Source organism: Thamnophis sirtalis, unplaced genomic scaffold, assembly GCF_051295495.1.
Source record: "Thamnophis sirtalis isolate CommonGarterSnake01/CBP01778 unplaced genomic scaffold, rThaSir2_p1.2 scaffold_3, whole genome shotgun sequence".
Taxonomy (NCBI): Eukaryota; Metazoa; Chordata; class Lepidosauria; order Squamata; family Natricidae; genus Thamnophis; species Thamnophis sirtalis.
This window is the reverse complement of record NW_028261383.1, coordinates 91,462,475-91,534,080: the sequence shown is the minus strand read 5'-3', so window position 1 is coordinate 91,534,080 and position 71,606 is coordinate 91,462,475. Positions and strand designations below refer to the sequence as shown.

Below are 71,606 nucleotides of genomic sequence, written 5' to 3'. Positions count from 1 at the left end.
TTTTTTATCTTAGCTTATTTCCAATCCTTTCATGAAGGAAGAAAAATTTTACCATACAAGGTTAGGTATTTTAGTTCATATTACCCTGTGTACATAGCAAACCATCAATAAAATCTAAAGGACAAAAAGAAGTGAGTGAACGTGAGCAAAGATATATCATGTTCATTTATTTATTAGATGTATATGGCAGCCAATCTCACCTAACGACTCTTGCCAGCATACAAAACTGTTTGTCTGTCTATCTCTCTCTCTCAATATGCAATAAAATCAGGGCTAAAAATTAATATTATTAAAATTCAGTGTAAAATATACAAAACCTGGGCATGGAGAGAGTGTGTGTTTATATTATGTGATCTGTTAGGGTTTGACAAAGGCACAGCCTTTATGGGCTTATTCAATAAACCATGATTAAATACCTCAGGCATACAGCTACTATAGGCACAATTAGATCAAGAATATCTACCCAAATGTTTCTTCAGCCATAGGGTCTGAACATTTAGTCAGTCAATCGCTGCAAATTCTGATTGAAGTTGGGTTTCTCTTCATCTGCCACTATTTTTCTTATTTTGTTCTGTTTGATTTGAGGTGCCCCAAGTTGCAACTGTGTGATGAACAGCTATATAAATTGATTTAACAACAAACATCATTCTTGTAAGGAAATTATGCTAGAAAGCATTTCAGCCTAAACAAACCCAATTAATGTTTCAGAGTATACAAAAAGTACTTTACATCATTCAGAGACCATCTGGTCTTAAAATTAGCACAGCCCATATAAACATAAATTGTAATTCCATGCATGCTTACTAGAAAGTAAGTCTCATTCCCTGTAATGACTTTTATTTCTAGTAAATGTGCACATGATTGTAGTGATAAAAATACCAGTAAAGCTAATTCCAGAATGGTGCAGATGATTTTTTTGGGGCAGACTTAGAAAAGAAGCCGAGATTACATACAGGTGCTATTAACAGCAAACCTGGCCTTAGTAGCCTTTTCCTTTTTCACAGTTCATTTGCTAAATTAGGTATTATAAAAATAGTTTGGTGTGACTGGGAGGATGTGTGAACTTCATTGGCTTTACCATTTCTCAGTGATGACTGCTTTATGTTGGGTACGTGGTCATCTCTTTTATGGTACAAGCAGGCAATTCATCCACATACATATGTTAAAGTCCCTGTGGAATGTTCTCACGTTAAGAGAGCAAAGAGTCACTACCTCAGAAGCAAGCTACACCCCAAATGTTGCAATCCCTTATATTCCATCCTACATGCCACCCAGTAAGAAGAGACGTTTGCAACTGCTAAAGGGGAGGGGGGGTCAACCTACCCCAAATAAAATGCAGCTTTGAGGATTTATGTCATTTCCCTTTTCCCTCTCAATTCGGAGCAGAAGAGTATAATAATAATCTGCATTTATTTCTTTTACTTATCAAACTTGCATGCTGCCTATCTCGTTGGAAGCAACTCCTTACTAACATTGAATAAAAAACATGATAAACATTAAAATGATAACGATTTTAAATTTAAAACTGAATTAAGATTGAGTTTATTTCTGCAGAAACAAAACATGACCAAATATGATTTTTTTAAAATGGAGGAAGACCCACTTAATTTTTATCATGCTATAGTCAAGTCCCATAGTAGCTGCACTGAAAATGCATCCCAGAGCCATATAAGATCCATCCATATAGGTTTATATATTCAGTTCAATGAGATATGTTTTTCCCATTTTTAAATTTTTTAAGAGGAAGATCACTTTTTCTGTATTTTCTCAGTTATGCATCTTCATGTAGCTTGGAGTCGGATATGGAACCTGTGGCTTTTCAAATGTGTTGTATTTCAGGTTCAAAACCTCCAGTCAACATAGTGAGTACTGGATAATAAACAGCATGAATTATAGTTCAGCAACATGGGGGAAGCCACAGATTGTCCATTCTCAAATCTCATCCAAGCTTCTTCAGGTTTTTTTTCCCCTATTTCTCTGGCAGGACTCATTTTGTGTTAAGTTTAAACTGACATCATTACATTGCAAAATTAGGAAAAACCTTACTTTTGCTAAACTTCTATTTATCCATTTTCAAAAGATCCCAAAGCAGAAATTATAAATTGCTGCATTTTAATTGCAAATATATTCAGCTCTGGTTCTATTTGAATTCGTACTGATAAAAATGGAACAATTTGACACAATGATTTTCTGCAATCTTATTTAAAAAGAACTGGTGGGAAGCCATGAAAGCAAATGTCATAAAACTGTCCCTGCCTGTTTAATTACATTTCCCCCTCCTAAGGAGTGACTTATCCAAGTCTAAACAGGTTTGCTCCACACATAATTGTCTCGAAGTAAACAAAATGATAAAAAATATGACTGAAGAACAAACAACTATGCTTATACAAATAAAATAGCATGGTAAAATAGTCTTCTGTAATATGATGTTTTCCGTTAATTATAACAGCGGGTATTCTGTTACGTAAAGCATTGTTTTAATGAAATATATCCTTGTATTTTAATTTATCTGTGTATGAAGACTGATATTATTTATGTGACAGAAGCTATTATCTGAATTAACAAATCAGTTATTCAGAAGCCCATCTAATTCAGTAGATCATTCTCAAACAAATGAGTTTTCCATTTTGATAAGGCTCCAACCCAATAAGACTTTCATTTAAAGGATCTTTCCAATAGAGCTTAAATTTAGATTTCAAAGAATATTATATAAATCATTGCCATGAAAAGAAGGTGTTCATACCATAAAATTAAAAGACACTATTCTCATGAAGAGGAGCATTATTCTTCCATTCATCTATAATTTTTCCTACCCACTTACCATTAACTGCTGCCACAATTCTGAAGACAGGAATAAGAGACAACCCCCCCCCTCCCGCCAACCCCCCAAGCTGAGGGTAATGCCATTCCATCATGAACTGGCAGGGGGTTGGTACCAAAGCAATTTGGTCAGTAGCCATTCTCTTGGATACAATACTGATCAATCAATGCTTCTGACATGTTTGGGTCTCTAGGGGAACCAGACTTTTGGGGGAGAGATAGTAATGGAAAGCATCAAACTCTCAATATAGCTGAGAAATTTCTTCAAGATATGCCAATGAGGAGTTTGCTGTGTAACACCATGTCTTGTTTGAAGGGGAAAGTATTTTAGCTCTTAATAAAAGTGATGATATGACAGACATCAATTTCTTGAACATCCCCTTCTCTCTCTTGTTCCTTTTCAGTTCCATTTCTTAAATTAACTGAGATAGTATCAGGACTGTCATATTCTAAGGTTATTAATCTTTAAATAATTTTAATTAATTAGAGAATTTCATCACTTATATTGATGAGCTGCAAAAAAGGATCAAAAATGTTTAATAAATATGTAGATCATGATGTCAGTTTTTAATTCTGCAGTTCCTATCTAACATTTCCAATGATGTTCAGAGAGAAGATAATGTTCAGCCTAATGGACAACCACCTCAGCCCTGGCTATACCTCTTCTCAAATGGTGTGGCTCATTCTCATGGCTATGGAACAACATTTCAATCAAACTCCTCTGTATCTATCTTGAGATATGATCAGTAATTCAAATCAGCTTGAAAAACAAGTAAACTGAGGTTTTCATCTGGTCCTTTTATGTCAGTAACTTACATTCATTTTATAAGCAATACAATGGCCACTTAATGATTCTAATCTCTTAAATTACGAGATTAATTACAATACCATTAGAACTCAGGAGATATGTAACATTAAAGGAGCAACTTTTTATAGGAACTTAAGTGTCATGAGTTTGATTCATTCACACAAGTATAAGTATCTCATGGAAGCACCATATTCAGAGCTCAGAAGGCAGAGGTTGAATGAATATAGTCCAAGCAACAGGCATATTCTCCAGACCGAGTATCTTATTCATTAAATTCTGTCTTCTATTTTTTTAATCAGAATATTTCCCAGCATACCAAAATAATATAGAAATACCAATTAGATGTTCTTTTGTTGAATCACTGGGAGGTATAGTAGTCTTACCAAGGTTAAGAATTAACAGAGTTGTCATCCTAAACTAAGATGGAAAATCTACCTGAATAGTGAATTATTTGCACTTAATATTTGGTATTTATTACTTTGTATAAATGTCTTAAATGAAAAGCTGTTCTTGGAAAATAATGCAGATTTAAAATGTTGAATAAGTATCTGTCCAAACATGTTTACTTTACTATCAATGCCTGCATGCATCAATGAAAGTATATATTTATGGTTTTATAAGTAAACTGCTTTCAATACAAATAAACAATTGTCAAACCTTATACCAACTATATAAAACTTTATATCAACTAAGGGCAATTTGTTGTGGCAATTAAACATGCTGGACAAGAACTACGGAGACTCTGTTACAACTCCATCTATAAGGTAAGTAGGTTTTAGCTAGTCACTCTGAGACCAACTTCTGACACAAGGCTGTCAGGGTAAAATGGAGACCCTCCTGTTAGTTGTTTTTATCACTTGGATAACTGTAAGATATAAACTAGATGGGTGGCTCTCAGCCTTTTTCATTTTGTAGCACATATCTCATAGAAAGGACTTCTAGGTGGAGAAACTGGAAGTCTTGTGACATCACAGGTTGTTGGGAATCAGATGGAGAAATTAAAAAAAATGGAGATAGCCCATCCCCAGTGAACTCAGGAAGATGAGATTCTAGCTGCACACTTCTTGTCCTTTACTCTGGCTCACTTATAGGGCACACCTATGGCCGTTTTGCAAATATGCCAGAGCTCAGCAGTTGGAAAAAAAAACCCTGAACTAGACAAATAAATTCACTTGTTATTTTTATGCCTTAATTGCAACAAATATTCTTTATTAATTTAAGATCCAAATATGTATATTGACTCTTCCATCTGCAAATTCCAGTTAGTAGTATTTCTCAATAGAAAAATGATTTCAGAATTACAACTTGTGATACTTGCAGGAAATTGGTCAAGATTTAACTAGCAGCCTCTTCTCTTAAGGTTCCTCCACAATCACATTCTGCCGCAACTTAGGTGTATTTGGATTATTTTCAATTAGCCAATCAGCCAGCCATATCTATCAAAAAGAGCAACAATAAAATTCCTCGTTTAATTTCTGTATCAAGATTCTGTTTGCTAATAGGAGGCATTCATACTCTGTATTTCTACTGACAAAATTTCCTTTAATATTTCTCTTTTATAAAACAATAAGAAAGTAGAAACTCCTTAACATTCCTAAAACTTTCTTTTCATGATTTTTTGCTTTTGAAAATGTACCAGTTTGTCTGAGTAGGTGCTGGCAAAGGAGGCAGTCAGTCTAGACTGCTCCTGAAATACAAAGGCTCACCAATTATGGCCATTCTAGCTTGAAGGGGCTAAACCCAATATGCATATAAACAAGTATTGCTCTTATCAACAATCAATTTTTTCCTCTTTGGATTTCTATCTGTCATGGAGCATTTTTCGTTAGCAAAGGAATGCTACCAGTTGTTATCACATACTCATTCTGTCTCTTGATACCGGTCTTTCTTGCGATACATACAAAAGGATCTGCTGGTTTCCTCTTAGACAGCGCTGTAAGTCCTTTCAGTAGAGTAGGTATGACATATAAGTTAAGGTAATCTTTAGCAGCTTGCCCAGCTGGAATTGGTTCAATCAATACTGGAAAAAAGAAAGAAATACATTTAACATACTGATATAAAACCAATAGTTTGCCTCCTATTGCTGAACACATATTCCATTTTGTTTTCTCCTAGATAATAGCATTTCAAGCTAACATAATTAATATTTTTAAAAGCCAGACAAGAAAGTCATGAAGAAAACTACTGTACTGCATTTCAGTATAACAAAGTGGTAAATTTTATGGGGTTTTTCTCTATCACATTGTGAACTTACTCATAATTAACCACGGATCAGTAAAAAAATAAAGCTTTTTTTACAATACTTGTAAGCCACTGATTCCACATGGACTCCTCAGATAAGATTATCTGAAATCAGACTTCATTTTCCAGATAATAAGCAAACCCAATGGATGTTTTCCAGAAGGGTCATACTGAACTTGGGATCCGAATATAAACCATTCTTCTTTAAATCAGTTTATATAAGTGACTAGGTGGCATGGAAGATATTTCAATGCATAAACTCATCTGAGTTGAGTAGCTTCACCACATAATAAATATACAATGAACATTACAGAAGTTCAAGTGGAGCATTAGCTGAACTCCCTATCAAAGATACTGGCATCTCAAGAACCACAATCTGATTTTTGTTTTTCAGACAGCTTCCTCTTGAATCTCCTTCTCTTGCATTACAAATCAAGGGACTGCCATAAAGAAGAAGGCTCAACCTATTCTTCAAAGGACCTGAAGACAGGGCAAAAAGCAATGCAAGCGAATCATGGAGAAAACCAACTTAGAACTAAGAAGAAATTGCCTGACAGCTAGAACAATTAATCAGGGGAACAACTTGCCTCCAGAAGTTGTGGGTACTCCAACACTGGAAGTTTTTAAGCAGAGATTTGACAACCATTTGTCTGAAATGGTATAGAGTTTCCTGCCTGAGCCTGGGGTTGGACTAGAAGATCTCCAAGGTCCCTTCCAACTCTGTTATTCTGTTTACCTAGAAAAGTCTTAAGTATAAAGGAGCCACAGAGAGCTTATTATTGATATACAGTACAGCTCATCTGAGCTTATCATATGGTAACCCACAACAAAAGGATTACCACAAAAGAAAAAAACACATCTCTAACATAATGGCCACATGTTTTGTTACTATTTGGAGAATTTTGAATGATGTTTTCAAATACTTGCAACCTCCATAAACTTCACAAAAGCTAAGAATAACTATGCAATAAAGTCGATTATAAATTAGAATTGCCTACAGAAAATATGCAGATATCTAATTCAAATACTAATAGGAGCATCACACATACCAACCTCATTTGTGGTAGCACACTTTATTTTGAGTTGCAAATGAATATTGCCTCATATCAGCATGAGGATTTATGATAAAGATTCCAAATTGAAACCTATACTGACTTTCAGCTGACAGTGAATGGTTGATCCAATTCCTCCCACTGTTTAACTATTAGGAGGATAAGATTAAGGAAAACATCTATGCTGCCTTCAACAGTTAGAGAAAAGGTGAATATGTACACATGTAAAATAAATATATTTCCTCTACCAGGTATGGTACAGGGTGACAGTATTAGACAACAATGTGCAGTATTTCGTTTCTTTAGCTTCATAGCAGGAAAGATGGTAAATACATACCTTCAGGAAACATGAACCGGATTTCTCTTTCAGATGAGGAAAAGTTGGCACTACCATGAAGTCCATTTCTCAGATCATCTGTTCCATAGATTGCTCTTAAACTAAAAGAAACACAGATATGCTCACACAGATGCAGTGCAAAACTATTCAATTTCTATGTAGTATGACTGTAATGCAACTTTCATTGAGTTACAGGAATATCCCCAGCAATGCTGAAGAGAAGCTTATGATTAGTCTTTTTTAACATGTTATTTAATAAAACAGATGTAATAGGGATCTCTGCCACAATTCTTCTATTTTTCCCTTAAGTATTGCCCTTCCTTTATTAAAATAACCCTTAATCTATAAAATAGTCCTAAACCATACAGCAGGTACATAGGACAGCACAGGGGTATGTCAGAGAAGTTTTATATTGCTTAGATCTGAATCTGATACACAAGTAAATTCTTTAAATATACAAAACATAGCAATAGCACTTAGACTTCTATACTGCTTCACAGTACTTTCCAGCCCTCTGTAACATAATTATATTGCAAAGCCTTACATTGATAATACTTGTAAAATCAAAGGTACAATGGTAAAATCTGCTAGTTCATTTTAAGATAGTTTTAAGTAACTAATTAATTAATTTACCTGTCAGGATGTGTTTCCTTAGCTACTATACTACTTGTGGGTCCAAGAAGTTCCTTCCAGTATGAGATTGCCTTTTGCCGAGCAAGAACCATTACAACTAAAGGTCCAGAACTCATGTAAGCTGTCAGATTTGGAAAGAACATTTTCCCGTACTGTTCTACATAGAAGTTGCTACATTGCTCTGGACTTAGCTGAAGCTTTCTTTTCTATGAAAGAAATGAAAAATATATCTCAATGCACTGTTCAAAAGCAATCAAATATATCTTGCATAACCATACTGCTATAAAAGCACAGTAATGTGTTTGTATGAAGCTCTTTCTGATTAGTATATAGATTAACCATTTACAGCAGACCACCCTCTTGTTCATTTTATGTCATAGGGAAGCATGTAATAAGTTTAAAGTTCTTGACAGCCTCAGAATACCAATTCTTAATACAAATATAATGTACGCTATATTACTGGAGCTGTAAGTCTTAAAATGAAATCCTTTTTTACCGCATTGTCATTCAAATCAATGTTATTAGTTCAGTAAATTAATGGAAGGCTTTATGCTCAAATGGAATTGTTGCTTTACAAAAACAAAAATAGTCTTTGATTTGAAAATTTCCAGTAGTGAGAGAGAGACATCTAGTGGAAATCTTTAATAGCTTAACTATAGCCAATCTTTTTCTAGAACTGCTGCATTGGCAGGTCCTTGATTATAAAAATAGTATGTATATTTTATAAAAATTATATCAGCTCAAGCAGTACTACATAATAAGTGACCCAAACTATACAGTATCAAGAATATTTGTTATGATTATGGTATATAATAAGTATGGATTAATGTTAGTGATTTTGGAATTTCACAGCTGTTATTAAAATGTTAAATTCATTGTAGCATTCCAAAATCATACAATTGTTCTACAGCATACATATAACAAAATCATTCACTAATAGGCATATGCGTTGCTTTATTTACACTGGTTTTGGACAGTAATTAAAGACCACCCAGTTCAGTTATGTTATTGATATTGCAACATAAGCTTACAAGCTGTTTCACAACTAAATAATATGTATCATCTAACATGATCACATTTTAATTAGGCCTTTTTCCTCAATATCTTTCTATCATTCTTTTGGGAAAGCATAGCCCTGAAAAAGGTAAATTACAAGTCCAATTTTCTCTTGTATTACCTGAACAATAGTAAATCCTGATCTGAGAATTATATCTTCTATTTCTACTTCTTTGTTGATAATATCTGGCTTGATGATTGCCAAGGTTCTTTCAACATAAATTTGAGGTTCGGGCATTAAAGCCTGCATTTTTCAGATTAAAATTCACGTTGTCTTCTCTGTCTGAAATGATAGAATTATTATACCTTTAACATATGCTCTTGTTTGAGGGATGAAAGAACAGTAATCAGACTTTTCAGAATAATAATTTATTTCAAAATAACATTGAATTAGCTAAAACAGAACATCACACCCATCATACACATTTAATCTAGCTGAGAATTAGGACTGCAGTGCTGAAGGTTCATCATTGGCTTACAAATTAAGAATCATATGGAAACTCTGGACTATTTCCCAAAAGAACAAAATTACAAGTAAGAGACTTGTATCATCCAGAAAAGTAGAGCTATTTGACCTTTTCTTCTTTGCCAGAAAGCTAAACATTTTTTGGGGGTAAATTTCAACGTCTGAGTAATTATGGTGCGCCGAAATCTTACCAACGCTTGCTCGCTCAATAATGCTATATTTACTGGGGCTTTACCCCTTGGGTGACAAGGATCGGCTGGCAGTCCTCCGTAAGGATATCTATGCCTGGTCGGCAGAAGTAACTCCTTTCCACGGATCTCGTGAGCTAAGTAAGCGTGCAGAGAATTGCAACCTCAAACGACACCCCCCTTCTCTGCTACTACCTCCCTCCCCTGCAATTTTGCCTGTGACTTTTCGGTATCACCGAGCCAAAGCCACCCCCAATGAGAAATCGCCTTTACGCGCCGGCTAACTAAGCCCTACCTAATACGGTTGCTAGACAACCAGTCAAACTACCCGGAAAACACTGTGTCTACGGTAGCCGGCAGGGTTAGGTTCGAAATGTTCATTAACTTCGCTTTTATCATTTCTGTCCAAAGCTTTTTTTACAGTATATGGCTAGCCTTTTTATGAGCAAACCGTTTCTATCACACCCGTAGATATTTTGGTACGTGTATTATTTTAAAATTAATTAAAATAAAATAAAAATGAAATTAAAGCTACTGATGTGGGTAAAAATTCGGAGGAACAGAAGAAGTCAAGAAAATAATAAGTGTGCTGCCGACTAGTGGCTCCCTGCATTTTTGCAGACAGGTTTGGTCTCTTTAGAACAGTGTTTTTCAACCTTTTTTGTGCAAAGGCACACTTTTTTCATGAAAAAAATCACGAGGCACACCACCATTAGAAAATGTTAAAAAAATTTAACTCTGTGCCTATATTGACTATATATAAAGTGTTTTTCCCACGACACACCTTACACTATGTCACGACACACTAGTGTGCTGCGGCACAGTGGTTGAAAAACACTGCTTTAGAATACTAGCCCCGTCTGCGGAGTTTTGTGAATAATGAAACTCACGTTCCTTCCCGGAAAAGTCTAATACTGTACTTCTTTCATTAACTATATGCCTCTCAGGTTGGTCTCCTGTTTCAATCAACTAGCAAATTTAGCAATGAATTCTGCTTCTGTCAGTATCACTCTTGGGATCATTGGTAATTTCCTAAGAAAGCAGAAAAGCCATCTAATAGTGAAGCAATGTCCTTGTCAAAGATGGATAGTCAACTGTTTAAGTCTGCTAATCTTTCATTGGAAATCTTGTTAGAGCACCAGTGGAAACACTTCATCTAATTAATAGACTTCTCACACCTTTGATAGTTAAGGCTAATTAATAGAAAAAAATATACTTGCATTGTGTTCATTTGAACTGAAGTACAATATATTAAAATATGATAATTGTTTTAAAATTCAAACAGTGGACATTCACTTTTATACATATTTTAAAATGTACATAACGTATCTGTAACTATATACCGGTAAACAGACAATGTGGTATGATGGTTAAACTATTAGACTATGATTAGACAGATCCACAATCCTGTCCAGTCTGGGCCATTCACACTCAGCCTGGCCTACTTTATAGTTGTTTTGTCAGGAAATTTCAAGTGCTCCAGACACTTGGGCTTCTGAAGGAAAAGTGATAATTTGAATCTTACATGTAATTAATATAATCCTATACAAATCTACTAAGAAATAAGGTCTCATCCCTCATTACTATATGCTAGCCACTACCTGTCTAACAGGATTTGCACATCTTAACAATTTTCCATCCATTTCCCCATGTGCAGTAAGCAAATACACACATCTATAAACTTGTTCTAGTTTAATAATAATATAATAATGTAATATACATTACATTATACATATATACATACATACCAATGGTGGGTTTCAATTTTTTTTAGAACCTATTCTGTGGGTGTGGCCTATTTTGTGGGCGTGGCTCGGCAGTCATTTGACTGGGCAGGTATGGCCAACTTGACATCACTCATGCACACTAAGTCACATGACCACCACCCCCAAGCCATGTGACAAAAATTTTTGGAACTCCTATGAAAGGGGGGGGGGAGAGAGGGGAAAACCTCCCAAAAATAGACAACTGGAGGATTAAGGGCCGAAATTAGGGAGATCGGAGAAGGCAGGACAGAGAGGAATCCAGTAGAAAGCTATCACACGCTTGGGAAAGAACTTTGGGAGATCGGAGGAGGCAAGACAGAGGGGAATCTTGGACAAAGCTATCACACATTGGGGAAAGAATTTTGGGAGATCGGGGCAGGCGTTCCGGAAGTTACGTCCGGGTCCATTTCACCATCTGGTTCTCCTGATCCAGTGCGAACCGACAGAAACCCACCACTGATACATACATACATACATAACTGATACATACATACATACACACACACACACACACACACACACACACACACACACACACACACACATTACAGATGATTCTCAATGTACCACAATTGAGTCCAGATTTTATGTTGCAAAGTGAGAAATTTGTTAAAGTGAGTTTTGCCCCATTTTATGACTCTTCTAGCCATATTTGTTAAGTGAATCACTGCAGTTGTTAAATTAGTAACAAAGTTGTTAAGCGAATTGAGCTTCTCCATTGACTTTAGTTGTCAGGTCGCAAAAGAGGATCACATGACCCTGATACACTGCAACCATCATAAATGTGAATCAATTGTCAAGCATCCGAATGTAAATCATTTGACCAGAGGGAGGCTTCAATGGTCATAAGTGTGAAAAATGGTCATAAGTCATTTTTCAGAGCCGCTGTAACTTCGGTCACTAAACAAACTGTTGTAAGACAAGGACTACCGATATATGATTTTAGCTATTGTCTAACCACTGCAGGATGAAGGCCTCTTCTGCATGTTTCCAACCAATATGATCCTGAGCTTTCTTTTGCCAATTGGGCCTGCAATACTTGCTAATGTCGTCGATCCATCTTGTTTTAGGTCTCTTTTGTGGATGCTTTTTATCAAGTGGCATCCATTCAGTGGTGGGTTTCAAAAATTTTTAGAACCTATTCTGTAGGTGTGGCCTGTTTGTGGGAGTGGCTCGGCTGTCATGTGACCAGGTGGGCATGGGCAATTTGGAAAATGTGGTGAAACTCACTTAACAAAGCTCTTGCTTAGCAACCAAAATATTGGGCTCAATTGTGGTTATAAGTTATCTTTTTCTTTCTTTCTTTCTTTCTTCTTTCTTTCTTTCTTTCTTCTTTCTTTCTTCTTTCTTTCTCTCTCTCTCCTTCCTTCCTTTCTTCCTTTTGTCTCTCTCTCCCTTTCTTTCTTTCTTTCTTTCTTTCTCTCTCTCTCCCTTTCTTTCTTTCCTTCTCTTTCTTTCTTTCATATCTCTCCCTTTCTTTCTTTCTTTCTTTCTTTCTTTCTTTCTTTCTTTCTTTCTTTCTCTTTCTGTCTCTTTATCTCTCTCTGTGTCTGTCTGTGGAGCAACTCCGAAGCCCATCTGCAACCCCCCTCCCCATGGAAAACATAGGCACACGCACACATACTGCACAATTACAGCCCCAGAGAGCGAAGATTTCAGAGGGAAGCCAGAGGCAGGGGGGCAGCCGGGTCCCTCGCCCTCAGAGAGAGGGGCTTTGGTCCTGCTGCCTGTATCCGCGCGGTGTGTACAAACAGCAAAAAAAGGAACAGGAGGGGAGTTCGGCGGTTTGAAAAGCCCCGCGTGGAACTCCTCTCATGTTCCTTCTTTTGCTGTTTGTAAACGCCACACGGGGCGCACTGCCTTGTCTTTCACAGCTGCCTCATTTCCAATTGGGGTGGGGACCCATGGAGAGGATGGAAAAGATGGATTCCCCGCCCCCATTGGAAATGAGGTGGCTGTCAAAGACAAGGAAGTGTGACTCGTGCGGCATGTACAAACAGCAAAAGAAGGAACAGGAGAGGAGGGTTCGTTGGACAAGCCCACGGGTGCGTGCTGCTGTCTCCTTTGACAGTCGCCTCATTTCCAATGAAGGGAGTGGGGAATCCATGTGATTTCCTCCCTCTGAGAATCCCCACCCTCCCTCCACGTGCCCGCCAGCCAAAACTTCCAGGAAGGCTTCTGCTGGTGAGCGATCAGGGGGGGGGGGCAGGCCAGGGCAGGGACCATTCCGATACTGGGCCCCTGGAAACCCTGGTACAGGAAGGCACGCTAAATTCTTTCAACCGGTATGCACATACCAGACAGGACCGGCTGAAACCCATCTCTGCATCCATTCTATGTGCCTTGGTGCACCTGCCAGTTCTTTTTGTGACCAGCCCATTTCAATTTTTATACTCTCTTGATGATATTGTACACTTTTGTTTGTTCTCTAGTCCATGTGCAGGTCTTTCTACATTGTCTTGTAATGCCGAGCATGTATTTCTCCATGGCTCTTTGTGCCACTCGCAGCTTTTGTATCAATTGTGAGGTTAGTCTCCATGTTTCACTGGCATATGTTAGAGCAGATAGCACAGACTGATCAAAAACTGTTCTCTTCGGGTGTACAAATGCACAGTATATAAACACATAGAGTGCAAACACACCCACATACATACAGTGTCTATGTATATACATACACACACAAAGAAATCAACAAGAAGGCTAAAAGTGCAAAAAAAAGAAAAACAAGTAAAATAAAAATAGAAAGATGTTAGAGAAATAACCACTAACCTTCTTTATAGCAGTTCTTTACAATTAGATATTTACCTCTTACTCTATTGCCTTTTCTCTGATAAAAGAATTCGATTAGCCATCTCATGTAGATATCGTCTTTTTTTGATCAAAGTCAATTAGCCACCTCAGCAAGTGTCATTTTCATTAACCATTTCTCCATTGTAGATAGTGCTGAATCTTTCCATCTTTGTGCATACCACAATCTCATTGCAGCTATCATGCAGTAACATCAGAGGTGGTATTTAGCAGGTTCTGACAAGTTCTGGAGAACTGGTAGCGGAAATTTTGAGTAGTTCGGAGAACTGGTAAATACTACCTCTGACTGGCCTCCTGAGTCCCATCTGATTGGGAAGAAATGTGGATTTTGCAGTATCCTTCCCCTGCCATGCCCACCAAGCCACGCCCACAGAACCGGTAGCAAAATTTTTGAATCCCACCACTGAGTAACACAAAGCAACTCCCCCCCCCAAACTGTTGTCCATCAGTCTCAAAAGAAAAAACTTAGGTGTCAGTTGTAATTTTTAACATTCTCTGAACTATTTTTCTAGCTATGTACATAGTCATCAAATGATAAAATGTCTTTTGTTTTTCATGTTCTAGATAATTTTTCTGGTGACATACAAAAATTCTGTTTAGAATATAATGTAGTATAAATTTCAATACTTTCAATCACATATTTTCTCAGTGACCCATTTGTATAACCAAACTTTTAGCTCACTTTATCATACATTTCTTGTATAATTCTTCTGTTTCAAATTTCAATAAAAGTTTATACATTTTAGCAAGTACGTGTTCCAAAATTCTTGAGCTTTGCAGTACAGCAATTAAATATGAAAGAATGATCCAACTTGATTATCGCATTTCCAACTATTTTTAGAAAATGAGTTACCTATTTTGACAATCAGTATTGGAGTAATATATCACTAATAAAACATAAAATACCAATTCTTTCTAAGTGTAATATTAATAATAAATTTAACATTTGTCTACATTAATATTCCCATTGTTGTCTGGTTTAATTTCTACAACCATTTAATCATATATTTTTTATTTGGTCAGATAGTTTTTTAAGATTAACTCCCTCAGTATTCTTCCTTATTTGTAATTTAAAACTCTGCAACTTATTAAGAATATTGAAACCAATAAAGTGATTCTAATCATTTCAAAGAAAGAATCTTAACAGATGGCTTGATAATACAATTTGAAATTTGAGTCTGTTGATTCAACTTCTTTCAACTTTTATAAATTCTTTTAATTTGCTCATATAATAGTTATTTGCTTCTCCTATTTAACACAGTAGAACCTTTCATTATTTCTATTTATCCTTCACTAATTCTTTCACCTGTTCATTATTACTGCAGTGATGACGAACCTTTTTCTTATGGTGTGCCCAGTCTCCGGAGGCTTTCCTGAAGCTCGGGAAGGATGAAAATAGTCTCCCCACCCCTGCGGAAGGCCAAAGATCAGTGGGTGACACGCGCATGCATGCTGGAGCTGATAACTGGCATGGCAGCAAATATGGCTGCGCATGCCACCTGTGGCACGCATGCCATAGGTTCGCCATCACGGAACTATTGCATACTCATACTGACTGAGATTCATTCCTTTGCCATGTGTACATGTGTATATTTGATCTTAAATGTTATACTCAAAATAAACATATATTTTCTAAGAAAATATCAGGCATCATTCGCATTTATTTTTGGCTCTCGGAATGTTCCATTTACTTTTTCTACACCCTCTTGTCTCAATTCACTTCCCCATTCATTGATTCATTAATTGTGCCACAAACTTCTCCAAAACTCCTATTTTCTCCGCCCATATACAGCACATATATCTCAACTCCATTCCATTCAATAAAACTTTTTAAGATAGAAGTGTAGACCAGCCTTAGTCAAATCTGTTTCATATACAGGATTCCCTGCTAATAATGAAGCCATTTAGGTGACTATGCCATTATACTTCAGTTTTCTTCCAGGGATGTCCACACTATTCATTACAAACTGGAATCTCAATATAAGCCAATATAGTGTTGCATGCGTCACACCAATTATAGCAGGGAGATCCAGATTGTAGTCCTACCTATTTTGGGGAAGCTCACCAAACAACTTTGAGCCAGTTACGTTATTTCAGCCTGACCATCATTGCAGGGTTGTTGTGGGGTGAAAAAGGAGGCAGTGTTGTGTACATTATCTTCAATTTCTAAATGAAGCCATAACATAAATGAAATAAATAGGTATATGTAATGTATTGACACACTCGGAATACTACACACGAAGTTATAGTAACTGTATTAAATGTCTTTAAAAGTTAAAGATCTGATTTGCAATTTATGTATTTATTTAGAAAATATGTATAGCCACCTACTCACTCATAGTGTCTAGGTGGCGTACAAACAATAAAAACACAGTATAAAAACAAAAAAACAATAACCGCCCTCCCACAGTAACACAGGATTAAATAAGTCATTTGATAGGCTCTATTGCACTCTGGGCTCTCCAGCCCACTGGCAAAACCAAATCTTCAGGGCCTTACAAAAAGACTGTTAAAGTAGGGGCCAGTCTAATTTCTGCAGGGATGATGTTCCAAAGGGAGGGAAATGCAATGGATGAGGCAATTCTTCTGGATCCTACCAGATGTACGGCCTTAAGGATGGGACTTGCAACATTTCTTGCCTCCCTGCTTTAATGGGTTGCGTGAATGTGACCAGCAAGATAGCCTGGTCTCAAGCAATGAAGGGCTTTAAAGATGACAAACAGCATCTTGAATTACACCCAGAAACAGATCGGCAACCAATGCAGCTCCTATAGGAGAAGTGATACTATGATTTATCATAAATCAACTTGATACAGAAGCCTTTCATAGTGGTTTTATATTTTAATGAAAAATAAATATTTGAAGTGGGAAAAGGTATCTGTACATGCATCTTTTAATGACAGATGAAGTACTGGAAATGGTGAGGATCAAAACTCTAGTCACAACAAAAATGAATATTCTACCGAAATTGCTATTTTTATTTTAAGCAATTCCAATGAAAATAGGAAAAAGGTTTTTTAAGGACTTAAACAAATTTTTAAAGTTTGTCTGGCAAGGCAAAAAAACAAGAATCAAACTGAAAATGCTACAAGACACCAAAAATAAGGGATGGGGGAGGGATTTGCACTACCCAATTGGGAGCTATACCACCAGGCCTCAGTGCTCACATGGGTGAAAGAGAGGATAAATTTGAAGAACAGAAGAATATTGACTCTAATAAGGACACAACTTACAATTGTGGTGGCATGCATTTACGTGGTATGGGAAAAGTAAAATACATAGATATTTCCAAAGACACCATATGAGGAATGCTCTGCTTTCAGTATGGGAAAAAATCAAACAGAACGATTACATGAAAATACCGGTCTGGCTATCCATGATGGACGCGCTAATACATCCAAATACTGATGTAGATGTAAAGATGTAGAAATATATGGATTCTACAAAGAATCCCTAGAATTAGATCAGATATTTTTAGGGACAGATGATAAATTAATAAAGAAAATATATAGCTATTTATTGAATTTTAAAATGGAGGAAGAGTACGTAAAAGAAACTATGATTGTATGGGCTAAAATTTTTGGATATACCATTGAATTAGACAATTGGCAAGAACTATGGGAAAGAAACTACAAACTAATAATGTCAAAAGCATATAAAGAAAACCTTTACAAAATGTTCTACAGATGGCATTTGCCACAAGCAAGAATGGCAAAGATGTTTCAAAACATATTGCCAGAGTGCTGGAAAAGTAAACAGATACTGGGTTCCTATTACCATATGTGGTGGACCTGTCCAATGGCGAAAAAAATATTGGTTAAAGATAGAAAGGTGGTTAGAAGAAATGACAACACAACAAATAGATCTAAAACCAGAATTGTTCTTACTTGGTATATAACATGGAAAATACAATAATATTTAATATTACATGTGTTAATGGCAGTGAGAATTATGTATGCATAAAATTGGAAAAATGGAAATATCCCTTTAGATAAATAAAGATGTAATAAAGAAAATATATTTTTAAATAAAAAGTTTTATTTTTCTTTCTCATATATACATTCACAAATATACATTCTCATAAGTACTGTTAATATTTATGTTATCTTTTAACATTTATCACAATTCATTTAAAATTTAAAAATATAATCATGGTCGTTTTCCTGCCACCCCGTACATCCATCTTATTTTACAACAACCCTACTTCTTCCATTCTCCTGGTAATTGATGACACTTCCAACATTTAGCTGACTTGTCCTTAAACATTTTTGCTAATCTCTCGTGTGGCATGTGCCATCTATAAAACATTTTATACAAATTTCCTTTATATGCTGTTGCCATTGTTAGTTTATATCTCCTTTCCCACAGTTGTTGCCATTTTTCTAATTCAATCTGTGACCAGTTTTTTGCCCAAGCTATCAGTTTCTTTTACTTCTTCCTCTAATTTGTTTCTAAGTAAATAGCTATATAGTTTCTGTTCTGAACCCGTCCTCCGTCCAGTAACGAAAGCCAAGACAAGCTTAAATGGAATGTCCTTTAATAACAAGACCAGAATCTTGGTGGCTGAAAGCCAAGTAAACAAACAGATAAGGACCTTGGCAGCAAATCCGACAAACCTTGGCAGCAATTCAAACAAACCTTGGCAGCAATCCAGCCTGCCAAGGTAGTTTCTCTTTAGTCAAAGCATTGACTTCTGCAAGAAGGGCGTGGCACAAGCAGTCTTTTTTATAGTCTGGAGAGGAGCCTAATGACCATCAGCTGAGCGTAATTACCTCCTGTAATTACGTATTTGCTCCTGACTCCGAGTAGCTCTTTGATGGTGTGCATCCAGGAACAACTCACTGTTGGTTTCTGGATCACTCTCCCTTGCCTCCTCCCCACTGATCCAAGGCTCAGGCGCCACCTGGTGGCCAACCAGTCTCTCTGCGACCTGCTTGGAGTCGGAACCCTGTCCAGGGTACTCCACATCCTCCAAGGGCGACTCATAGGGCCCCTCGCTGTCGGAGTCTGGTGGCAGCTCCAATGGCTCCTGCTGGGCCACAACACTTTCTTAATCAGTTTTTCATTTGTTCCCATATAAGTATCTTATCCAATTCTGAACTTCCCAGATTAAAACCGCACTCTCTAGCATCTTTTTCATATCAATTGTATTTGCATTTGTGTAAACCAGCTGTATCAATCCTTTGTTCTTCTACTACTTTTTTAAGTTCTCCCCTTTCTATATCTTTGTATCTAATAGTGTTTCTCATGCTACTATATATTTGCATTTATCACATTGCATATATATATATATATGCAATAATGCCATAAGTAATATTACCACTGGATTATATTTGATGATAGATTATATTGTATAGGGCGATTATAAGGGAAGATTATATTTTAAGTATTATGTCTATAATTATGGTGTATATAAAATTATGTGTATTCAAGAGATTTGATACAGACAGCAATTGACCTTGTAATGGAAACGTTATGTGTAACAAAGAAAAATGTATAATAAAGATAATTTAAAAAAACTCTTTTATCAGTCACATTATTTTGATTTCAATGTGGATCCTAGAATGATGGTCATTCACTTACCATAGTTTATATTTCAGCAAAGCAATTAATAAATTGGATGCAATTAGATGGATTTACTTCCATAGAAACATGTACTGGCTATACTTTTTATAAATATTATTTATTGAACTAATTCTTAATTTTAAGGTGGCAGCCTTCTCAAAGCATCATTTCACAAGGTGCTTGTAAAATTGATACCCCTCCTCCATATTTTTTTAAAAAAATGTTTTATAAAAAAAACCTTGTCTAATGTGAAAGAGCTGATTATGAGTTTGAGCATTAGAAAAATGTGGTCGGGTTGGGGAGGATTTTTTCTTTCTTCACAGTTGTGGCCTTGTGCCTTAGGCTTGCTTTTTTTTAGATCAAGGTGTTAAGAGGTGAGGTCAACATGACCGTCTCAGTGAGCGAAGGAATGGAGGTACTTATGTCCTTTTGACAATTAGATCAATCATCTAATTTAATTGGAAGCAAAAATTCTCCACTCTTTCATGATTCCCCGGACATTATGACACGAAGCAACTGGGTACAATCCTATCAGCGGCACTATAAATGACAACTGGTCTTTTGTAACGCCCCAACTGGTCTGTCATCTGCTTCTCTTTCTTCCCTTCCTCCCAGAAAGGCCAAGGGCCGGGCTTCCTCCAGTACGGCCAAGAGGTAGTAGCCCCCCACCTCGCCTCAGGAACCGCCAAGTGCCCGAACTCCGGGGCTGTGCCTCGGCTGGCCTAATTAACTTCTCGCACGCACGTGGGATCTTGTTTCAGGCGCTCCCTGAAGCACCTCCACTTCTCGGCAACCGTTTCCTCTCGGACGGTTTGAGAGGCAACCCGCATAGATAAATTAAGGTGAGAAGCGGGGCGGCCTGAGACATCATTCTCACGCCCTCCTACGTGACGATCAGATCAACCGGCGTTTATCGGGGGGGGGGGCGACAAGGGAAGAAACGAGGTTCCATTCTCCTTATGCTATCGCCAAGTTCCAGATGCTCGGAAGCTGGAATACGAATGCTTGCATCCCAGAAGAGTTTTTGCACCTCAGAAAAGCGAACTCAGGGAGAACTTGTGAACTACATGACTGTTACTGACGGGGAGGCCTCCACAATTCTATTTCCGCGCTCTCGTAGAAAGCCGCAGGCCGCACAGCCAGCAGTTAGGGAGGAGGCGTGGCCGACAACACGTAAGGGTGTTCACAGCCAACAGGAGCCGACTTTATACATGAGTGATCGACACACATGGCCAGTAAGCGGGAGGTTTGTTGCGGAGTGGCCGCGCGACCCGAGAAGCCTATAAAAGGAGGCCAGGCGGGAGCGTGCTTTCGCCCCACGGATAGCTGTGCGCCGTCGTGTCCGTTTGTCTGTCAGGAACTGCGCGGGAGGGGAGGAGCCACTGGTCGCCGCTGACGACATCGGCAGAGACCGGCAGGCTCGCGACTAAGCTTTAAGGACCGGATTCCGGTTCCTCCTGGGAAAGGCGAGCCGAGCGGCGTTTAAACGTGAGTCTCGGGAACCCGAAGCGGGGATGGGGGGGGGGCGGCGGCGGCGCTTGGTTTAGCGGCTTCGCGTGGCGAGGCCGAGTGGAGCGCGCGCTCCTTCCTTCCTTCCGTGCGTCTGGAGGCGCCATCTCTCTTTTTTTCCCTCCCTTCGCAGGCCTCGCTGAGGGGAGAGAACTTCCGTTGTTGTCGCTTTACGCAGATTCGAGGCAGCGGCGCACTCTTTCTGGGCTAGGGAATCATGGCCGAGGTGGAGCACCAGTTTGGCGCCACCCAAAACGGGCACGAAGCGGCGGCGGCGGCAGCGGCGGCGGCGGCCGAGGAATCCGTGAGTGGCGGCGACGAGGAGCTGTTGCAGCCGGAGCAGCAGCTTGAAGAGGAGGAGGAAGAAGAAGAGGTGGTGGCGGCGGCGGTGGTGGTGGCAGAGGCCGGAGAGGAGGAGGAGGAGGGGGACGGCGAAGGAGAAAGCGAGGAGGCAGGGCAATCGGTAGCTTCTGCAGAAGTTAGTGGCAGCCAGAATGGAGCCGAAGGCGATCAGATAAATGCAAGCAAGAACGAGGAGGATGCGGGGTAAGGTTGGCGGGCCTCGTTGGCTTGCCCCCGCCCACATTCTGTGGTTTCCGGCGCCATGCACGGCGACAACCTGCTCGGAGGAGTGACAGGCCCGAACCCGCTGCTTTGGCTCGGCTCCAATCCCGTCCTTAACGCTTTTTCTTGCCTTGCCTGAGATCTCTCTCTTTTTTGCCGAGGGTGATTGGCGCGCGGGTCCTTCCTTTTCTGGCCTTGCTTTTGCCGTTGAAATAGACAATGAGCCGAAACCGGGCTGCAGCAGTCGGTCCTCCTTTGTTCTTGAAGCTGCCTTTTGTTGGCGCCATGTGGTGGTGGGGGGGAAGGAGGGGCGATTAAGGCTCCTGGTTTCCTGAAATGGCAGTAGTCTAGGCCTCCCCCCCCTTTTTTTTCTTTGTGTGCCATTTGAGGACAGCTTGCTGCCCTTGCTTCTGTACTAAAAGTTGAAAAGGTAAATGACCCCTTCTCCCTAAAATATATTAACGTGCTAGTTGGAAGGGAGTCAGAAGTAGCTGCTTAAGAACTTTGAACCTGAACATATGTTTCTGAAATTATTTGCTGGCAGTGTAATTTAACTAGCAATTGCAGATCGATTAGCATGTATGCAGTTTAGTTTCTTTAGGTGATTAGGTAACTCCAGCATAATCTTTATATAAGTGATGCTGAGTTGTTTACTATATTTTATCTCCCATTTTGTATGTTTTTTCCTGTCCCATTAATTTTTTTTAGGGAAAGTCTGGACTTTTAAGTGGACTCCCACAAAAAACATCCTTTTACATAATTATGTACAGCCAAACTGAAATGCCAGGAGTCTTCAATGTATCTAAAGTTTGTAATAGAGCCAACTTATTATAATATAAAATCAAACTGGTAATCATTTAAACACAAAGTTTGAGTTTTGATGAAGGCTGTACGCTCAAAACTTGAGTTAGAATCATTAATTTTTATAACTTGTGTTAGTAAAATACTTTGGTTTGCTTAGCTTTTATTGTATCTCAGGGCCTGAAATTGAAGGCAATTGAACCACAGATATAACTATGTAAACTTGTTTTATGAAATGCTATGTACATCACAAATTACAGAAGTTCAGTTATACTGAGACATGATGAAATGCAGGTGGTCTTCAACTTATGGTTGCAACTGAGCCCTACATTTCCATTAGTAAATAAGGCGATTGAGTTTTGCCCCATTTTGCAGCCTTTTTAGCTACAGTTAAATGAATCACTGCTGCTGTTAAGTGGATTCATTAAGTGAATCCAACTTTATCCTTTGATTTTGCTTATTAGAAGCTATCTGGGAAGATTATAAATGGTGATCAAAAAAATGCTTGAATTTTGATCATGTAGCTGTGGGGATACTGCAATGGTCTTAAATGTGAAAAATGGTAATAAGTTACTTTTTTCAGTAACTGAACTGTCACTAAACCAGTGGTAGTAAATTGAGGACTACTTGTATTGCTATGGTAACAGTGATCATTTCTCAGTGTGTCTTACTTGCCTTGTTGCAGGAAAATGTTTGTTGGTGGTCTTAGTTGGGATACAAGCAAAAAAGACTTAAAAGACTACTTTACTAAATTTGGTGAAGTAACTGATTGCACAATAAAGATGGATCCTAATACAGGCAGATCAAGAGGTTTTGGATTCATTCTCTTCAAAGAAGCAGGAAGTGTTGATAAGGTGAGTGATAGACTGAGATATATTACTTAGACTACTGTTAATGTTATAAATGTTCTGTCATCCTGATTTGTTGAACTGCTTTGTAGGTTTTGGAGCAAAAAGAACACAAATTAGATGGAAGAGTGATTGATCCTAAGAAAGCAATGGCAATGAAAAAGGATCCTGTGAAGAAAATATTTGTTGGTGGACTTAACCCAGAGGCAACAGAAGACAAAATCAGGGAATATTTTGGAGAGTTTGGAGAGGTATATAATCTGATGCAAGTTTAGATAGACAGGCTAGCTTTAACTTGAAAATAGTGAAGCAAATTGTTTCAATCCACAGTAATTGTAGGTAAAAATATGGGGTATATTATCCAGATATTGATTATAATAACAGGTGTGCAATACACATACATATTCAATTAAATTAGAATTGGTTACATCATGGCATTTCTTTAAATGGTTGACAAATGTATCATAAATCTGTTTTATTGCTTTCTGTACTTGTGTTTCCTTGTGGCATAGTATATAGTAAATTCTAATAGGCCTTAATTGTTTAGAGCAGCAAATTGTCATCCTTAGATGAAATCTGCAAATTATGAAAATCAATATTGCAGAGCAATAATAGTTTGCATTTGTTACATTATTTTATCAATGTAGCTTTATCTACTAAGTTCCTAGTGCTTAATAAGTTGCAGTTTTTAACACAAGACTGTTGTACTCTGAAGAAATAAGAGATAGAGATTGACCAGAATTGCTGAATAAGGTAATATAGTACATAATTTCAATAAACTTGAAATATTATGTTTCTTTAGATTGAAGCGATTGAACTTCCAATGGATCCAAAGACCAATAAAAGAAGAGGGTTTGTATTCATCACATTTAAGGAAGAAGAACCAGTGAAGAAAATATTAGAGAAAAAATTCCACAATGTCAGTGGTAGTAAGGTAGGCATTCTGCTATAGTGGATTGAAATCTATTCACTCTATATATCTTGCACATGGTTGGAAGGTGAAAAGAAAAAGAATTACACAAAGTTTATTTTGAATGTGAAAACTATATAGGAAACAGACTAAACGAGTACAGTATATTGTATAATATTTTAGCCACGAGATCTGTTTTTTGCACTACAGAATTAGAAAATATCCAGTTTAATATAATTTCCTTTGCATAATCAAAGATTTGAACAGATGGTATTACAATGTACATGTCTTTTTTCACAAGAAGTGAGGGCTAACTGTTTCTAGACAATATTAAATTTATATGCTGCCTATTTACTTTTAAAGTAATTCATAATAATTTTCATTACATTATCCCAAACAAGTTTTAGTTAATAGCTAAATATAATTTGAGAAATATGTAGTGCCTATCATTAAATATGATTTAACATACTTTAGCAAATTACTGAAAAACAGGGATAGTTTGTATGAAAGTAGTATATTAGTTATTTACAGTTTCATGAAAACAGCCAGTGGCATCTCAGACTTAGAAACTATAGATTATTATTCCCTCAAAAAATAATAATATGTGGATCACATTTGTTGATGGGGCTTGGAAATAATGTAAGCAGGAAGGGTGGAATCCGTAGACACTAAGTTGTATTTATATAATGCTGGTATACTACTGTTATTTGAATATCACAGCCAGGGTCAGTTAAGTAACCAACAATATAACAGGCCTTTATCACCCCTTTTACGGCTTCTAGAGCCTGTGACATGGCGCTTGATTTTTAGTTTTGCTTTCTTTTTCTTCATAAACCATAATTGCAAACTAGGTCAAAATATTGATCTTAACAATGCGATATCATTGGAAATAATCCCCATTGCCTTCAAAGTCACTCTTTAAAATGCAATCACTTTCAAAACAGGAAGTATCTTTCTTTTGTTACTTTCTCTATAGTTGTTTCCCTGAACTAGGATTATAGCTAGAAGGATAAAGGTTTCTTAAACAATGGACTTAAAGAAGCATTTTTGTTAATTTTTATTAATTTGCTTAGATCCTGTGAATAGTAAGAAATAAACTTTTTTGAAAATCAGTTGAATAAGAAGACATGAAAACATTAATATAACACTAGGTAACTTAGCCAAAAATAGGAAGTTGCTTGATTAGAATATTGACTGCTTGAAGCAGAAGGATATAAAGCAAAATACAAATAGTGGTAGAATGTGGAAGCATATTTTAAGAGCAGAACTTATAGTGGGGGAGCTAGAATGCTGGAACTTTGGATGTTGCCAAACTTCAACTGCCAATAATTCCAGTAATCATGAAAACGATGAGGGATAATGGATGTAATTCAATAATATTTGGAAGGCACATGTTGCCCTGTTTTGGGTTATAGTCAGTGTCTAATAGTTTAAAACTCATGTGCTTGGCATTCATACAATTATCAGATGAAAAATATGTGTACACTGGTAATCCTTGACTTAAGATCACAATTGGGGCTAGAATTTCTATTGCTAAGCAATGTGTTTGTTAAGTGAGTTGTGCCAGATTTTATGACCTTTTTTTCAATGATTGTTAAATGAATCAGATGTTCATTAAGTGAATGCATCTTCCTCTCATTGACTATGCTTCACATGACCCCAAGATAGTTCAGCTATCATGAATACATGTGTGTTGCCAAGTTCCTGAGTTTTGATCATGTGACTGAGGATACTGTGATTGTCATAAGTGTGAGGACTATTCCTAATTTACTTTTTTCAGTACTTTTTTGTAACTTCAAATGGTTGCTAAATGAATGATGGTTAAGTCAAGGACTATGTGCACTTTCGGCTATAAGAGCCAAGGTGGCGCAGTGGTTAAATGCAGCACTGCAGGCTACTGCTAGATCAGCAGTTCAGCGGTTCAAATCTCACCGGCTCAGGGTTGACTCAGCCTTCCATCCTTCCGAGGTGGGTAAAATGAGGACCCAGATTGTTGGGGGCAATATGCTGACTCTCTGTAAACCGCTTAGAGAGGGCTGAAAGCCCTATGAAGCGGTATATAAGTCTACTGCTATTGCTATATTCATGTGATATATTTAGCCATAGTTAACCATATTTTGCTTAACCTGTTTCTTGGTTTCAGACACCTTATGGAAATTTAATCATGTCAACTGGGTTTATGCAGTTTGAGAGTTTGAAAGAGTACTGAGTTTATAGATTATATCTTATAAATTCTAGTACAGTGTTAACTTCTGTGCAGCAGAAGTGTTCGCTAGAATATTTGCCCTCAGATTTCATTATTTGAAAAGTATTTTTGTAATCCCGATATTTGAACATTTATAACTTGTGGTATGTATATGTAGTATTGAATGTTAAGAACATCTGTTTTACATTACAATCTTTTCAGTGTGAAATTAAGGTAGCACAGCCAAAAGAAGTATATCAGCAGCAACAGTTTGGTTCTGGGGGCGGCCGAGGAAGAGGTGGAAGAAGAGGTACGTATTGCATTCAATACTCTAGAATGGACAGATTATAAAATACAGGGTTTTCCAGGTGATTTTCCTTCTATAGAAGAGTTTTTGAATATAGGATGTAGCTGTCAAGACTACAACTATTCAGTGTATGTATATTTTGGATGGGACCTGGCTAGATACCTGGAGGCATGACTAAATACTAATTTAATGCATTTGATTGCTTACTTATAGGTCAAGGCAGTTCAAATTATGGGAAGGCTCCAAGACGTGGTCATCAGAATAACTACAAGCCATATTGATCAAAAGTATTCAGGTATGCAGTGGCATGCTCTAATGCACAAAACTACTGCATATGTTTTGTACTTAATGCTGTAGATGGACATTACAATTATGTACCAAAATTAACTTTACAATACATTTCTATGGCCTGTTATGTGTATCTGAAGACTTCCCTGGAAATGTCTTTGTTTAATATTTACAGATAATAGTTGTCTAGAGAGTGTGGTGTGTAAATTTCAGCCTTGCTGAAGATTAATGATTTTATTGATAGGTTAAATTGAAATGATTTTGAGGGGTCTGCTTAAAGCTGCAGCTTCTGCCCGTTGGAGTTAACCACATTATTCCAGTTGTACAGAATGAGATGCATCTTAGGGAACCAGTATCACTTTCCACCTTTTTATTTTGTATTGGTTTTGTGTCATACATTTCCTGTAATGGAAGTGTTAATTTTACTGTACTTTTTGGTACCTTTTTGGAATCTAATGTATTGTAAGGTATTTTACATGTGTTCTGATTCACCATGACATGGATATTGATGCTATTCTAGCTTTTGAATAAAAAAGCATAATACAGTATCCTGTGCCATTATTCCAGCTATCCTTTTGTAGCTCAGAGAAAAGAAGCCTTAGAATTTCATTAGAAGCACTGGTGGCTGGTTGGATGCATAAATTTTAGAAGTTGGGTTTAGAGCATGTTTTAACCCTAAAATTGATGAAAGACCAGCAAAGCTTAATTGTTTAATCACAAATTCAAAGTATTGTTGAGGTAGGAAAAACCAAGAAGCAGAACAAGTATTATATTTCAGGCAAATTTTAGGATTAAGAATAGTGTATTATTGCCTTGCGTAGGAATAAAGGTCATAGGAATTTAGGAGTAAATTTATAGAATTAAATACCTAAAATACTGAAGGGCTCAAGGCTGTATTTACACACACAAGAAAATATTAGACATGCTTACACTATAGTCTGCTTTTTTGTATATGCAAGTTCAATTTAACTGCTTTCAAAATCTGAAAACATGCTCAATAACATATGTACAAAACTCCTGGATGCTTATGTAGTACACTCATTATATTTGAACCTTCCCTAGGTTAATTGATCATACTTAAATCTGTCAATCTGACTGGCTTTTGTACTCTTATGTGTTTTATTAGTATTTAGAAATTAAACATTTCATGCTAAAATTATTAAGCAAATATTAAAGCTCGTAAACATTGGATTTTCAGTACTGTTTCCAAGTTTTTTTCAACTATTCTATAGCTTCTTCCAAGCTTATTCTGAGCTATTGTAGTCATGTTACTATTTTGAATAGATAATAGGTGATAGCAGTTCTACTGTCAAATATGGGTAAAGATCTTTAATGCACTATAAGTACATTAAATTCTACATTTAAAGTTTCTAAAAATATAGCTTGCCTTAGCTGGGTATAAGCTCAGAAGAATATCATGCATTTTTATTTAGAATAATAATTTCTTGCTTAAATCAAAGATATTACAATGACAGCTCTGTGTTAATGGAAGTTTTAATTGCATGTGTAACAGCCATGGTTAAAACTAGGTTTGGAAGAGGAAGTTGTCTCTGGAGAGACAATACAGTCACTTATCCATGGGATAAATAATATGTTATGAACATAGATTTTAATTGTATAATAATAGATATTAACCCCAAATTAGAACTCATTGTTTAAGCTCATTTAACAATAGCTATGGACTGGCTCCAGTTATTTAATTTTTGACCATTTTTATATGGTAATCTGCATGGTTTGCTTGTCTCAGGGTATTTGAAACAAATTCAAACAAATAAGGTTTGAAAATGAGTTTTGATTTTGACAGTCATGCTGAACTGTGTCCTGTGAGAAATTAAAAGGCTACTGAAAATATACCTAAATACTTACAAAAAAGTTGTCCACAATGATACAAGAACATTTTAAGACTTATTTGCTAGAATGTCAAATCCTATTCACTAAAAGTGAATTAAATATAGTTCTTCTGAAGGTGAAACTAATAATTACTACACTCCAGAACATATAAGCTAGAGTGGTAGAAGTAGGTAATACTACATCTGAGTTACTTCTGATCAAGAACTGCTAATTCAATTAGACATAAAATGACTATTATGCAATTTTTCTGACCATCAATCGGCTATTATAATCAATTGGATATCCAGCAGGAGTTCCTGAAAGACATGTATGTTCACATTACACTAAAATTACAATTATCTGTCTTGTCTCTGGCTATGAACTTAAAAGATCGCATTCTTGTTCTCCGTAATGGATGTGACAGTGGACTTTCCAACCTTTTTAATACTGTTTTCATCTTGTTTTTTGTGCCCCAAAGAATGGAAGTTTTATGACTGCTCCAAGTGTAGATAGTTTAATACTAGTGCTATATTTTGCATGTTTTGATATGTAAGACTTTTTATTAATGTGCAGCATAAAAGAATACTGAAGTTCTATTAAGCACATTTTACCATTTAAAAAAAATGTTTTCATTTGCTTTAAGTCACAGGTCTTAGGAATTGAAACATCAGAGCCTGACATAACAAATGTGAACAGGATTTTACATTATAAAATGTATTTTCTAGTGAAATACAGAAAATTAGCTGTAGCTGAAAGAGGAAAGAAACTGCTTATGGAGAAATAAGAGGTACCAATTTGATACTGTTATGACTGAGAGACATAGCAGAACTATCTTTAGTGATGGAATGCCATCTCAATAGTACAGAAAAATAGGTAACATGTTTGAAGATAGTTGTTAAACACTGTCCTTAGAAAATGGGTTGCTTTTCATTGGTTACAACATTTTGGTATAAATACTTTTTGATCTGTCAGCTTCTTAAAATAAGCATTCCCCTTTATTTCTGAATTACTGTAATGGGAGAGCTATGCTTTCCAAATAAAAATAGGTTGTCAGCATTGGCAACAATACTTTCTTTTGTAAATAAAACATTTCTATGGGATGCTACAAATCTTACAAAAACAATTCCCATGAGTCTAATGTTTGCATGTTTTATTAAATAATGGGTGCCTACCAATTTGTTAATGTTACAAAGAAAACTGACTTATTAGATCAAAGGTGCCAATTGTGAAATATAGGTAAAAATAAGAATATACATATATATTGTCCTGCAACCTGTATAACACAAGGATGACAAGCTATATTTTCTGGATAAATTATGTTTTCCTCTCTACTATATTAATAGTTGCATTAGTAGAGATAATAGCAATACAGCAATCACAAGCTGTATTGCTAAAAATAATGTCAGCAATACAATAAAACTACGTAGACTCTATTAAGAAAGCTCAAAGAAGGCAGAATTTTATTATTGTAATTTTAAGTGTAGAAAAATGGTAGAATTCTGCACCATGTATCCTGTAAAAAAAGGGATGAAAGAATTCAGTATTCACATGGAAAAGCCAGCGAGTTAAATTTTTTATAATTTATGCTTGACACGCTGTTGTTGGCAATATATTGTTGGAATATGATTTGAAATTCAGGATAATGAAATTAATGGTTTCTGCATTAAAAATATGCTTTTTGCATATAATAATAGTACATGAATGCTTACCTCTTATAGCCATGGAAATCATCATCTTTAGGTTTTTTTCCTCTCCAATTCTGCAAAATATTCAATTAGAACATGATTGTTGTCTGCCCGTTATTCATGGGCCAATATTACTATTTACATGTAATTGGGAATGAAAATCTGTCATTCCTGTGGCACAAAAATATTCCTAGTGGTTTTTTGATTCAGACTCTTTATTCTCATATCCTCCCTCCCCCAAAAAGCTAAAATAAAAAATAGAATCTATTAAAGGTGACTATCATAAAGTTAAAAACTTTTTTTTTCCATTTAGACCCAGGCTTGTTTTTCCATTACATTGATGTCTACTTATGGAGAAAAAAATTAATTGGTGCTAATTGGTGCATTCTCATAAAGAGTTTAGTAGGAAAGTCATTCAGTAAAGAAGAGCTTCTATGTAATTTTGCATATATAAACTGTACACATAGAACAAAATAGATACAGTAATTTTAGTTCCTTAACTGCCTCTTTCTGGGGAGAAATAGCTGAGAAAGAGTACTGGCAAACTGACTGATGTTCTTAGAACAAGCTTTCAGACTGCAAAATCTTTGAACATTATTGCTTAAGTATAAAATGCTTTATTTCTTAAGACAGCTTAGCTCAATCTATAGCATGCCTGACAGGCAATGTAGCTTCAAACATGTGTTATATAAACCAATTTTAAAGAGCTTTCCTCTACTTACCTGTTAATATCGTATCAAGTTTATCAACAACTAACTCTGCATCCTTTGTATTGAAACACAGTGGTGGCTTGAACTTAAGCACATTTCTGCCTGGCCCATCTGTGCTCAGCATAATGAATTCTTCCTTTAATCTAGAGAACCAGAAAAAATGGCTGATTTTAGTAGGAGCAGCATAGGTTATTTACTTGGATTAGTATAATCATATAAAATCACATTTACAATGATATATGAGCTTTATTCATTGTTGGGCACAATGGGGGTTATGACTTTTGGCAGGATTTGGCATTTTTCTTAAACCTGTAGGCTTTAAGACCTGTCTGTAGCATGCACTCTTATAGTGGCATTGAGACTCTGCATGACCAAGAAGCTTACATGTTCCTAAATACTTTTAAGCTGGAGATGGAAAAATCATAAGGTCCCCTTTAAATTTGCCTGCCTTCATTATGCAAGCATGATGGCTTTCAATATATATCATGGCTTCCAATACTGGAATGACAGAATCAATGTGAAAGGATTAATTACTCTTTACAAGAAGCTAGAGTCAAGCATTTACTTTTTTGCCCTTTGGGAAGAAGCCTCCTTCAGCCTTGGCTCTGTCTCCTTGAGACAAGGTGGATCTTATTCCTTTTATCAGCTTTAATCACTGAGCTAATGATAGGGCAGTGATGTGTAGAGATAGAAAGAAAAATAGGCCAAATCTCAGAAAATTTTCATTGCTCCTTCCCCCCTCTCAAAAAACCTACTAGTAAGTTGGCTGAGGAATAGGGTGCACGCTTCAATAGTCTTGGGGAAATGATTCTTATTTCAGCATAATCAGTAAATTCAAGATACCGAAGTGTGGAACCTGGAACTGCAAGACCAGTTCCATGATGTGGTCTGGTGTTAGTTAAAACACAGATGTGGATCACCTATCCAAGGTCAGGTCACATACAAGCCCTTCCTGAAATGACGATTGTTCTGTAAATTGCTCACACAAATGTTGATAAAAAAACAAGTACAAAAATGTAATTGCCATAGCCCTAAGAAATACCAGATTACAGAGGAAATCCATATCCAATTGTTATAGTAAAGATTGAGCAGTACCTTTTCACCCCCTGAAAATAGCTTATTGGCCCTGCAGCTTACCATCACTATGACACAACCCTCTAAACCCACCAGCGGTGAAAAGCCCAGCGGAAAAGATACTACCCAATAAATACTTCGATATGTATACGATTCTATACATATAAGATCAAGCTGGAATATGCTGTAGGATTGAAGAAAAAAAATTCTAACATGTCCAGGTATACAAAAGGATGTTCTGAGCCACCAAGAATTGGCAAAAACATCAGAACCATAAAGTACCATCAAAGTAACTCCTGCCAGGATTTTTCCCCATTTTATTCATGGTTCCCAAAAGGAATTGAAAATAGAGAATGGTGTTGAACTTTTAAGGGTCAGAATGAAGCCATCAGGTTATGAAGGTTTAAAAATGGAAGCAGATTACAGCACGTGGTACCCTGTAGTTGATTTGCTTAAGTGAAGCAACAGCAAAAAGGATCAATGCAAAATTCCTTCCAAGGCAAATGAATTTGAGGCTTTGTAACTTCCAGCCCTACTCTATGTGTTCCTACCAACACTGACACACACACAGCAGCAGGGAAGCAACTGATCTGGAAACCCTCTTCACCTATTGGAACTAAATGAATGGACCCAGTAGTTGACACTCTCTTTCCCTCAAGATGCCCAACTATTGTCAGAATCTACCAAATGGGCTGGCAAGCCTTCCAGAATTGATGTAAGAAACAAAATGTCATCAAGCAGCTCAGAAGGTTTCCTAGGAGGACTGAATAGGGATTGGCAGAGTCTACTCTATATGTTACAAACATATTACTTCATCCTCCTAGAGCAGGGCTGTCAAACACACATGGGCTGGCCATGCTCATGCCGGGTTTAGCAAAGGGGAAAAAAAGTCCCAATATGTCACATGACGACGTGAGTTTAACACCCCTGTCCTACACGATCAGGAAAACCTTAGCTTCTAGCTAGCAGAGGGATGCAGGCCTTTAGAGCAAATGGGAAGCCCTTAAAGCATCAGCTGGGTAACACTAATAGTGAAGGGAGTGGAGTTTTCATTTGGGGAAGCATATTAACATGTTTCATGGTTGATAGCTTGATTGTAATGGTTCAACACAATTTTTGAAAAATTGGTCACAATTTTTCTCACAATATGAGATCACTATGATTGAATACAGTTCTTAGATTGGAAAAAGTGGTTTCCTGAGGGATATAAGAAGGCTGTTTTTTATTTTCTTATCTAAAGAGATGTTAACACCTTAATTTAAGATCCATGTCCAAAGACCAAAAGACACTAAACAATAAACCCATTTTATTCAATAATTCATCTCTCCCATTCCTTTCTTATATACCTCAGATCATTATATATTCTTTGAGAGTATATTATAGCTATCCTTAACACTTGGAAAACTATCAAAGTGTTTGTTCTTTCCATAGTAGTGGAAGGATTTAAACATGTAACAATCCTGAGTTAGTATATATATAATCAAACTAGCTGTTCTGATATTGTTAAATCTGTATGCATATCTGAAAATATACCTAGGGTGCCCAGGGAGGAAATAGGGGAATCTAGGTATAGAACATTCTAGTGTTGCCTAATGTACACCAGGCCATCTGTTCCAGAGGTACCTTATAAATTGCTAGAAGCAATATAATTCTCCTTTGAGATCAGATCATGTCTTAAACTAATGACCATTTTCTATTCAAGATTACAAACTATCGGTAGTTTGCATTAGTAACTACATTGCTATATACCAGTGATGGCTAACCTTTTTCTTAAGGTGTGCCAAAACACTGTGTGTGCGTGCTATCATGCACATGCACAAGTGATCCACCGTGCATGTGTGGGAGAGGGGGATTTTTGCCTTCCCCAGGCTCCAGAGGCTTTCCCAAAGCTTGGGAAGGGCAAAAAACGCCCAACAGCCCAACTGGAAGTTCGTGAATGAACTTCTGGTTGGGCCTCTTTTTTGCCCCCTCTAGGCTCCGGAGGCTTTCCTGAAGCCGGGGGAGGACAAAAATGGCCGCCTCCGGAAGGCCCAAAATCTGGAGCTGAGGGCTGCCGTGCTGGCAAATATGGCTCCGCATGCCACCTGTGGCACTTGTGCCGTAGGTTCGCCATCGGTAGTAACTACAATAAGTTACTATGATTCCATAGATTCTGCTTTTCTCTTGGGATGTATCAATCTGGCAGCTACTATTGGAGCAAGATTGATACATCCCAAGAGAAAAGCAGAATCTATGGAATCATAGTAATTTATTGTACATGGCATGTACAATTCTGCATACATAATGGAAAAGAGGTGTGCAAACTGCTAATTTCTCTATCTAATTCACTTGTGAAACATGGAGATACTGCTCACAGATTATTTCAGGAGATAGAAATAAGTACTGATCTCTTTTCCACTACCAATAAATTAAACTGTTCAAGCAAATAAACAAAACATCTCAGAATACCTTTACCTTGTTATGATAAATTCTGCTTCTTTGCTAGCAGGTGATCTTTTCTCTTGGTCTTGTACTAAATCTACACCTATAAATAGTCCAACACCCCTGTAAAAAACAAAGTAAAACGTGAAGTTACAGTTAGTTACAATAAACAAATGTGCAATTTGGGACTGCTAAAAATCATGCTAACAAACTATGTGGCAAGTATATGCTGCTTATATTAAATAATTGGTAAATGTTTTAAAATTGATACCTGATATCTCCAATTAGAGGATGTTTAGCTTTTTGTTGATTGAGTAGTTCCATAAAGAAGTTTCCCACATGAAGAGCGTGGGTTTGAAGCTCTTCTTTCTCAATAATATCCAGGACTGTTAGGCCTATTGCACAGGACACAGGATTTCCTCCAAACTATGAATGGGAGGGAGAAATAAATTTTCTACACAAAATTGTTTGCCAAAAGCAAGTATCATATGCCAGTAAGAATTGCATATAATGTAGTAGCAATCTAGTAAATACCTTATGCAAGTATTTGAATAAATATAACACTCAAATTACACTGAGATGCATTTTATAATGAAAATGTGGGTGACTGCTTACTGTGTTAAAATATTCTACTCCTGTTGCTGAAAATGCCTCTGCAATTTCCTTTGTTGTTGCCACACAAGCCACAGGATGTCCATTCCCTATTGGCTTTCCCATAGTTACAATATCAGGAATAAAATCCTCTCCTTGAAGTTGAAATGCCCAAAAATGTTTGCCAACTCTTCCAAAGCCAACCTGAATTTCATCAGCAATAAATACACCTCCTGCTTTGTGTATATGCCTATTAAAAGAACAAGAAATATATTTATGCAGAAATGGAACATATCTTATTAAATCAGTACTTCTGAACAATTTATTTAGGGTTAAAACAAATATCTCCAACAATTCACTTTTTCCAAAATTAAGCAACAACCAAAAACAAAATCACACCAAGAAAAAGTAAATATTTTAAAGTTAAATCATTTCAGTTTTAATTACTGAAATCTTTGGGAATTAAAACTGGATCTTGCAGAAGTTAAACACCTTAAAAGTCCTTAACTTGGAAGTTTACTCTAAACAGAAAATATATGAATACTGTTTAGAATAAATTGAAACAGAAGAAAAGTATTAATACTTACTCTGCAACCTTTTGGAAGTAACCAGATGGTGGAATGATTTGTCCAGCAACACTGGGCAATGATTCTACAAAAAGTGCAGCAAACTGAAAGTATATATAATGTAATTAGTAGACGCATACATAATACATCTGCATGTATCTGTCTTTTTGGATATATTAAAGCTTCTAATTTAGAAATCTTAGGTACTACAATTGAGTACTACTAACAACTACTACAACATATAAGAAACCTTAACTAGCTTAACTAGCTAAACAACAGTATACATTTGAACTTTTTTCTTGCTGAGAACTATGAGTTATAACCAACAATGTGTTTCTTTATCTCGAAGATGATGTTTCACCATTTAGATTCTTTAGGATGCAAGAACATTACTCAATTTTGCTTACACAATTGTCTGGAGCAAAATGTATTATAATGAAGCTGCAGCTGAATACAAATTTTTTTAAAAATTTCTTGTACTTGCTACAAATAAGACAGAAGAAAAAAATTCTTATAACTGACTAAATCCATGTTAAAAAGAAATCCAAAATGATAAATACAGAAACTTCAAAGACAATTTTTACCTTTCTGTTTTCTTGGTGTGCTTTGTCAATAAGTTTTTTCACTTCATCTGCATATGCTGTGGCTGGATCCTTATGATTTTCTCTATATAATCCTCTGTATGTATCTGGAAGAGGAGCCTATTCAAAAAAAGTTTAATAGTTGATTAGACCTCTTGGTTTTAGGTGAATTGGAAATTAACAAGAAAAGTGTTAATATAGTCTCTTATGCCTACCACATGGACCCATTCCTTTTGGCCATCTAGATTTCTGAATTTGTATGGACTTATATCAATCAAAGATGTCAGATGTCCATGATAAGCGCTTAAAACAAAACACAATAATCCACAGAAATACATAAATTCTACCTTGGTTTAATATTAGTACCAGAAAATTGTACACATCCAGACTGCCAAACTGAAGCACCTACTTTCTAATTTATAATACTTTCATATATCTCAGCTGATGTTCTAGAAAACAAACAGTTCTCATAAAGATACATTTTCAAAATTCTATGTATGTACATTTAAATGCAAGTTGTAATTCAAAATACGGGCTTTGCGATCACATACACCTTGAAACTAAATGGATGTACCTAGATTAGGAATTCAGTTTGTTTGATCTTGGCTTCTTGGGAGAATAGGAAGATGCAGGTTGGAAAAATTAGCTTTAATAAACTTACAATACTGATAACTTAAATACTTCTTAGTATGAAATATAGGTTATATTTTAGGTATTTAAAAATTCACTTCAGAACCACTAGAGTTTGTGACTCCAATTACTATTGAAAGAAAATAAAATTTCTTGAGCCAAACTAAACTTCTGATAATTATAAAAGTATGTTTATAGTTTTCTAGGGAACAATGTGGAAATGATTAATATCCTCTTTGTCATACTTTTTAAAAGGCTTCCTACTCTAACATATCCCTCAGATTCCTGGCAGCATTTTCTTGTTCAAGTTCTGGAAATGATCCCGTTCAGGTTTTTCTAAATTCAATTAAGGTTGAGTAGGTACTGCTAGCTGAATTGGACATAGTAATGTAATGGTATTTAAAACATTGTATATACTTACTGGTCAATAACAATAACGTCTTTATGCTTTGTATATTGCCGTGCTAGTCTCAGAGCAAGATCATTAGCCTCTGATCTGTAATGGAAAATTCTGAGGTTTTCTCATTGTTTATATTCAGTCATCTATAAACCTAGTAGTTTCATATGTATCAAATGGGGGCATACTGGTATGGAAATATTACCAGTGTTAGATGTATGTAATTTTTAATAAACTTTAGTTGAATGGTTAAAAGAAAAAAATACAGATACAATAAACATAATTTTAAAAGAGAATTTTACATTTATTTATATGTAGTGTTTCATTACAGTTGCTAATGAAATGTTCGATGAAAAGCCTTTTGATTACAGAAAATAAGGGAAAATATGAATGCTTTTTTCTTCTTTGTACAAAATGAAAAATATATTTTCGTTCATTCTGACTAAAGAAACAAATACTGAAGTATTATAAATGCCAAAGAAGCAAAGATGTGATTATCCTAACAAACAGGTCCGTGAGGTGATAACAAATTTCAGTTTTCTTGTTCTGTAAAGAAGATACAAAAATACCTGTATGATCTATTGATTAATAAATAAATAAATCCTACCCAGAATTCAAAAAATAGAAGGCACACAACTTCTCCGGCAATGTTTTAGAAAGTCTCTGTGCATAATCCACCAAATTGTCATGCAGATAACGAGAGTTTGTATTTAGCAGTAGATTCTGCTGATGAGCTGCTTTGACCACTTCAGGATGACAGTGCCCCACTAAAAAATAAAGATGGGAAACTAGTAATTTCAATGACCATGCAGTTCTATACATATAATTCCTCACTTATTTTATTTCCAGCCTAATCTTGGGAAATCAAAGGCAGAATTTCATGATGTCACTTCAGTTACCGGATATACTTGGTGGGGTGCACTTCCATAGAAAAGTAGAATGACCTATGTTGTCTTGGTTGCCCAAATTTTTAAATATCAACTATAGCCTTTTCTAAATAATTCTGAATCATTGTTAGCATATTTATTCTTATTCTGCAGGGTTTGAATTAAGTGAATGAATGGGTGCAGATACTGTCTATGAGAGCAAACACAGGCCACATAAAGCTGCCACTGCGGATGATGATATGGACAAGTTAAATCATGGAAAAGGAAAGAATCAAACAAATATTTTGACAGTTTAGAAAGGACTGGACTTAAATTTACCTGACTACACAGGTTAGAGTTTACTAAAGAGAACATAATTTCACACTTGCCATGAGCAACATTATTGATGCAGTCAAGGTACTGCTTTCCATTTTCATCATACATATATTGGCCCTTTGCCTGGATAATCTTCACCGGATCTTCTGGGAAAAAAAGCTTGCAGGATGACCTTTAATGAAGTATTAAAAAATAAACTTAATTGGAACAGATTAATTTTTTGCAATCAATGTATTGCAGATTTGAGGTAATAAAAAATTGGTTTGATTAGCTACAATGATACAATAATCCATTTTAATCAAATTCTAAGGAAGATGTTTTTGAACTGAGTTTAGTCATGCTGGGTTGCAAGTAATTTGAGCAGCTAAAAGTCAATTTCTTCAAGAACTTTTAGCACGATTGTATCTCTGAATACAATCATATATAAATCAAATTGATCTGTGGAAGTCTTAACAAAAGCGCAAAGTCGAATTTGTTGAGGTGATATTTGTAATGCATATTTGTAGGAGATATGACTGAGTAATACAAAATTTGGGGGATCAATTGTGGTTTTAAATCGAAAACTATCTACTGAAAATATTACTTGTTCTAAGAAAATAAATATAGTTGTGCTGGATCAGGGCAAACCCTTTCTTGAAGCATTTTGTTTCTTACAGTGACTAAATGCCTCTGGGGTATTCCCAATGCATTAGAGGCATACCTCTCCCCTGCAGAATCCACAAGCAACTGGTATTTGGGGCAAGCCAACACAATATTTGTCTTTAGGACTGCTGGCCTTGATGGACTTACGTACTGATGTGGCCTTAGATATGGAAGTAAGCTATCTGTTTGAGCCCTCTTGATGAGTGCTTTTAACATATTACATATTTCTGAACAGGATTTGTATTAACGTGAGCTGGGGGGGGGTTGGTTTGTAAGGCAGTTATAGCTACCGTATTTTTCAGAATATAAGACGCACCTTTCCTCCTCCCAAAAGAGGGTGAAAATTTGGGTGCATCTTATACATTGAATGTAGCCGCACCCACCCCCATCAGAGGCCAAAAACGTGAGGCATGGAGACAGCGATTGGGGGTATTCTGGCAGCCCAATCACCCCGCCAATCAGCTGTGCTGAATCAGGCTGCAATAAGTGCTGAAGCTGCCCTGAAGCTGGTCAGAGTTTGCAGCAGCAATCACATTCAGAAAGCACAGTAACTGATTCAGCAGTATTCAAAATAATAATATACAATACATTTCCAAGAGCAGGTTTTCCAAGAAAGCAGTAAATACAAGCAAAACACAAGCAGTTTCACTTTCAGTTTTTGGCTAAGCCAGGCTCCTTCCTGTCTCCTTGTTGTTCACATGGCAAATTTTAGAGTCCAAATAGCCCTCATTGGCTGATTTAGTTGCTATGCCTATTCATTGGCTAATCTTGTTACCATGTGTCAGCTGAATACCATGGATTCTGGTAGGCAGAGGCAGGTTTTTTTCCTTATTTTCCTCCCCAAAAACTAAGGTGCATCTTACACTCTGAAAAATACATTATATTGGATCCTGAGACAATGTTTCACAATAGACTTCTCAGGAAATCAAGTCACAGGCTTGGTGGATGCAATGAGTACAATATGGGTAGATGTGGGATTCCTTATTGCTGTGATGGGGAACCTATGGCCCTCTCTGCTGGCACACGCGCCATTGCCCCAAGTCAGATCTCTGGCATTTCTTTCGTGAGCTTGTTTCCCTGCCTTGCAAATGACAAAACAGAAGCTCACGAAAGAAAAAGATCTTACCTCTTGCTGCGTTGCCAATGTTGGGATGCTCTTTCTCCTGCCCACCAGCTGGTCCTTGGATCTCTGTTGCACATGTGCACGTTTGCGGATGTGCATAAGCATGGTTGTACAGGTGTGCGCTTGCGCACATGCACACCTTTCAGTTTGGGCATGTGCTTGTGCGCAGTTTGGGCACTCAGTGTCTAAAAGGTTCGCCATCACTGCCCTATTGTGTAACCTCAGTATACAACCCTTTTGGCTTCCCTAGGGCAGTTTTAGCTTGCCTAGGCCACTGTGAGTGAATTGGAATTGTCTTTTGCCGCACATCAGATAGATCAGATAGTTAATGTATATAAATCATATACATTAATAGCTGTCCAGTGCCACATGCAACCCGTGGGTCATGTTTTGGAGATGCCTGATCTGTAGTGGTTTTCAAGCTCCTGTGAGCATGCTTCACTGTGTCATTAGTAATGAAAGGAGTTGTGCAACTTTCAAGCGAAGCCAGCAGTGCAGGTTGGCTTTTAGTGTGCATCCTCCTAATACAAACATTCCGATTACAGTCATTATGCCTTAACAACACTTCTTGGTGCCTCCAAGAGCAAGAGATTTACAGAGATGTACCTTGAACTGTCCTTGTACATAGAAAAAGAAAGCGAAGTTTACTTGTGTTAACCCACAGATATCTAAACAAACCAACCACTGGGTTTTCAAATTAGATACACACTCAATTATACAATTATAATTATTGCAAATTTAAGAAATTGTCTATTCGTCGCCCGGGGAAGAATCACCGCCGCCTAGACGCTAGACCATTTTGTATCGCTGACTCGAGCATTCCGGAAAATCCTCGAGTCAGAGATAGAAATAAATCCGGGCAGCGCGGGGCAGTCGAGTTGATCTCACGGGTAAACATCTCGATGGGGGCCAATAGGGGATCTACGTAGCTGCCACCTTTAGCTGTCGCTCTTGCGGGACGAGCCGAAACAGCAAGACCCCCCTGAGAGGAAGGCGCCGCGCCAACCGCAAGCAGCAGAAGCGCAGCGCGCGTGTATTGCAGCGGCTCCCCCTTTACTGCGGAATGAGTGGGTGGGCGTCTCGCACTTTACGACACAGGATGGTCTTTTCATCCGCTGCCGAGGCACCTACCCGATGAACTGCTTCCGTAAAGCCAGAGTCTGCTGACGGTTGCGAGGCTCGGAGCTCATGGCTGTCTGGGAGAGGAACCGTAGAGATAGAAAAGGTTAGCATAGGAGGAAATCCACGGGCAAAACCGCTCTCTTGTGCCTTTTGCCGCTCTCTCTAGGTAATCGCTTTAAAGCGACGCCAAAGCCCCGCGTTCTCTCCGCCGGTCAGCATTCGGAGCGGGGTGCGTGGGTGGGTGAGGTCGCCGCGGAGGACTCCAGATGCATGTTTTAACGATCTACCTAGGCTGAGTTTGTAAATAGAGTGAACATTTTCTCAAAGCTTGAGCCAAACTGAATCTGCTGAAAGTTGTTCCGACTTCCTCCAAAGTGAAGAGAGCGCGTTGAACTGCCTTGAAAAGCATGTTTTTCTCTTTTTAAAAAGAGGCACTTAGTCTACATTTATGTGGCCGGAAGCGAGCGGAGCGCTTCGGTCGTTTATATTTGGAGTAAACAACCACGCGGGACGAGGGGGGGAGGCGTTTTAAACTATTGACCACTCTTGCGGATAGAGGTTTCAAGGCCGTATCGATGAGAAACAGTCAAGCGGGCGAGAGTTTTCCCTTGTTAAAATTGCCGTTGAGGGGCTGCATTAAAGGCGCCACATCTTTGCAAGAGGCAGCAAAGTAACCTTTTCCGGAGTTGTGCATCTTCCCACCAGTAAAGCGGAAAATAAAGAGAAAACACGCTTGCCCAGCCCTGGCAAATGTCTGACGTGATTCCCTCGTAATCCTTGCGGCCGCCCTATATGGTTATAAGGATTGCGTTCCCTAACCGACGACTTGGAGCGCAGATCCCATAATAGTCAGACCCCATGACCAGTAGGCATTTTACATAAATTGTACGGCCATGCGTTTAGCAAGCGCCAACTTGGGCAAGGCTGCTGTAAGAGATATCGAGTAACTTTTTTTATATTGCAGGTACTAGAACTAAATAATAATAATCTGCCTCGGCAATTTGGCAGGCGTTTTGTGACTAGATAATATTCTTTTTCATTAACTCAAGCTGCAATTCTCGGTGCGCTTACCTGGAAATAAATATTACAGAACGAGGCGACTTACTTTTGAGTAGATCTGTACAGAGCTGCACTGCCTGTTTCTTTGCTGGGCTGGCTGTGCAAAATGGCAGTTGCTGAAATGTTCCAGGCTGGCAAAAAGCTGACGAAGATTTTTTTTTTTTTAAAGAAAGTAGGACGGGATTAAACAAAGTATATCTGGAGCTGTAAAACTCCCACAGTAAAACTCTTCCAGCTTTTCTGCAGGAAATATAAGATGCGGGTGTGTGAGATATACCCGGGATTGATAAAAAGTCAAGTGTAGCTCATTATAATTGTTACCACTAAGATGATTTTTTTTTTAAAGTAGAATTTCTTTCCCATATTTGGCACTTGGAAACAACCCAGCATGTTGGTGATTTATTTTCTTTGAGAGGTATCCACAAGAATGCTTGACAAATATACATAAAAACAGTGTGTATCTAAAGATAAGTGAACTGATGCCTTATCACAATTCAGAAGATGAATTTGCAGAGAGGAACATTTCATCTTTCTTGCACCACAGCTCGGGATTTTTTTCTATCAAAAATTGATTTCTCAATAATACTGCAGTCTATCCTGGTACTTGTGGCCTTACCTAACATTTGCTTGTGTTGATACTATACTTGCTTTTTTGGGGGCAAATTTATTGATATATTTTCTTCATATAATTTTGACTTAAGTCAAGAGCAAAGCAAGACATCAAGCATTTTCTGGGTCAGTGACTTAGAAAACTGGAAAACATGAAAACCATTTATCTCTTGTTTTAGGGTCTTGTTTTATGTACAATTTAAAATAAAATGGGAGACAACATTTAAAACTGGTCCTATTTGATCCCGTCTCACCAACTGGCCCAAAATTATGGTGTTGAAATTTGTTACTGTGGCATGGTTCTGGAATTTTGGGAGAGGTGCAGTTTCAGAGCAGGAGTTCGTTCCAAGGGTAGAAATGAGAGCCATTTGCCTAACAAAACTGGTCTGTTCTTGTACCCAAATATTGTATTTTTGGAAGAATCAAAAGGAAATTTCATGACCCTATTTTGACATTTTTTTTCTAGATTTGGAAGAAAGAATTTTCGAATACTGTGCCTTGCCTACCTTTGTATAAAACAGTTTAAAGTTTAGTATGTTGTAGAAGTATACCCAATTGCTCCTTATTCAACATAGGAGAAACCAGTGTCATATAATTGAGGTGCGGTTACAGGACATTAAGGCTGAAGTCCATCCTTAAAACAATAAAAGATTACTAGTGAACTTTGAATCAATCAAAGTCTTTCGGTCTATCTACCTCTCAAGATTATTATGAGTAAAATTAAAAGGATAAAATATTACAGTGTCCAAGAATTATGCACGCTTTAACATAACTCCTCTGGAATTCATTAAAGCACAGATTTTTGTTTGTATGTGCAAGCTTGATAAAATATGTTTCTGCTATAATGAATCATATCAATATAACACTGTCTTTAAGGCAACTCTTAAACCATCTGCATTTGTCTTCCAGAATTCCGCAGAAAACCATTGCTGCTTCATTGAGTAAGAGACATGCTATAGGATTTATATGCTGTCCAGAGCACTTCTGGATGACTTTTGAAATGCAATTATTTTGAACCCCTGGATAAAATGGTGTAATGTACATGTAATAAATAGCAAATAAATCTAAATAAAATGTATTGTAGCATATTGTGTGAACAGTCCCATTATATATGTGCCAGGTTACTAGAGGCTGTCTATTTCACCGGTAAACTGCTCTCTAAAAAATGGGAGCAGTGTATTGTGATTTTGGTTTGAATTTGTAGAACAGAAGCAGAGTTTATACTGTGTAAGAATTTTATTTAAAATCATGAATTCGTGAGTAGGGATATAGTGTGGATACAGTGACAATCCCAGCTATGCTAATGTTCTCCATTGTTTTCTGTGGGTAACAATTTTCTTTTCTGGATTAAATTAGTTTTCTTCCATGATGCTGTTGTTTGTCCTGGTTTATGTTTTTTCCCCTATGGGTAATCAAATAAGATCAAATCAAATAATCTTTATTAGTTTTTCACCAACCTTTACAATAAAATGAGTACGATAGATGAAAGAAATACCTTACCACAATAATTTGTTTTGGGGGAAGAGAAAAATAATAGGAAAATAAAACAATGTATCTAATTAAAAGTTTTGCAGTTGTATAAGGTGATGAAGATATTGGGCTGCTTGATGTTAGAGTGGGGGGGGGTAGCATTCCTTAAAAATAATAAATATAAAATTGACTATGTTCCCCTTGTATTTGAAGTGACTGGGGTGATCAGAGTACACCTTAGGCACCATATGAGAACATGAGTAAAAGTTCTGTTGCCCTGGATGTACAAAAGCAAACTCTCTGTAAATAAGGAGTCCTATGAAATCTTCCCGCCAGTAGAGTTAATGAGAGGGCAACAAAGCGAGATGTGGAAACAACCTAGACATAATAGTTTAGATTGTCTAGTTACCCCGCTCATGTTTAACATTTGGCGATAGAATTCAGCAGTACTGGTGATGTCATTTTAACAACCAATGCCCCTGATACTCTCTCTTACTATTGATTTGGCTTTTTCCAGGGTTAATTGACCAAAATATTCAGGGGAGAGACCAAGACTGCAAAGTTCTGTTATACACATGCAGTGCCAATGATAGATTCAGATTATTAAATCTTGACAGCAGCAGAGGCCTTAGGCCTGTAACATGATCCTGAGATTAGAATCCTAGTGTAGCTTACTCGAAAGATATGAAAGAGTGGGACAATAATAGAGAGTTGATGGCAATAGATAATATCCTTTGGGGGACAAATGATAAATTGATAAAGAAGATTTACAAATTTTTATTGGAATATAAGATGGAAGAAGATCAGGTTAAGGAAACAATGGTAGCATGGGTGATAAACTTTAGCTATAATATAAATCTGGAAAAATGGCAAGAACTATGGGAAAGAAATAGGAAAATAACATTGGCAATACCCAATAAAGAAAACTTATGTAAAATATTTTATAGGTGGCATCTCCCACCTGCGAGAATAGCCAAAATGTTAAGAAATTTAGCGCCAAATTGTTGGAAATGTGATTATGAATCAGGCATGTACTACCATATGCCAAAAAACAAAAGAATATTGACGGAAAATTCAAAGGTGGCTGATAAGAGATAATCAAAGAGGAAATAGAATTCAAACCAGAACTATTTCTTGGGAATCATAAATGCTAAACATAACAAGGGGGGAAATTACTTAATAATACATATTATTATGGCAGCAAGAATGGTCTTTGCCTAAAACTGGAAAAACAGAAATTCCACAAGAAGAGGAAGCAATTAGGAAAATTCTGATTTGTGCTGAAATGGATAAATTGACATGGGAATTGAAGAAAAAAGACAAATCAGAATATTATAAGATCTGGGATAAATTTTATCGATGGTTGGAACAAAAAAGGAAAGATCCAAAATAAGCAATGACTAAGATTTATACAATGGAGATTAGAATTATGTATGAAATCATAACACTGAAAATGTATGACGAGCAAAACAACATGGATGGAAAAACGATATCTTTATATTTGTAAATAATAGACCAATTGTAAATAAGGATGGTGGTTATAATATTTAACTTTATATTCTAGTATGTATGACAAAGACATTGCCAGGACGGTTACACTGTGTCCAGTGTTTTAATGTGTGTTTAATAAAAAAAAACTCTTAAAAAAAAGAATCCTAGTATAGGATTCTGGCTCACATTGGCAAGAGTTCGATTACTTCAATCCTGATGACTCAGCATTCCATTCTTTTGAGGTCAGTAAAATGAGGACCCAGTTTGTTGGGGGGCAATATACTGACTCTGTAAACCATGTAGAGTGCTGTGAAGCAGTATTTAAATCTAAATGCTGTTTTTATCTGTAAGCAATGAATGTGCTGTCCCTGCTTTAGGTACTCCCCCTCCCCCACTTGCCCCATCTTTCTTATTCCCTCCCCTCTAACAATCTGTATAGCATTGGATAATATGCGCCTTAAATTGTGCTCTGCTGTACTGAAAGAGTTTTTGTTTAAATGCAAACCTCAAAGATAATCCAAGCCTCCTGTCCCTATCGTTCTCCTTGGAGAATCGTTGGTGCTGTTTGGCTGGATAACCTTAATTATTACTATATAAGATTATTATTATCTAATGTTTGTAAATGAAATAATCTTCAAGTAACTTTCAGAAATACAGGCCTGGTTAATATAATACTCATTTTGGATTGAAAAAATTAGTGTAACACTTATTTTTACTTGAAATATTTGCTTGAGATATAATCATAGTTACAAATGCTGCAGTATAGAATAATCATAGAAAACAATCAGTTCAAGAAGCAGTTTATTTTAAAACTGTTCAAGTATCAACTCTTACTACAGATTAAAACACAAAACAATGGATACACTGCCAGATAATGCAGTGATTGTTGTAAAATTTACAGAACAAGCAGTACAATTAATTATTAACGAGTATTACTGTATTAATGCCTTCGTTTATTGTTCCCCTATATTACAGCTAAATATACTGCTTCTTTTGGCATGTACACATTATAAATTATACAAGGAAATCAGTAACAGTGAGATTTGACTGTTGTATAAAATATTACCCTCTTTGTTTTGAAACAAAGCTTTACATTTTATTGAATCTCAGAAGAGGGTTTCCAATATAAACATGAACTACATTCACAGTTATGTTTGCCTTGTATCTGTGTCTAATTTATTTAATGTCTTGAGATTATGCACGACAATAAAATGTAGATGGTCAGTTTAAACAATTAGATACCACGTTTATATTATACCTATTCAGGTTAAGCTGAAATGAAGGAAGTTTGAATTAATGCATCTTACCCTGACACAGTTTAGATATTGTATTCACCAGCCATGACCGAATTTATCTTCCTGCAATTCTCAAATCTACTTGAGAGATTTAGGAAGTGAAGGAAAGAGACGCTCCAGATTATATTTGGAGAATGTGGTGGAGGAGGACAGAGGTAACTTCCCTTGCATGCATTGCTGGTAATGAGTTAGATATAGCCAACACATTCTCAAATCTGTACTAGAAGCCAGTCCTCTGACTGTTACTACCTGAACATCTGGGTCAGCCAACAGAGAGGAATAGACAATGGCATCTGGAAGAGCATGATTCAGTAACAAGTAACAGATGCTATCCATCTATCCATCCATTCACCCTTCTTATTTTCAAGAGTCACCAGATCCTCAGGTGATTCAAGTAACTCTTGTTGGATCTGCATGCCAGGACAAGACCTGATTCCTATTAGTTTTAGCTAGTTATGGATGCTGTAGACAGAAGTTATAGTCCAACAGCCTCTGGTTTTAGGCACTGCATAGTGCTGATGAGTTAATAACACCAGTAAATTCTCTTACCTGCCGGGCTAAGCTATCATTTTATATTGAGGTTTCCTTAGAAATCTAAAGGGCAAATAAGTGGGATTTAAATCTAACTTCAGCTGAACTATAAAAGGGACAAAAGGCAGAACAATTATTTTTGTAATTGCAACAATGTACGTGTGGAATAAATGCAAAAGGCTTACAAAACATCATGAATAAATTGATTGTGAAACATTCCCTCTCCATGTTAGCCCTACATTTATTAATAAGTACTGTAGTTGAAGTTTAGATCAAATTTAGAATTGGTTCAAAAGATTTTTAACACATCATTTTGGGTTAAAGCTAATCATGGCTTAATACTGTATTGAGAAAATAGACATGATAGAACCCAAATTAAATGCTATCAAGTCTGTAGACTCTTCAGTGTAGAATCTCAATCATATATATTATGCTTCACCAATTCTATTTCTTCAATAATAAGGCTTCATTGGGGATTCATTTGCACTAGTTATGAATAGATAATATACTTAATTCATTCAGAGCTACAGTACAGTCAAGCTTGACTTAGTAACAGAGCCCACAATTTTGGTCGTAAAGGTCATAAAGCAGATCACCACATAACTTGACCAAATTTTATAATTTTTTTTGTGACGGTTGTTAATTATATTGTTCACTTTAAGGTGTTTTTGTTGAAAATTGGAAATAAATACCAATTTCTGGCAAAAACATAATAAATTACAGTCATATAACCACATAGCTTGAAATATAAGCCAGTTGCTAAGCGTCCAGCATGCAGCATGGGGGAGGGACATTGGACCTTCAAACCTGGGTTGTAAGTCCTGTTTTCAGATCCATCATAACTTTGACTGGTTGCAAGTCAAGGACTTCCATCTGTATATGTTTTACAACTCACTTGTGTAGTAAAGAAAGATCAAGAGTTATTTATATGTGGGTAAGTTTTTATTTATATAGCTGCATACCATTCCAAATTAATTTAGTCAATAAATATCAGTTACTGAGTGTGTTCTGTATTACCAGAAGATAATAATGAATAAGTATATAATTATTCTATTACAATATTAATAACTCCACAGGACATTAAAATGGAAGACTTTTGAGTGACTAATTCAATATCATTTTTAGATGAGAGTTACTACACTATAATGTGTATATTATATAAAGGATAGTTGGATGAAGCTGATACGTTCAAAGATTACAAACAAGATAAATATTTTGTCTGGGTGTCAGTTAACATTTCTTATTCTCCAAGATAATGCTACTTGTTCATCATCTTCAATTCTGCCAACATCTAGTGGTGATTTGCCAACTTAACTATCCTTACATAGAATAGATAGGATTTCTATTCATCTTATTATTTTCAAGACTAAAGATCATTTCATTTCCATAATTATCTGCAATAAAACATATAGTACTGCTAAATAAGTGTGTACTCAGGAAGGAGCTAAAAATGTCAAGATGATAGTCACAATGAACCAATCAAAATCCCTTTTTATATGTCTCTTGTGTATTCATTATTTTAATCATTTTGATTCCCCAAGCCAGACACTCATCCTGATAAATATTTTTAAAAGAATATCCAAAGAATCATTTTTTCCATAACATTTTTGCTTGTGCTTTATTGGTAGTCTTCTTTACTTTGTTTTTTTTGTATCTTTATTCTGATGCAATTTCCTTAAAAAATATTAAATGCTAAACCAAAAACTAATCTCATTAACTGAAATGAGAGTATTCTAGGAGAAAAATGCCTGCTAACGTTTTATTATTTTCAGCACTTTAGAATAGTTTCCCCACAATTATCCATACCACAAAATGTGGCACAAATAAATATTTTGAAAAGAATATGCAAAGAATCTCACTAGCTACAGTGAAATTAAACTAATTTCAGAATTGTCCAGCAAAAAAAAAAAAATCCACATATTTTCTTTCATAAATCTTTTGCTTAGGATGAAATTTAAAACTGATACTGTGATACATTTTGTTAAATTATTAACATATTACTACAATTTCTATGTAATAGGTGCATGATATGAATCTGTGAGAAAATATTCTGGAAGATATAGGACACTATGGACTTTCATACCATAAATGTTGAGGGAGGGCCATCTGGCAAAGTTTTTTTGTACCGGAACTTTCTAATAGCAATAAGTAGGGTGTGTTGTTCAAGGACATGTGAGAGGTGGCTTTGTTTTCCGTCAAATTAGTCTGCAACTGCCAGTTTCTTCCCGCTTAGCCTAGTTGGAGTTCTTAGCTAGAATAAGCCTCAGGACCTCTCAACCAGTACTATTTAAGATTATTTAAAATAAATACATTTTTTTCCAAATCCTGACATTGGTATAGAAAGAAAAGATTTCTTTTAACTGGGAAAATATCAAAGAGGCATTGAGTTTTTAACGACATATTTTTCTGAGAGTTGGAAAATTACAATTAATGAATGATATCCCCATCTTGACAATTCCCTAGTTCTATGCTGAAAACATGGGCCTGAAGTTAATTCCCTCATACCTTCTGTGTACTTTCCCTAGATTATTATGTGCTCTATTTTTGTTAAGAAGGATAGCAGATATACAGTATTAAAATAAGAATGAATGAAATATCTTGCCACATGGTAAGAGAGGAAGAGAAAGACTAGGAAGTCATAATATTTAACTTCTCTTAATTCAGTTATATCTTCATTTAATTAAACTGATGTTTAATGCTATACAAAACTAAAATTGAAGGCCTCAAAAAACCATAAACTTTGACAACCAAATGAATTAACACAGTGAAGCAATGTTAATTTTAATCTCAAATTTTAAAAAACTTATGCATCTTCTCCCGTGAAGACTTGTACAGTAGTTTAAAGTATTGATTGAAGTTTGTCTAGAGTACTTTAAAAACATTTACAACAGAAAGAACAGACATTCCTGCCAAAGATTCAAAGAATAGGGCCCTGTCTATACAAATGGGGAGCCATTGTGTCATCCTTACTGAAATAAATTTGAATCAGTAATGCCAACCAGTATTTTTGAACATCCTTAAATTTATTTTTGGGAATGAGGGCTAAAGCTGAGAATTAGTATAAAACCAATTAGTACTAAGATAAAATGAAAAGGGAAGTACATGCTTTCTAAGTATGGTTAAAACCATACATTATGATGCCTCTTCATTTCTATATCATGTGAATGCTAATTGTAGCATTGTAATTAAACTGATTTTTGCTGGTGCTTGAGGATTTCAAACAATATTCTAATCTTTCTAGGCAAAACATATGTAATTATTTCTCAAATTCATTTTGGAGTTTATGAAACTTTGTGTTAAAGTGACCTTGGAAAACAAGCATCTTTTAAGATTGTTGGCTCTTCAGCATTTATACTATGAATAAAATATTGAATAATCAAAACTTGTAATTTGAAACCTATGCCAGGTTACATTATTTGGATGGATCCCAGAAGTTTTTTTATGAAAGGGAGAGTTACTGTCTGTGAAAGACTATTGATATAACTATTCAATATTTTATTTGAAATTCTGGTTTAATGGACTAATTCTGGTGAAAGGAAGAGGCAACACTTGCTATTTCTCCAAAAGTTTAAGGTGCCCTCTGGGTCTTGAGGATACAGAAAGGTCAAATGCCAAAAATCCCTGCTCTCTTTGTGCAAGTAAGATGACCGTTTTGCAGGCTGCCAGTCAAAGAACAGTGCTGGCTAATGCTTTGTCTGATAGAGAGAACACTGACCATGTAGATGTTCTCCTAAGCAAGAACACTACTGTGCTTAGACTGTGGGAAACTAGAAATCTCTGCTTGTTATAAGCAGAATGTCTAGACCATTGTGAACAAGGTGAATTTTTTTTGAATGAGTAACTGAATTATATGAGAATGGATCTCATATTGAACAATGTCATCATCCATGTGCATAATTACATAGATGCAGTCTCAGGACTGAAATAATACAGTGTTGTATATAGAGATATTTGGCTTTTGGGGTGATATAATTTGCATAAAATGTGGAGCTCAGCTTTTTTCCTTCTAAAAAGAGCCATTTCTATCACCAGGTTAATTACAAATGCTTTAACAATAGGTTATTTCACATTGCTCTTATAATCTTATATATTACAATAGAAACATATTAAATGGGTGTGATGAAACACTGGTGGATTGGTAGGAATACTATTTTTTGTATTTATTGAGTTCTGTGATTCCAGAAGAATAAGCAGCATAATGAGTATCTTGTCCAAGTTTGCAAAAGAGAGCAATCATGATGGGATTTTGGTTTTTAAAGCAAAAATTATTATTTTTCAAATCTGTACATTGAGATGAATATTATAGAGTATCCTTCATTTCATTAAAATAAAAAAAAAGATGTGACAGTTGAGATGTTCCATGTTTTTGAATTTCTGCACTAAAATAAAGTTCCACAAAGGAATCTTTCAAACTTTAGTCACAGACTGAAGATGTGGAGTGGGGTTTTTCCCAGAGATGATGCTTTCTTCTGGAGGAGAAGCAGCCACGGGTCATGAAACGGATCAGAGTGACCCAGGATGAAACTCGTTTCTTCAAGGTTGAAGCAAGTAGCAACAAGTGTGGTTATAGTTGTGTTACCTTTCCAGATTGGAAATTCTTCCTACGTTCATCCACAAGGTTTGTTCAATTTTTAGGGCTGAATCTTTTTTTTCTTTTTCGTTTTCTCTCCCTTTTCTGCCTGTGTCTATGTGCAACAGAGTTAGAAAGTTGAAAGCTAAAAAGGTTGTCCGGGGATGTTCTTTCTCCATGCAATAAAACAAGTATTTCAGTATGGTTAATCCACACATTAGCATTAGCAGCAAGTGACATCCATTCCTGACTGTTTTAGAATGTTGACTCCTTCTGTGTTTCTGCATGTGTGTATGTGTGTGTGGTCTGTCTTGTGGCTCTCAGGAATGTTCATATTTTAAAAAATCCATATATGACAAATCCAGTATTAAAAAGATCAATATATTACTGTTGACAACATTGTTTTTGTGACTTTTTCCTCTTTTTGTATAAAAAAAATAATAAAAATAAACATTTATCTCACTATTATTTACATAGTCCATGCGTGTAGAATCACTGCAAAACAAAAGAAAGCAATGCATGTTTTAAAACAGGCAGGCAGGCATTTGTGTCACAGACAGTTTCATTAAAATTCAGTTTTTAAAAATATGTCCTTAAAGAGCAGTAAACAAGGCATTTTTGAAGTGCTGTTAGGGGACACGTAGACAAACCTTGAAACATAAAGAATATGTATTTTCAGTGTTCACAGCAGATGTATGAAGACATAAAGAGAAAAGCATATTTCCTATTTCTCTTTCAAAGACAAATTGCAAAGTATATTTTAGAAGTAAGAATATGTCATTTACATAAGTTTGATAAGAGTTGGGGGAGATAGCAAAGAAACAAAGGAGTTCATGAAAGTCATCCTATTATCTGTGTTTTGCTGCTGGATACTAAAACTAATGCAAAGTAGCAAAATGACTCTTGTTATTTTGACAGTGAACAATTGTGCTTTTCAACCTCAAGGCAATTAGAAGGCCTCTTTTACTTATGAAGATCAATGTATGTGAATTAAAATGTGGTTAAAGAAAGATTTTATGTTAAAGAGGAAAGTTGTTGCTTCTCTGCCAGAAACACTCCTTCCAGTCACCTGAGCCAAGTTCATGGGCTTGCTTAAAACAAATGGTTAAAAGCACATTAAAAATAAATACAAAAGCAACTGAAAAGGAAGATGCAAAATCATATTGAAACTGAAGTAAAGCCAGATTTTTATGCATTCCATATATTTGCTATTGTTAACTATGATTTGAAATTGGACATACATAGGAAGTATTTGCTTGTCTCTGACTTAGTCATCTTTTATATTGGTATTATAATAAACAGCCATAAGACCTGTTCAGCTGTTATGAAAATGAGAAATTCAACCTGTGTTCAAGGCTTGAGTGTATTAGCCTTACTTTCTCTATAAGAAAGGTAAACACCTGCAGTGGAGAGACTCTTCTATCCAATGAATATCTCCTCCTTAGAGGTTTTTGAAAATCAGAATAATCACATGAAGAGCCTCTCCATTCTACACATGGGAGGCAATACAAATGGGTCATCCCAGGGCAAATCAACAGGGCTATGAAAGCACAAAGATCCAAATTTACTTCAGTTTATTTAGTTGCTTACAACTGAATATACTATGCTGTTGTTCTTGCTTAACAACAATCCAAATTCAGGACAAGAAAAATGTAAAATATATTTATAATACCTTGTGCCAACATCCTGGTACCGGTAATCCATCTGGACCCTGTAACGAAATGAAGAATGATTTTGTATTATTGGTAAACAGCTAAGAAACAAATGCCACTTCGTTCATGATGACTCTGGAAAATCTACAGCAGCTACTATGAAGAGCAGCTAATGTGAAGACCCATGAAGAAATCATGTGTCGGTTTGAAGAAAAAACAGTATATCGGAACAATGTTCCATTAGTTAATAACCATTAAAACAATCAAATATCTGGGTTCTCCCACACATTAATCTTCTCAAGGTGTTTTGATTTATGGAATAACATGAATCTTTGAGGTAGGAAAAGCTATCGTGTAGCTAAATCCACCTGTGCAGTCTGTAGGAAGTACCAATGAATTTAACTCCACAGCAGGTTCTGACAGAAGTTTACAAAGGCTATATCCTTAAAATGAGAGTGGGAGCAATGATTAGAAAAGTCCTAGCATTTTTTTTTTATTCTTCATGTCCATGTTTTCAGTTTACAACTATCAATTGGAGGGACATACTTGATACATTAGCTATATAAACATTAGAACAGCTATGTACAACATGCTCAAAAGCCCCTCAACCAATTTTGCACAAACAAGATGTACTTCATAAAGCTTGTGGCATCTAGATAAAAAAAGTCTGGAATAAAATACAATGTGAAACTATTCATGGAATTTGACATCAGATTTTAGAGTTTGCAATTTTCTCCTAAGCTTCTGATGGAGTAATTTAATGGCAACCACTAAAGCTGATGCATCACTGATTACAAAATCTGACTGATGAATCGGAGCAGACCCAAGTTTAAAAAAAGAACAACTAAAGTCAACCATGATATTCATAGATGGTGGAGACTAGAAGACGACCCACAAAGCATATCCTCCCAAACCATAATTTTGTTGAGATTTTCAGAGTTTATCCTGAGCATCTGCATGTAGCATTAGCTGTTTTATATAGTTCAACCGATACAACCTTAATAATTCAATGAACTAAGTAAGATATGTATTGTTCAAAGGGACAATGGTGGGATCAAACAAAATTTAAAAATATCTTATGAAAAAAATAGGAAGTAAAAGAGTGATTTGAAATGGTCCAGTTTTAGGTTTAAAAAGAAATGTCATGGTGCTTTGAATCATCTCCATTTCCCACTAATTATTAAGATGTTGTGACAGCTCCTTTCTCAGGGGCAAAGCATAGATAGAGAAGAAAGGAAAAGCGACTACCACAGAAATCAAGGAACCCTTAATATTAACACAAAAATAGCCATACATTATGAACATTTGGCTGGATATTATTGCTAAAACACAGATCTGTATACTTGTATCACTGCAGCAACATATAACATGTCAATTAAATGTCTTTGACAACATCCTGTGTGAAATCACAAGTCAACTTGTTCAGACGTTCTTTATGGTCTAGCAGATTCTGCTTTTAAAACATTTTAAACTCACGCACACAGAACAAATAACTTGCCTTTGTGACTGGCTGTGTTACAGAATTTTGTTTCCTATACTGAAAGTAGTAGGATGCTGAGCCAAACATTGACTTTTAAGACGGAGTACAGAAATCCCAAATGGAAGATTTTGAGAAAGGTGGGGAGCAAAAATTATACACAATGGCTAGATCTTGGGAATGTATGGAATCTGTGTGAGGCTCCTATTTTGGCATAGTTTTCTAAATTCTATGATTCAGATTTCTGATTCTTGGTACCTTTTTAAATGGAGAAACCAGACTCAAACTGAACCCTGCACCATGCCTAGCTTTTGTTAAGAATGCCAAGGAGGCTGGGTCAAGCTGCTTCAGAGCATGCATTGGGAGAAATGTTGCTTGAGAACCTACATTTATCCCTTTAATCCTATGTCTTTCAGTGGTACCAGATGCTACAAAATATATACTCAGGCTGGGAGGAAGGGAGAAAATGGGAATATGCAAGCAGAAAAAGTCATGCAGGAGGAGGAAGGAAGAGAAAGATACTGTACCAAAGGACAGAGCATTTCCACACCATCCAGTTCTGGTAAACCTGGCTCCCCTTTAAAAATGAACTGTTAATTGAAAATGGAGAGAAGATTAATAGGAAAGGAAGAAGGAACAGAAATAAAGACAAATTCAGAGGTTGACTGAAACCTTATAGCTGGAGTGGTCAACCTCCCAAGAAGAAGCCGCCTAGTGATAAAGTGCTGTGACCTAATGGAGCTGCCCAATTTCTTTCAACCCGAACCTTGTTTTGTTTTGATTTAAAGGGAGGGAACAGGAGCAGAAGGAAGGCCAATAATCAGAAGTATTAGCATTCACATAGACACTTCGTTCCAAACAGCCTCTCTCTCCAAAATGTTTTGAAATAGTTTGCTTCTTATACTAAATTTTCAAATACATCAAGAATATCCCTCCCCGTCCCCAATAATAAAATCATACCACTGGGCAAGGCTGATCTAATCCAGGAGGGCCTGGTTCTCCTTTTTGTCCCTTTGCTCCTTTTCTGCCCGGCAATCCTCTTTCTCCCTGTTGACATTAAAATAAAAAGATAAACAATCAATAATGGCCAAATGCCCAAAATTTCACAAAATCAGCATACACATATTCTTGACTGTAGTCTTATAGTAGAATTGGTAATTCTAGGAGATTATGACTTCTGAAAACGTTTTATTTAAATCTGGGTACCATAGGTAGCTTAGATGCTGTTCTGCCAAGCCTAAATTTGATCTATAACTTACAATGAAGTGTTTACAATGTGGTAAAATAAAAATGTTGGCTTAACAGAACTATGAATTACATTATGACTTATATTCATTCTTAAACATTTTCCTATACAAAATTAATATATCAAGGAAGAGGATTTAACTTTATACTGTATGTTTTTGATAGGACAATTTCCTAGAACCAAGATGTTTTATGAAGGTATGGGAATAAAATAAAAAAGCACTAACATGTGTATATGTGTATTAAAAATATAAATTTTCCAGTACAAAATGTGCAACCACATATGGTTTTAATTATGTGAATTGTTTGAAATTAATTTGTTGAGTTGGTCATTAAGGTAAAGGGTAATATTTGTACAAAATACTGTGCTAATAGATTCTGCCTTGTTAGAATATAATATGATAAATTATTTGTCTATGCTTAATCCCATTTAGATTATATGGGAGAAGAAAGGTGCAGAGATAGCTTTTTTGAAGAACTGAAAACAAGATAAGAACTTATTCAGAGAATTAGAAATGATAACAACCTTTTCTCCTCTTTCACTTTTTTCTCCTTTTTCTCCTCGGAGGCCAGGGAAACCCTAGAAAAATAGGATGGTAACATTTAGAGTCAAATACGTAAGAATAGCATTAATCATAAAGCAAAAGACAACACATTGCTTTCTTTCAAATAGGTATAGCCAAGAATCACTCAGAGGAAAGAAGAAACATTTTTTTGTGTTGATGTGTGTATGCATAAGGTTGCACACCCACAGAGACATGCATACGTGCACACATACACAACACACACAGTCATACAGAATTATACATTTAATAGGGATTCTGAAGTGTATAATATCCAAATCTGTTAAGAAACCACTAGATGGCACAGAACTCAAACTCAATAAACAAAACAAGAGCACTGTATTATGACATGGTAGGGGCCATATGAAGAAGGCTGATATCTATGATTCAAAACAATGTGTAGTTTAGAGTTCAGTTTTTAATTTACCCAGAAATTATGACTGATAGCCACTGTAATCTAGCAAACAGAAAACCTGGAAGACTTAATCCCAGGCATCCTGCTATCTTTCCGTTTATGTCTTTTATTTATAAAACAGAAGTGAATGAGCTACTTTAGGACTGCTCTTTTTTTTTTAAAATATTCAGCTGAAGGACAAAGTTTATTGTAAATACTACAGATATCTTGCCTAACAACTTTAATTGGGACCAGCAACGTTGTTGCTAGTCTAAGTGGTTGCTAAAATGGGAAATTAAGTAACCTTAATTGTGCTTTCTGGCTGGAAAGAGACAAGACCACTCAGTTTCACACTTCAGTTTTGTTCGCTTCCTAAACACTCTCCTGCCTTGGCAGTGTTCGAGTGCCTGCTTACTATCTTATACACACTGAAAGCAAAGCCAGAGCCTAGGCTGGGAGCCATGGGTGCATTACCAAAACAGCTTGCAATAGTTTCTCCTTCTCCATTCTCTCTGTTCTATGGGGAAGGAGAAAGCAAGCAATTTCTGTAGAAAAAATTTCTTGCTTGACCCTTCCTCCCATCCCCACTCACAAAGTGGAGAGATTGTAGAGGGATTTCAAGAGAGCAAGATGCACATCAACAGCAATGTGATCAGAGTTGTGGATGCACTATGAGGGGGTGGGGGAGAGAAAGCAGTTTCTGTAGACAATCTCCTTTGTCTGACTCCTTCCCGGTGTTGGTAGCATCATCATACTGCTTTTGGGGTATAGAACAGCAAACAGTTTGCTCTTTTGTATTCCTTCCTCTACAATCTGCTTTGCAGATTGGTGAAAAATTCAGCTAAGGCACACGATAGTGTTTACTGACTATAATGGTAATCATGTGAGTAGGAAAGGCTGTGAAAATCAGAAATGATTGGAAGTTGGTTGTAAACTTTTTTTTTTTTAGCACCGTCATAATATATTCCCAATGAATTCCCAAGGAGGCATAAAATTTTATATATATATATATATATATATATATATATATATATATATATATATATATATATATATATACTTAAAGTCACAACCCCTGGTATGCCCAAGTGTGGGAGGAAGGTCACACTTCCACTCTCTGTCATTAGGCTCGTCACAAGAGTCCATCCAGACAGAAACCCAATATTTTTACTGTTGCCTTTGTTATATTTGTGTTTTTATTTGTGCTGATAAATTTATCAGCACAAATAAAAACATATATATATATATATATATATATATATATATATATATATATATATATATATATATATATATATATATATATATATATATATATATATATATATATATATACACACACACACACACACACACACACACACACACACACACACACACACAGGGCGGGGCATAACCTTTTCCTAGGGGGTCACAGCAAGATCGACAGCAGTTTACAACTTCCGCGACACCTCATTTTAAAGCCCATAAAAAACTGAATTGAATGAGCTATTAAATGTTAAATTTGCTTTAAGAATGGCTGGAAAATTCGATTCGGAAGAACAAAGGATCATTGACAGAATAAAATGCATTGCCTTTCGAGAGGCTCGCGATGCTGGAGCGACGTTTATCAATCGAAAATGGATTGCAAACAAATTGAAACGTCATCCGGATTGGGTTACTGATAATTGGAACAAAACAGCCCAAGAATGTTTCACAAAATTTGGAGAAGGGCGTCCTCTGCAACTGTCCCAAGAAAGCAAAGCCATCATTGCAACTGGCAGTCGCAAACAACGAAAAGGAAACCGAAAAGTGGCCCAAGAAATCCTTCAAATTCGTGGAAAACGAGTTGATCAAAGGACAATCGGCCGATATCGAGAACGAGAAGGTTTGAAGCCATTCCACGTCATTTGCAAACCATTGAAAACTCAAACACACGTTCAAGATCGGCTTTGGTTGTGCGATTGGTTGTCTGAATGGACCGAGGAAGATTTTCTTCATTTGGCGCCATCTGACGAATTCTTCGTTTATGCCATTCGAAAACCGAATTTCCAGAACGATCGAATTTGGGCTAAAGACGTCGACGACATCGCCAAACATGAACGATATCGACAAATCGTTCGCAATCCGACTTGCATCGGGATTTTCGTCATTTTCACAGCCAAGAAACTGCATTGGGTTTTGAAGGATAAAGGGGAATCCTGGGATGGCAGTTATTTCCGTGAGAAAATTTTATTGGAGAATGTCATTCCATTTCTCAGTGATCCAGACAATGTCTTGGTGGTTGGTGAGGCTGTCTTTCTTCATGACAAAGCTCCTTGCATGCGTGCAAATGCGACTCAGCAATTGTTAAAGGAAAACAATGTCGAATTTTGGGGCAATGACGTCTGGCCGGGAAATTCGCCAGATCTCAATCCGGCAGAGAACATTGGGGCCATAATTAAGGATGAAGTGGAAGCTCTGATGATTCAGGAGCAAGGTCAAAATCGATATTCGGTTGAAACTTTGAGAATGAATTTGGAAACTGTGTTGAAAAATCTGGAAAATCGAACGGAACTTTTTGAAGATTTGTTGTGTTCTTATCCACCTCGTTTGAATGCTGTTCGAAGGGCTAATGGTGGTCATACTGACTATTAAATCATGTCAATAAACTCAGTTTTTGATGGGCTTTCGAATGGTGTATGAATTATTTGTGTTGTTATTACAAGTGTTGCTGTGACCCCCTAGGAAAAGGTTATGCCCCGCCCTGTATGTATGTATGTATGTATGTATGTATGTATGTATGTATGTATGTATGTGTATGTATGTGTGTGTATATATATATATATATATATATATATATATATATATATATATATATATATATATATATATATAATTTTATATATTTTATTATAAATAAAGCTACATGAGACAAAAGGACAAAAAGCAGAAGAGGATAATTAGAACTAAATTAGCAGAATTAAAACTCTAACTTTTTTGCATGTTATTAAAAAGCATATAGGAGAGTCATAAGTGACTCATTCTTCATGAACATTTCTACAACTCCACAAGTGGTAGGCCCATATTAAAATGCCTATGTAGTAATCACAATCCACATTTCTTGATAAACCAAAGCAGGATTAAACAAAGTTGAAATATTGGGCAGAACATGGGTTCTGGAATTATTTTTAATCTCTTAATAGTAGCTTCATTTTGGATTGCATGGCCAGAAAGGAAGCTCAGAATAGAGCCATCAAGACTTCTGAACCACCATCCACTTTCCTTCCATTGGAGCAGAACAGGGTATTAAATGCGTGTTTTTTATCTGCAGCCCTTGGCCAGATCCAATCTATGTTTGAATGTGATCACCTTCCACAAGAGTCAGTATCAACCTCCAGAGATTCATGGGACTATCCATTATTGTTATTATATGCATAACAATGTGAAATCACAGCTGCCAGTTTAGCTGTCATTGGCCTTCATACTCATCAAATTCTTCCCAATAATTTAGGAAGTTGTAATGTATTGGCATAGTTAGTATAGTTGCAGATCCAAGCAATATGACCTTTTGTAATTGTTAGATGTAATTGTTGTTCTAAGTGCTGTCCAAGATTTTTTTGGTATGGCACCCAGCGTGCTGATAACCACCACAGCTGGATTATGCCATAATCTTTCAATTTCAATTTTCAAATCTTGATATTTTGTGATCTCCAATTCTTTGTCTTGCTCTACTATTCCCTAATATTACCATACCATATAAATACCACAATATTATAACCTGCTCATTTTTTATCACTTTTTAAAATACCAGTTTTTCATTACAGGCAGATGGTATTTTACAGATGTTCCAGTGAATCATTTTGACAAGTATATTACATCATTGTTTCTAAATCAGTTTGTGTGATCTTGCATGATGTACTGTTTCTTCCACTTCTTTGCACAATCTGTACTTCATTTATAATATAAAATACAAAAGAAAATAATAGAAAAGATAGGCAAGGGAAAAGGGAAAGGAGAGGTGTAGAAAAGAAGGGGGAAAGAAAGAAAAGGCATTGACTTCTACTCCCTGTGGTGCAATAGAACAAACTAGTAACATCAAACCTCAACTTTTTACTTTAAGTATAAACTAGTCATTTCTATAATAACATGATTCTGGTCTTGACTGCATTACAGGAGTTCCTCAACTTACGACCATAATGACGCCTGCTCATTATTGTCATATGTTACAATGGCCATAAAACAGGCCAGTCATGTGACCAACCCAATTTTACGAGCTTTTTTGCAGTGGTCCTTAAGCAAATCTGCAATCATTAAGCAAACACCACAGTTGTTAACCAAACCAATGGTTATGTAAATCAGGGGTCCCTAACTTCTGGGCTATTTGCAACTGGGCCACAGAAACATTGGGCCAGCATACATGCATCCTCATTTGCACAAGCAGTGGGCAAGTTGTGTATGCGCACTCCATTTGCATGAATGGTGCATGCACGTGTGTACACCACTTGTGTAAATGGAGCTGCACACATGTGCACTTGCTAGCCACTCATGCATAATCATACCCTCTCCACCCTCCCCACTGGTCCATACTAATGACACTGTGTAGGTAAATTACTGATTACTTACATCTAATCCTGGTTCCCCTGGCTTTCCCTGCATTATTAAAAAGGAGAAATAGAAAACATTGATAAGATGACAGTGGAATGGAACATTAACTGGGTTACATTAAGCCTATCATTTATATTTTAAAAAATACCAAATCCAGGGGTATTAGTAGATTTAGCTTCAATGGGAGAATTAAGCAATATTCTATCTATCTCCTACTAATATCCATGTACTGTATTAGGACAATGCAAACCCTTATTCAGCATAACTTTAGGTTCATCGGTAATTTTGGCAGGGCAAAAACAAAGCAAACATGATAAAAGGTTTTTAATTATTTTTGTAGATTCTTTTTTAAAATTATAAACTTAGCAGATTTTCTCTTATATTTGATTTAGGCAACCTGGCTAAAATGCATCCCTGAATTTAAACTTAAGAAAATCGGTGTTGTCCCTTCTACAACTATTTGCTTCCCTGAGAGAGAGAGCTGCCTTCTTTCTAAAAATGTAGAAAAAATGTACTGTCAGTATATACAAGAATTTGGGCAGAATCAAATGCCCAATGCTCTTTTCATGACCGAAGGATTTAATCTGTTATGGTATGCTAAATATATCCAAAATTTAAGTGACTTTATAGTACATTAAAAACGAGCAATGCGTTTTAATGATCTTTTTTTTAAAAAAATGTTCAGTTCTTACCTTCTCTCCTTTGGTACCTGGTAAACCAATAAGTCCAGGAGTGCCAGGAGGACCCTAGAGAAAATGAAAATTATCAGGAAGGTTTGGGAATATCTCCTCTGCTCTACTGGGCAGGTTTCATAAGGCTCTCTTACTCACATGTGGCCCAGGGGGTCCTTTTTCACCTTTGTGGCCACTTTCACCTTTTGCACCCTTTGAGCCATCTGAGCCCTTAAAGGAAAACAAGTATTTTGATTAGACTTTCAAATAATCACACGCTATTTAATAACCTGTTTTATGTCTGCTTCATAAATCAGTTGCATTTGCACGGAGTTCCATGGCACCCACTTTTCTCAAGGGAAATGTAAGATAGTATAGTCTTTAAGAAATATGTTTCATGTTATAACAATGTACCTTGAAAAAATTTACTATTGAAACTAATTCATGCCAATTAATATTTTGTCCTCAGTTAAACTAAAAACACCTCCCCCCAACAAAAAAGCAACAAATTAATCTCCATAAATCAATGTGTTTCTGTTCAACCGACACCTGAGAAAGTCATTCCACAATGTTTGTTAGTATTTCCAACATTTAATACATTTCAAGATTGTTTAGTAGGAAATAAACAAATGTAAGGTGTGCTCCCTAGCAGTGTAGAACTGAAAGCCTTCTTTAGAGAAAAACATTAGAATTTGCTGACCAAAGACTCCTTTGTAAATATGTACAATGAGATGTGCCTAATGCTTGCTTTCAAAACAGTAGGCTAAATATACAGTGATTTTGAGGTATGTGCATCAGAACAGGTTGAAATTAGATTTTTATGGGATGTATTTCCCCCAGTTTGATTCCTCCTGATTTAGGTGAATGTTTCCATAGACTTCTTGAGCAATGTCTTTGAAAACTTATTGCAAAAGTTGTTTTATCAAAGAAATAAACTGCTATAGATTCCACTTTCTAAATCCATAACCAGAATTGATCATCTGAATAAAATATTTTATACTTGTATAGCTTGCCTACTTTTTCTTCAAATCAATGTTCTGTTGTCAATTAACTTCTCAATGCCTATGGTTTTCTTCTATTCAAGATCTACTTTACAATTATTAAAATATATAAGACAACATATGATCTGTTATGTCTTTGTTTGTCAATATAGAGGTAGAAAGATTGACTATGAGCAGGCAAAAAAGGAGTGAGAATGACTTCCAACTTCTTGCTGTCTTCTCCAGTGACTTTGCTGATGGGAAGCTGGCAGGGAGTATAAAAAAATAATCACAATTTCATTATTGAAGCTGCTGGTGGCACTGCTGCGATGGAGGCAAAGTATTTGCTCTGTGATGCACTGTTTCAACTCATTGAAGGTTACAAACAGAAAAAACAGACAGAACAGTTTTTAGCAATAACAGATTAAAACTTTTTATGACACACCTTTTGTCCTTGACTTCCTTGAGGGCCCTGTAAGATAACAATAGAACATTTCAAAATAAGGCCTTTTTAAAGCTATAGGTTTATATCTAATAAAAATCTTCAGATTTTTATATTAGTAATCCACTTGTGTCCCCTCTTATTGAAGGCAATTCAGTGCAGTAGAAGATTATGTGGAATGAAAAGATCTTTTTTCATTGTTCTTTGGAACAGCCTCACTGTTGAGATAATACTTTCCCACACTTTGATTCATTTTCAGAAGAGACTAAAATTGAACTATTCCAAATAGGTTTTGTAGACCATCTGGGTTTGAAAGCTAGAAATGAGTTTTGAAGTCATGTTATTAGATAATCTATAACACTGCTCCAGGATAGGATGCAGAGCTTGGTCATAAAAACTGGATCCCTAGGTGGCCTGCAGAGTTTAGCGCCATGTACTGCTATTGATACATACATATACAGGGTCTCCAAGTAGCAACTTTAAAGGGTGTTCTTGATGGAGAGAATGGAGTGTGACCTATGTGCAGAAATTATAGACTCATAGAAAGGATGATGAAAGGAAAATATCTCAGCAAGTTATATTCCTTTGGGAATTTTATAAATAAATAAAATGAAGTGATAATGGCCATTAATGTGACACATATTAGTGGAAATTTGAGATTTTTGAGATTTTATTAATATTTGTAGGCCGCCCTTTTCCCTGGGGGGACTCAGGGCGGCTCACATAAAATCAGGGAGGGGGAATACAGACATTGACATAGAGACATATAATAAAATAGTAAGCAACATACATTCATCATTCGGGAGGGGCGGCTATCCTTATCCCCAGGCCTGACGGGCTAGCCAGTTCTTAAGGGCTGTGCGGAAGGCCTGGACGGTGGAGAGGGTACGAATCTCCACGGGGAGCTCGTTCCAAATATATGTACTATTGTCCCAGATTTAACAATTAAGGACTCACCTTATGTCCTTGTATTCCTTGAGGACCCTAGAGACAACAAGTATTCATTTGTAAAACATTCTAAAATAATATTGGAGGTTTGAAACATTTGTACTCAAAATGTCAGCATTACAAAGCCGAATTTCCCCAACCAATTCCAGACATTTTCAAGATAACCTATACTCGCTGGGAACAGAGTAGTTGTATATCAACATTTGTGGGGCCCTATTACTCATTCCTGTTAATATTAATGTTATTATCAATACCAAATATGAAAAACGCAGTTCTAAATGTTTGTTACTTTGGTATGCAGGAATATGTTACCTTGTAATCAAAGCTATTCCTATTTATGTATGTATGTATGTATGTATGTATGTATGTATGTATGTATGTATTTATTTATTTATTTATTATTTATTTATTTATTTATTTATTTATTTATTTATAACTTTTGTATGCCGCCCAATCCCAAAGGACTCCGGGCAGCTTACAAACAAAATATAAAAAAACCCATAAAAACAATACAATTTAAAACAACAAACATCCATCAAATTCATTCTAGTCGGGGCCGGACCTCAATAATGAGGTCAACAGCCCCAGGCCTGCCGGAACAGCCAAGTTTTTACGGCTTTCCTGAAGGCCATCAGTGTGGGTATGGTCCGGATTTAATCTCTCCCTTAATTTTATCTCTCAGATACATGGAAAACTGCTAATAAATATTTAGTTATATTTCTAAGCCAAGGCATGAGTCTATGGTTTAGCTTCATAATCACTCAAACAAACAAACAAGCACATGTTAAAGGTGGGTTTGGCTCCCAAATGTTGAGGGTATCATTCTACATTTGCCCAATAGTCAAGATAATAAATAGGCATTTAATTCAGGAAAGTCTCTTAAACACTACATAAGTAATCCTTGGGTTATGACTTGAATTGGGACTAAAATTTCCATTAGTAAGTGAAGCAGTAGTTAAGCTCATGTCAGAAGTTGCAAGGCCTTGCAGGAAGAAGGCTTGGCTGAGCAAACAGAGGGTCTGTGTGTATGCTCTGTTGGCACTGAGATTGCCATCACCCCTTCCTGAAGTCTACAGGCCAGTTCCCTAAGAAGGATCTGAGGAGTGCGGGCTGTGCCTCTGTGAAGCCCTCATCCCACTACTTCTTTCAGTTCCATCATCACACAAAAAGCACCTCCTGAACAACTGCCATCTTTGCCCAGGGAACTGCTGCTGCCTCTTTGGTCCATTGCACTGTCCTCTTCATGGTCTATGGGTAATTGCTCCTTGAAGCAGAAGATGGGGCAGCTCTGCCCGCTGTCATGCTCTGCCAGTTATGTCTTGCTGCATCCTCCCTGGCTGGACCCGGTGAGCTCTCTTTGACAGATGAAGCACCACTGTGGCACTCACTGTGTGTATCCTGAGGATGCATCCTTGTCCAGCCCCTGGAACTTAGATCAGCAGTGGGGGAAGAAGATGACGAAGGTCAGCAGGAGGCAGCGACAGAGGAGGAGGGTGGCAAAGGTAGCCAAGCCAAGCAGGGTGGCCCAAAAGTCATATATGGCGAGAGATAGGCAGGTGGGGGGACTTGAAATAGAAGCAGTTCACACAGGGCAGGAGAAAGCGACCATGGGATCCTGCAACCTGCTGTAAATGTGGGCTGGTTGCTAAGTGCTCCAAAATTGATCGCATGACCGCATTGCACTGGCCAGAATTTGAGGGCCAGTTGTAACTATCATTCATCCAGCAATGTCATAACTTTGAAGGGTTGCTGAATGAATGGACGTAACTCGAGTACCATCTGTAAATGTTTGCAATGCTCATCCAAGATTTTTTCCCCAAAAAATTCAAAGAGATCTGCATGATTGGTGTTTGTGTGTGTGTGTGTGTGTGTGTGTGTGTGTGTGTGTGTGTGTCACATAAACTGTAGAGTTGCAATAGCCCAGCCAAGCTACTTCTGCATGAAAAGGATTCTGGCAACACTTACCATAGGACCTGGTAGACCCGGTAGACCTGGCACACCAGGAGGCCCTGGTTCAGGTATGATCTGCACATGTAAAGGACATTACAAATCTGAACTGTAAAACCACACATGAAGAAATTCAAAATGAAAAATGGGACGTCATTATTGGAAAAAGCACAGCAATTAATAGATGGGGAAAATATTTTAAAATTATTCTTCTAAAGAGTGAGTCTGGGTATAGTAGAGTGTTTTCTGCAAACCCCGTATCCCCCGTGATGCATCACATTTTTACAGGTTTAAGGGTATCCGTCTCTTCTCCTAGAATTGCAATTTTACTCTAATATCATGCCCTGTTTCTGGGTACATTTTTCCTGAAATACTCAATAGGTGCAAGTTCTACTACTCAGCAATAAAGCCTTCCAGAAAACAGCAGAAATGTATGAGCCGAGGTGGCGCAGTGGTTAGGGTGCAGTACTGCAGGCCACTTCAGCTGACTGTTATCTGCAGTTCAGCGGTTCTAATCTCACTGGCTCAAGGTTGACTCAGCCTTCCATCCTTCCGAGGTGGGTGAAATGAGGACCCAGATTGTTGTTGGGGGAAATATGCTGACTCTGTAAACTGCTTAGAGAGGGCTGAAAGCCCTATGAAGCGGTATATAAGTCTAACTGCTATGATCATTGCAAACAGCAATCCAGACAGGAGTTTCATATATGTGAAGCAATTGCGCATCAGAGATGGGCAACTTCTGGTGTTTTACCTTCATGTGGGTCTTGAAGTACTTTCTAACCAAGACTGTTGAAGATTTATCACATGCAATCACTTGCTACTTTGGAGTAAGTAACATATAGTTACTGCTTCCTACCTTAAAGCTATATTGCTGTTTAAAACATCTACCACCTTGTGGAAAAGACCGGAATATATGGCTCCTTAGCCTCTCTGTATCTGGTAACTACAGCCATAAAGATTGTAATCGTACAAGCTCTGGAGAGGTGGTTATCTTCAGCTTTATGTTATGATCTTAAACTATTTTTCAAATGTAAGCAGCCTTGCCATCCAACTTAAATGAACAATTTCCATATAAATGACTTGATTCCAGATATGAAAATACCCTTAAATGCCCTGAAGACTCAGTGAATAGCAATAGCAATAGCAATAGCAGTTTGACTTATATACCGCTTCATAGGGCTTTTAGCCCTCTCTAAATGGTTTACAGAGTCAGCATTTTGCCCCCACAGTCTGGGTCCTCATTTTACCCACCTCGGAAGGATGGAAGGCTGAGTCAACCTTGAGCCGGTGAGATTTGAACCACCGAGCTGAAGTGGCCTGCAGTGCTGCACTCTAACCACTGCGCCACCTCGGCTCTTGTGAAACCAATGAGTGATCATTTTAATAATTCTACATGAATTTTAATTACATTTTAACTGTATATTTTACTTTTTTAGAGCTACCTTATTGATCACATGCTCAGAAAAAGCATAAAAATTATGTTTATTATAGAAAATTAGATTACTGCTTTTATAACAAGACACTAATTTTGCATCTTGGCATATTTTGGTAGTAACTTGATATTTGGCAAGTATATTAGTCAGTTGCTGACAACTTACAAGGTTTTGCTCACAGGGTGTCCCAGGTTCTCCTTTAGGGCCATCAATTCCCTAAACAGTAATAAGAAATAATAATGTTATCTGAGAATAGTTCTAGATAAAGATAAAGGTAAAGATAAAGCTTCCCCCTGTCTGACTCTAGGGGGCAGTTCTCATCTCTGTTTCTTAGCCGAGGGAGCCAATGTTGACATTTCTATAGTCATATGACACCTGGCATGCTGTTAGCTTCCCACCGAAGTGTACCTATTTATCTATTCGCATTTGCATTCTTTCAAACTACTAGTTGGGCAGGAGCTAAAACAAGTAATAGGAGCTCACCCTGTTGTATGGTGCTCAGGTTTTGAACCTGGGCTGACAGCTTTCCTGCTGACAAGCTCAGTTTCTTTAACTGCTGAGCCATTTCCCTCTAACTCTAGATAAAGGAAGACAAGTCACTTTGCTTTCTCTGGAAGTGTTATTTGAGCTGATTTTCCAATTAGACTTAGCAGAAGTTTTTTTTTTTGAAAGATTGCTTTCCTCTTGACTCTCATATCCATAACCAGATAATTATATAGTTTGAGAAAACCTCTCTAACATATACTGTTATCAGCAAGGGAGTCATGTCTCCACAGTGAATGGCAAAGATGGTCTGATGATAAGGAGTAATCAAATGGTTTCTTTGGCCAACTAGAACCAACACTGGGGTGGGCCAAACCCCATAGCTGCATAAAGAAGCTATTTCACTCCTCTTAAGGCATATGGCTCTCTAGGGTAGAAGATTTATTATCATTTACAAATACATTGACATATTTATATAAACTTTAACATAGTTCCTCTTTGTAGTGGCTTTTATCAAAACATTAACATATGAAGAGTGGAAAACTGAAGTAGTCAGTATAAAATGTACTGACGTAATATCTAACAAGAGGTTTCACTGAAAACTGATTTATTAGAAAGAAAATACTATATGTGATGCCAATACAGTTAGTATTACGTACATCCCAGTGGTGGGATTCAATTTTTTTTTACTATCAGTTCTGTAGACATGGCTTGGTGGGTGTGGCATGACTTGGTGGGCGTGGCAGGGGAAGGATCCTGTAAAATCTCCATTCCCTCCCCACTCCAGGGGAAGGTTACTGCAAAATCTCCATTCTTTCCCTATCAGCTGAGACTCGGGAGGCAGCGAATAGATGGGGGTGGGGCCAGTCAGAGGTGGTATTTACCAGTTCTCCGAACTATTCAAAATTCCCGCTACCGGTTCTCCAGAACTGGTCAGAACCTGCTGAATACCACCTCTGGTACATCCAAATCCAATATGCATGCATATTTCCATAACATTTTCAAGTAAAAAAAATATAAAGTATAAATATAAATGGATGTGAGTGAATCCATTTCTTGTTTGTGCAAACTGGGAGGATTGTTGGTGTTCATGTAATATGTAGGTTACTTGCTTGACTGCTATATATGTTATTTATAATTTTATTTATTGTTTTAATTGTCTTTTTAATGGTTAGCTGCCTTGATTCATGTACTTTTGATGGGCAGCCACATACAGCACATTAAACAAATAAATGAAGTAAACAAATGTATGTCTGACATTTATACGTTTTTAAGCCACAAAAATTTCAAAACATCTCCTGTATTGAGGAATGTTCCTTTTATGGTTGTGGCTTGATTCCAAATTTTACATTGATCACTTTCTACTACCAAATCTGGCCTTATTTTATAATTGGAACAGAAAAGAGAAAGAAAACGTGGATTTTAATTCAATTGTGTGCCAAGATCAATTTATAAGAAATATAGATGACTTAAAACAAAAAAAAAAAGAATGGCATTAAAGGGAGGATTGTATAAATTCTGGAAGTTTCATCATAATAATAGAACAGAATTATTGTTGTGTATTAAGTAGTTCATCTGAAAAGCTTCAAACTAAAACCTCAGTTATAAATGGACAACCTATGTGTTTCAGATGATATTTAGCCTTAGGATTACTACCTATGTTTTTTACCTAATCCAAAGTTATGTTTAGGATTTTGTGCCACTAATGTCAGTGAGAAATACACCATACAGTATTTATGGCCTCATCCTTCCTCCAATCAAGCTTTGAGAAGTATAGTGTAGGCGATGACCAGACTGAGCTTGAGGAGGGGTCAAACACATCATCAGTTCAGTCCAGTGGTGGGTTGTGGGTGGTACACCCCAGTACAGGCATACCGGAGCTTGCCCGGAGCACCGGATACCGTTCCACCTGCCCACCCGAGCTCCTTACCTGTCTTTTAAGGCTTCTGCACTTCCGCGCACGTGTATGGTGCGTACAGTGTCTGTGCGGCGCTCTGCAGAGCAGTTGGAGTGCTGCAGAAGCTTGCAGAGGTGCTAAGACGCATGCACACGCT

The 71,606-nt window shown here is 36.7% G+C and overlaps 4 protein-coding genes across 6 annotated transcripts in view; 1 reads left to right on the top strand and 3 right to left on the bottom strand.

The window, feature by feature from the left end:
* Positions 1 to 4,820: 4,820 nt before the first annotated feature.
* Positions 4,821 to 9,889, bottom strand: NME5 (NME/NM23 family member 5). Its single transcript, XM_014071926.2, has 6 exons — positions 9,605 to 9,889; positions 9,069 to 9,230; positions 7,892 to 8,097; positions 7,259 to 7,359; positions 5,530 to 5,648; positions 4,821 to 5,064 (listed from the first exon to the last, which is right to left on the bottom strand). Exons 2-6 carry the CDS (start codon positions 9,195 to 9,197, stop codon positions 4,984 to 4,986), a joined length of 636 nt encoding a protein of 211 aa, XP_013927401.1. The 5' UTR covers positions 9,198 to 9,230; positions 9,605 to 9,889; the 3' UTR covers positions 4,821 to 4,983.
* An 11,157-nt stretch (positions 9,890 to 21,046) lies between these two features.
* Positions 21,047 to 44,763, top strand: HNRNPAB (heterogeneous nuclear ribonucleoprotein A/B). Of its 3 annotated transcripts, XM_087709495.1 has the most exons (8): positions 21,047 to 21,228; positions 21,383 to 21,795; positions 23,300 to 23,468; positions 23,555 to 23,713; positions 24,265 to 24,396; positions 26,780 to 26,867; positions 27,078 to 27,159; positions 44,304 to 44,763. In XM_087709495.1, exons 2-7 carry the CDS (start codon positions 21,467 to 21,469, stop codon positions 27,143 to 27,145), a joined length of 945 nt encoding a protein of 314 aa, XP_087565621.1. In that variant the 5' UTR covers positions 21,047 to 21,228; positions 21,383 to 21,466; the 3' UTR covers positions 27,146 to 27,159; positions 44,304 to 44,763. The 3 variants fall into 3 exon arrangements, with proteins under 3 accessions (XP_087565621.1, XP_013916065.1, XP_013916064.1); XM_014060590.2 differs by lacking the exon at positions 27,078 to 27,159; XM_014060589.2 differs by lacking the exon at positions 44,304 to 44,763 and having other exon boundaries at positions 27,078 to 28,349.
* Positions 30,416 to 42,985, bottom strand: LOC106544342 (5-phosphohydroxy-L-lysine phospho-lyase). The gene is made up of 14 exons (XM_087709494.1): positions 42,832 to 42,985; positions 41,736 to 41,800; positions 38,893 to 39,011; positions 38,245 to 38,404; positions 37,662 to 37,736; positions 36,826 to 36,913; positions 36,614 to 36,730; positions 36,051 to 36,133; positions 35,488 to 35,713; positions 35,144 to 35,298; positions 34,906 to 34,995; positions 31,390 to 31,520; positions 30,692 to 30,741; positions 30,416 to 30,495 (listed from the first exon to the last, which is right to left on the bottom strand). Exons 2-13 carry the CDS (start codon positions 41,792 to 41,794, stop codon positions 30,719 to 30,721), a joined length of 1,326 nt encoding a protein of 441 aa, XP_087565620.1. The 5' UTR covers positions 41,795 to 41,800; positions 42,832 to 42,985; the 3' UTR covers positions 30,416 to 30,495; positions 30,692 to 30,718.
* Positions 44,764 to 51,939: 7,176 nt separating the features above from the next.
* COL23A1 (collagen type XXIII alpha 1 chain) overlaps positions 51,940 to 71,606 on the bottom strand; it is a 272,186-nt gene continuing 252,519 nt past the window's right edge. Inside the window, exons 22-33 of the mRNA XM_087709496.1 lie at positions 69,235 to 69,285; positions 67,655 to 67,714; positions 65,699 to 65,725; positions 64,745 to 64,771; positions 63,479 to 63,550; positions 63,341 to 63,394; positions 62,667 to 62,693; positions 57,652 to 57,705; positions 56,841 to 56,927; positions 56,408 to 56,470; positions 54,424 to 54,462; positions 51,940 to 52,866 (exon numbers count right to left, since the gene is read on the bottom strand). Coding sequence (XP_087565622.1) covers positions 52,813 to 52,866; positions 54,424 to 54,462; positions 56,408 to 56,470; positions 56,841 to 56,927; positions 57,652 to 57,705; positions 62,667 to 62,693; positions 63,341 to 63,394; positions 63,479 to 63,550; positions 64,745 to 64,771; positions 65,699 to 65,725; positions 67,655 to 67,714; positions 69,235 to 69,285 — 615 coding nt within the window. The 3' untranslated portion in view covers positions 51,940 to 52,812. The remainder of the gene's footprint in view (positions 52,867 to 54,423; positions 54,463 to 56,407; positions 56,471 to 56,840; positions 56,928 to 57,651; positions 57,706 to 62,666; positions 62,694 to 63,340; positions 63,395 to 63,478; positions 63,551 to 64,744; positions 64,772 to 65,698; positions 65,726 to 67,654; positions 67,715 to 69,234; positions 69,286 to 71,606) is intronic.

What these genes read in the sequence shown, in the direction of transcription:
- NME5 (XM_014071926.2), bottom strand. Translation starts at nt 9,197, where the DNA reads ATGCAGGCTTTAATGCCCGAACCTCAAATTTATGTTGAAAGAACCTTG. An exon ending in CAGGATTTACTATTGTTCAG is followed by an intron (nt 8,098 to 9,068) that starts GTAATACAAGAG and finishes TTTCTTTCATAG; the next exon opens with AAAAGAAAGCTTCAGCTAAG. An exon ending in AAGGAAACACATCCTGACAG is followed by an intron (nt 7,360 to 7,891) that starts GTAAATTAATTA and finishes TGTTTCTTTTAG; the next exon opens with TTTAAGAGCAATCTATGGAA.
- HNRNPAB (XM_087709495.1), top strand. Translation starts at nt 21,467, where the DNA reads ATGGCCGAGGTGGAGCACCAGTTTGGCGCCACCCAAAACGGGCACGAA. An exon ending in ACAATGTCAGTGGTAGTAAG is followed by an intron (nt 24,397 to 26,779) that starts GTAGGCATTCTG and finishes CAATCTTTTCAG; the next exon opens with TGTGAAATTAAGGTAGCACA. An exon ending in AGGAAGAGGTGGAAGAAGAG is followed by an intron (nt 26,868 to 27,077) that starts GTACGTATTGCA and finishes GCTTACTTATAG; the next exon opens with GTCAAGGCAGTTCAAATTAT.
- LOC106544342 (XM_087709494.1), bottom strand. Translation starts at nt 41,794, where the DNA reads ATGAGCTCCGAGCCTCGCAACCGTCAGCAGACTCTGGCTTTACGGAAG. An exon ending in CATCAATAATGTTGCTCATG is followed by an intron (nt 38,405 to 38,892) that starts GCAAGTGTGAAA and finishes TTTATTTTTTAG; the next exon opens with TGGGGCACTGTCATCCTGAA. An exon ending in GCAGAATTTATCATAACAAG is followed by an intron (nt 31,521 to 34,905) that starts GTAAAGGTATTC and finishes CTGGTTCTCTAG; the next exon opens with ATTAAAGGAAGAATTCATTA.